Genomic DNA, 72,089 nt, shown 5'->3' with positions numbered 1-72,089 from the left:
ATCCTCTTCTGATGTTCAAGAAGGCTTTTAAACAGAAGGCAACTGACATAGCACACACCATCCAAAGAGACAGGAAGGCACCTCAGTATTTAGCTGACTGTGTGTCAGATATTAACCTTGAGCTCCACCAGGTGGACGTTACAACAGCCTATTTGCATGCACTGATTGATGGAGAGATGTACAGTGAGGGGAAAAAAAAGTATTTAGTCACCAATTATGCAAGTTCTCCCACTTATAAAGATGAGAGAGGCCTGTAATTGACATCAGAGACCAATAGACCTCAACTATGAGAGACAAAATGAGAAAGAAAATTCTGAAAATCACATTGTCTGATTTTTAAAGATTTTATTTGCAAATAATGGTGGAAAATAAGTATTTGGTCACCTACAAACAAGCAAGATTTCTGGCTGTACCTTCTTTAAGAGGCTTCTCGGTCCTCCACTCATTACCTGTATTAATGGCACCTGTTTGTTAACAGTATACAAGACACCTGCCCACAACCTCAAACAGTCACACTCCAAACTCCACTATGGTGAAGACCAAAGAGCTGTCGAAGGACACCAGAAACAAAATTGTAGACCTGCACCAGGCTGGGAAGACTGAATCTGCAATAGGCAAGCAGCTTGGTGTGAAGAAATCTACTGTGGGAGCAATAATCAGAAAATGGAAGACCTACAAGACCACTGCTAATCTCCCTCGATCAGGGGCTCCACGCAAGATCTCAGCCCGTGGGGTCAAAATGATCACAAGAACAGTGAGCAAAAATCCCAGAACCACACAGGGGGACCTAGTGAATGACCTGCAGAAAGCTGGGACCAACATTACAAAGGCTACCGTCAGTAACACTACGCCGCCAGTGCCAGACGTGTTCCCCTGCTTAAGCCAGCACATATCCGGACGCGTCTGAAGTTTGCTAGAGAGCATTTGAATGTTCCGGAAGAGTATTGGGAGAACGTCTTATGGTCAGATGAAACCAAAGTAGAGCTGTTTGGTACAAACACAACTCGTTGTTTGGAGGAGAGTGAATGCTGCGTTGCATCCAAAGAACACCATACCAACTGTGAAGCATGGGGGTGGCAACATCATGCTTTAGGGCTGTTTCTCTGCAAAGGGACTAGGACGACTGGTCCGTGTACATGAAAGAATGGATGGGGCCATGTATTGAGAGATTGAGTGCAAACCTCCTTCCATCAGCAAGGACATTGTCATGCTGAAAAACCCAGCCATGTTTCATCTTCAATGATCCCAAGCACACTGCCAGGGCAACAAAGGAGTGGCTTCGTAAGAAGCATTTCAAGGTCCTGGAGTGGCCTAGCCAGTCTCCAGATCTCAACCCCATAGAAAACATTTGGAGGGAGCTGAAAGTCTGTGTTGCCCGCCGACAGCCCCAAAACATCACTGCTCTAGAGGAGATCTGCATGGAGGAATGGGCCAACATACCAGCAACGGTGTGTGCCAACCTTGTGAAGACTTACAGAAAACATTTGTCCTCTGTCATTGCCAACAAAGGATATATAACAAAGTATTGAGATGAACTTTTGTTATTGACCAAATACTTATTTTCCACCATTATTTGCAAATAAATTCTTTAAAAATCAGACAGTGATTTTCTGAATTTTGTTTCTCATTTTGTCTCTCATAGTTGAGGTCTACCTATGATGTCAATTACAGGCCTCTCATCTTTTTAAGTGGGAGAACTTGCACAATTGGTGATTGACTAAATACTATTTTTCCCCACTGTATATGGAGCAACCAGAGGGATTTAAAGGAAAATCAAATACATGTGAAAAGGTTGTCTGTAGGATAGTACTGATCATCTGGATTGATGATCTCATCATTGCTGCCAGTGACAATGACTTGCTCATGGAGGTGAAAAAGAGGTCAACAACATTCAAGATGAAAACTTTTCTAGGAAAGAATCATTTTCTAGATACTGATTTTTCAATGTCAAGGTCAACCTCATGTGAACAAAAGTCACAGTGTAACAAGTAGTGATTCTGTTGATCCTACAAGATCTCACAAAGCAGCAGGTAGATTGACTTATGAGAAGAGCCAAAAAGGGGGCGGTTAGGTCATTATGACATCTGAAGTATAAACACCTCAGTGAGAGTGATCCTACTGCTGTTTTTGGATCATTCCAATAGACAAAGTATGAAAGAACCATTAAAAGAACTGGTGGATGTTTGTATGTTTTATGTTTTCAGTGGGTTTGTGGTGCAAGTAAACAAAATAACACTTAGTGGATGGTTCTCTCTGCACTCCTTTCTTTTTCATTTCAAGACTACTTACAAAGCCGTAACCGTTACGAGTACAAGACATGATCCAAGTTGTACAGTCAGTAAACTGTTGCAGTTCATTTGGCTCAGACAAGTACAACACTGGACTGCAGTCAAGCATGTAATGAGGTACTTAAAGGCTTCTACTGATCATTGACTGCGTTACCAGAAGAGCTCTGGTTTAGGTCTAACTAAAGACGGTCCCGTTTCTCCTGCTCGGTCTACATGTAAAGGAGAATATATGGCTCTGACTGCAATTATTCAGGAAAGCTTGTACCTCACACAGCTACTAAATACCATGAACAGTGATCACCAACATGCACCTGTGAAAATACCTGAAGACAGCGCAATCACTCTTTTCATGAACGCTGTATGTTAAAGATAGAACACATCCACATTAGACAGCACTTCATTCGATCAGAGCTCCATGAGTGTAAAATAACTGAACTCTGTCCCACAGCAGATATGGTTGCAGATGCTATGACAAAACTTTCTCCAGCTTGAGCTTAGTTGCAGGTAAAGAGCTTTGTGTTTGGGATGTAAACGGGTAAGTGTTGTGCTGTGGAATGCCATGTACAGTGAGAGCAAGTGAGACTCGAATCAACAACAAGAGCTTAAATAGCTGTTTGTAAACCACCTCCATACGACATGCTGACAGAGAGAAAGCCTAACCTAGACTCAAAGTGTTAAAGGGAATCTTTGTAAGGTACGACAAGAACAGTCCAACATACCTAGTCTACTATCCAGACACAGAGAAAGCCCATAAACACAGACTGGTGAAATTTCTTACAGAGTGTGTTACAGAACACCCAACCCAGACTGACCAGTCAATAGCAGATGGAGAGGCATGTACCCCCATGCTAACAGCTAACCGTGTTGATCAGACTCCAAAAGAGGTTCAAGAGTCTCAAACTGATGTTCAAGAAGGAGACAGACATAGCACACGCCACCCAAAGAGAGACAGGAAAGTCAGCTAAATACTGAGGTCCTGGGTGAGATATTAGTGACCAGACACTGACCACTGACCACCAGATACTGACTACTGTTACAGGGTCTGTAATGTACCACAGAGCTTCAAAGAGGAGTTCAACAGCACAGTATGACCTTCAGCTCAACCAGATGGACGCTACAACAGCCTACTTGAATGCTTTAATTAATTGTGAGATGTATATGGAGCAACCAGAGGGATTTGAAGGGAAATCAAATACAGGGGAAAAGGTTTTCTGTAAACTGAATAAATCACTGTATGCTCTCAAACAGTCTGGAAGAACCTGGAACAACATGTTACCTGATTATCCAGATGAAAATGGCTTTACACAGAAGCTAGATGACCATTGGGTCTACAACAAACCCCCTGAACACAGGGTTAGATGTTCCTTCATGGAGTACAGTAAGCTAGCTGTGATGCTGTTGGTTATCATGATCACAGGTGTGTATTTATTGTCTCAGGAACAGACTGGCTCCTTTACGAGTGTGTTGGCTACAGTATCTGTACATAAAGGCTCTATATAACATGACATTGAGGTCAGAAGTCCATCAAAATGCCAAAAGCCTCAACTTCCAGAGGGAGCGATTCTATGTCCCCCACCAATGTGAAAATCACTCCTAGGCCCTTGATTCAGAGCGATGCTCATCAGTCAGAACTTCACTGACCGTGACTTCTTTAGGGGCTAGAGATCCTATATTTAACAGCTCAAATTCAGTACAGAAGCTGCTTGTACTCGGAAAGCTGAATGAATCTGAATCAATTCTAATAAAGTTGATAAAGAGGATTTTCTGATGTTACGATTATAAATCATGCAGGGACACAGACACAGTCTCCATACTGAAACACTATGAGTGACTCTGATATATTACTGTTTAACACAAGCAGAGAAATCACAGAATTAATGCTGATAAAATGGAGGAAATCCTCTTAAACTAACCTGACTGGTGGGACTGGGAAGGGCCAGTCAGTCCTGGCGTAGCAGCTTCTCGATGTTCCCGGAGAGAACGACGGACCCCAGGCCGCTCGGGTGAACCTCTCTGCGGAAGAGGACCTGCCGCTCCCCAAAGATCTCCTGTCCGGCAGCCAGCAGTGGAGCACGAAGAGCCGGTAAACGCTCCCTTACTCGTCGGTAGGTGAGCAGGGGGCCGAAGACGATGATCCAGGTGTCTGTCTTTTTCCAAACAGGGCCGAAGCCGCTGAGAGGAGCCGCCACGCTGCCGCTGAGAGGAAGCCGCCTACCGACGTCCAGGACACCTAGAAAACAGGAGACCGTGGCGTTGCTCTTTGGTCCGATACTCTGAAGTGATTTACAGTCTCCAACAACGAGAGCACCGCCCTGAGGAGCTGTACTCGGTGCCGGAGCAGGTGAAGGCGAAGTGGAAGAGCTGTGGTGGTGGAGGAGCTGCCGACTTTTCCTGACCACGCCGACGCCCCCAGACCCTCTCCGGTGCGGGAGTGGATGTGACGAACCTCGGGGTCTTCCGCTCCGGTAGCGCTGGAACTGAGACCGCCGCGTTGGAGACGTCGCGGGCTGCCTCTGGCCTCGTCTTCCGTCAGACTGCCGGTCCAGCTGGACGAGCTCCAAGCTGAGCATCTGGAGAGCTCGTTCCTCCGCGGTCTCCATGTTCCTCTCTGAGTCGACTCACGTCTCGAACAGCGGTTCAGAGTCTCGCTCAAAATACCGGAAATCACGTGATCCGAACCGAAGCTTCGTTACGTCACTTCACCGTCCCGCTGTAGACCCGAGCGCAACGAGCTGAATATAAACTGAAATATGTACTTAAATAAAATATAAATGTAGAAAATGAGTGAATTTGGTTGACTTTCATTTTAAGAGAAAACAAAACATGAACATATTTTTTTTTGAACATCAGGTTTTGTTTCCAAACCGACAAAAGAGATAAAAGTCCTTGACAAACCTCCGTATTCGAGGGTTTTTAACTGGAGACGACGTGAAATTACCTCTAATAAAACATTAAAAGGAACAATAAGGACTAAATGACAGCAATCGTTTAAAATGTCTACCGCAGTCCAATTTCCAGACACTGGAGAGAGGGGTCTGCCCCGCCCCCTCAACCCCAGACCCGCAGCTCGAGCGGGTTGCCAGGTTGAGGACACTGAACCTGCAGGAACGAGCGCGAGACGAGTTCAATAACTTTTACAATGACAAGCGACGACGAGTCATATTCTGTAAGATGATCAGTAAATATACTCGCTTGATCTGTTTTTATTGTCTGTTCATTATAAAGCAGCTCATGAGGATTTTATACAACTCTGTCAGCTGTTAGCGAGCTGGATGCAGCGCTGCCGGCTTTATCCAGAGCCAAGCTCGTTCTCCTGAACACAAAAGCCCACTGCTCCTAAAATCCACTCTGGAGCTGGAATTACTCATTTACACATCCTGACAACATACTGCTCAGTTTAACAGATCATATACACACTTTTCTCAGAGTAGGAGCTGCTGTAGACCTCAGTTATGAAGGACCCTCACTGGAGCTTCACCACACAAACCTTCTGGACGCAGGAACATCATCAGGGCTTCCAGCTCTTCAGCTTTCATTCATCACCAGCTCCCTCCATTTCATGTAGTTACTGTTACACATCAGTTTATTTCACATTGTCTTTACCCTGATTTACGTCAAATTAAAGTCAAATTGTTAATGAACAATGCTGTTGTAACAAAGTATGACTTATGAGTTGATGAAAAAGACCAGATGAAAATGAACCATTTTATTAAACAGTTGTATGCATTTCCTATTTACAGAGTAATAAGGGTTTATAAGAGTAAGTAACAAAATAGTAATCAGATTGTTTAAAATGGTTATGATCAACATGATTTACAGTATTGAAAAGTGAACATTTCATATTATATCATTAATAAAACCAGAAATGCTGAGATCAGTATACAAACTCCAATCAGTGCAACAACCTTATTATAAAAATAATTCAAAACAAGGTTTAGCAACAGATATGAATAAATATAGTAAAATATATCAAATGGACTTTAAAGGGACTTGAGAGATGTGCAGCTCTTCCTCCAGTGGGAACTGCTGCTCATTAGACTGTCTGGACGCTGCACTGTGGAGAAGAACTGAAGTTATTACACAAAAAATGTAGTTATTGTTTTGTGGGCTAGTTCTTCAGCACAGTGTGATGTAGAAAAGAAAGGATGGTTTATAGCTGTGGAGCATACGGTCAAGCCTGGGTTTGCTTGAGTTCCTCTATGGTTGGTGCCGGGACAGGTAGAAGCAGGCCAAACCTTCTGGGGTCATCAGGGCGAAGCAGCTACTATTTTCTCTGTCATGTTTAGTAATAAACTATAGTTACCTCTTCTCCAAAGCTTCAGAGACATCCATGGTGCTCTCCAGAGCTTCAATCCCTTCTTCTATAAGTGGTAGATCTTCTCTGTAGAGATAAAACTGTTCTGTTTGTGAAAATGTAGGCCAGCAGTAATACTGTACTTCTGTATTAATATTAGGATCTATAATTCACAATGTGGTCTGAAATCATATTAGTTCAGATCCTGAATACTGACCGGTCTGAAAGTGCTCCACTTGATGGACACCCAATACTGGACAGGGGCATCAAATGATGCTTCCTCTACTGCCTCTTACTAGGGGTGGAGGTGCTTGAACATTCAAAGCTAAAAAGAAAATCCCATAATCAACTTATTTACACAGAAAAGTGAAGATCATTTCACCACAATATCAAACCTGAGTGATCTCTACTAAAAAGGGCTTTATGGACTCTATTAGATACGACGGATAAACAGCTAACGTCTGCTAGACACTGTGCACACGTTTAAAACATTATTTTAGACGATTCTGAACAAACGAGCACAATTTAAACGATGGAATAAACAATAAGATGTAGATGTGATTATATAATACACTTCAATCAAGAACTAACATTAAAAACACAATAAAACATTATAAACACCAAGTTATCTGACTGCACTGATGAAATGCAGAAAGTCCAGGTAGGATGAAATTATGGGCGAACCGTCAATCACAGAAATGTTCCACAACCTAAAAAGCCTCGGCCTTCGTCTAAAAAGCTCCATGAGCAGAGACGGAGTAAAAGCAGAGGAAATACTGGCGATGCGTTTGCATTAATATTGAGCTGGCAGCTCTAGTCTGGAGCACTTTAGCTACCTAGCTCTCTCAAACACGCGCTGCCTTCATAACCCAGCTGCACTCGGACCACTGGGTAGAAATGAAGCCCTCCAATGTTTAAAGCACTGAAAAAGCCCATCTCTACTAGTGGCTGTAAGAAATGATCTAGATGAGGTTAGCTAAACTTAGCTGAAGCTCAGTGCTCACCTGTTCAGGAGGAAATCAGCCAGTTCGGTCCGGTTTGAGTCCTTCTGGGCTCTAAGCTGTCTCCATCTATCAAACGCATCGCCAGTATTTCCTCTGCTTTTACTCCGTCTCTGGTCAGGGAGCTTTTTAGATGAATGCCGAGGCTTTTTAGGTTGTGTAACACCTAATGATCCAGGTCCAGGTCGCTTCCTCGCCTCCATGGCTGCAGCTCGCTGTGTTTCCTTGCTGTTGTTTTTCCATATCTGGCAACCCGGGGTGTGGCAGTAGGACTGGGGGGTGGGGGGTGGGGGAGTGGGGCAATGGGCGGGATAGGAAGCTACAGCACAACCAGAGATCCGCTCCGTACCTGACCCCTCAAAGACCACCATACAGGTAGAAGCACTGTGGTCAAGAAATGCTGGAGCTGAAACCTGTGTGTTTCTTAAATATCTGGAGACACATCCTGATCATTTTATCAGTTAGTACAGAAAATGTAACACTTAATGAGCTTTAACTGATCAAATGGAGGTTTGTGATTTCTACTAGAGTTTAGAAGTCGTCAGCTCTTAAACTCAGGTCTCTAAATGAGTTTAATGAAGTGGACATTTGGAGTCAGATGAACTTCACACTGTGAGCTATGGCTGTGTCTAACAGTCCGGCTGTGTCTCACTGTATTAATGCGCCACAGGAGGAGCGCTTTTTTAGAGACAACAAATGAGTAATATATTGATCCTTTCTGGTAAAATACATCATCTTACAGATATTCCACAAACAATACTAATTAATAATATAGAGAGCTCTAAGTGAAACACTGAGATCTGCAGAAGAACAAGTGACCTGAAGGAACTAGACCAGGCGGCGGATGACTACATTTTGAGGACCCGCTGATGAAGTTCAGCTCGATCAGGCTGGAGGGAGAAGGTCCGCTATCAGAGAGAGGAGAGTGAGGCTTTATCACCGGGGGAGGAAACTAGTCTGAATCCCAGCACTTCAGTGTATGTAGACTACAATAATCACTTCCATGATATTAAAGTATTAAATAATCAGATAAAGCTCCCATTAGTTTATTGTTGTTGTAGATTGTTAGTTAGTTAAGAAGGACGTTGGCAGATCTAGCTAGATAGTTGGGTAGCTCGGCTAATTAGCTGTTAGCTTTCACTGAACTCCAGCTTTCCTTCCTCCACAGTTGATTCAGGTCAGAGAGCTTTTAGACAACAAATCCACGCCCTTCCATCAGAGTTTTATACGAGTCTCTAAATGTAGATTTAGTCTCCTTCACCAGCACTAACTCTTCTGATGAGTCTGTTTTTGTTCAGCAGTAAGAAGATAGTAAATGAATGAAATTAAAACATTTAGTTTAGAATAAACTGCTTTAAAACCGGTGCAAAGGAGCAAAACCCTGTGATATTGAACTTTTTTGTGAATAGAGGATAGAGGTAAGCTTTAGTGTTTCAGGATTCTTCGATATGTCTGATAAAGACATTTAGTTATTTCCAGCATTTTTCTGTATGATGTTGAAACAGTTGTTTCATTGGAGAAATGGAGCTGAGCTGCTAATGCAGGTGAGGGCTCTTCATCTCTGTGATAGCAGCTGAGCTTGAGGACTAGCTAACTAACTACCATGTGTTCATTGAAAGGTCAGCATTTTTATTAATGGAAACACAAATAACTTAAGAAAGAAATCAACAGTGAATAGAAAGTAATTTGCATGAAATCATACAGAATTTTCTCTGTGGAGGATATTTCATTATTTTTACTTAGAAAACAAAGCAGGATTTCTCAGTCAGGGAGCTTAAGCTCATAGAGGAGGATTTTCTATGATTGATAGAAATGATTTTTTATGAGTTTACATAGGATACATCTGATTTAGTTAGTTGAACAGAATTACTGGACACATTTGATTGATTTTGTTGCTCTTGGTGTGCAGGTATCCCACCAATGCAGAGTATGTCCAAGTTGCAAAGCTTTAATGGTGAAGAGCTCTTTCCTGAGGGATGTTGAGGAGAGCGGTCATGTAAGTTTGTTTAAGAATGATTTTATTATGGTTGATCACAGAAGAGTAGTTGGTGTAATATTGGTGGAGAGATTTGAGTAATTCTCTTTTTTTGGTTGGGACTGATAACTTATGGTATCTTTGAAGGAATCCTGCGTTGTTGGAGAGGATGCTACGCCTGAGGCCCACATTGAGGTATTGCATGAAAAGTACAGGGAGACACAACCTGATTTGTTGATTGTGAAGGACCACATGAAGAAGACCATTGAAGACTCTTGGAAGATTCTCAGGGGTAAGTAGAATAAAGTAATGGGAGGTAAAACAGTATAGCCATCAAATGTGATGTGATGAACCAACTTCATATGAATAATTTTGTCTTTTATAGTCTATTATAAATATTTATGACTGTTCTAGGGTTTTTACTCTTCACTACTGCCTTCATCTCTACTCTTTATTGCAACATCATAATGAAGCTTTTGTGTATTTTCTGCTTTTGTCTTACAGTGTATGATGAGGTTGATGCCATCCACCCTGTGATGTGAACACTTGTCACTGCTTCAGCTGAAACAGTGCTGGGAGTTTCCTCTAAAGGACTCCTAGGTGATCTTCAAGAGATGCTCAGCAAAAGTGTAAGCACCCCACTTTCATCTCCACCAGCAGACCTGCAGAAGACTCTTAAATTCAGTCATGCTCTCAGAGGTGTACAGGTTCAAGGGGAGGTGCTTCAGTGTGTATCTAATATTACACTAAATTATGTAAGTACTCCCTTGATGATGTTGGTGTAACGGGCCGTCTGCATACTGAAGTGATTCCATTGGTTTGGAACATCACGTACTTACTAAACATAGACGCTGTGTGGGTTCTGTATGGTAAAATGTTGCTTCTGGTTTCTGGTGGGTGTTTTTCTTTTTAATATGGCTGATATTCGCTTATAAATGGAACCTACATTATGTACATTTTGCAGTGTCAGGATGAAATTTTTTTTTTTTTTTTTTACTTAGTTTCATTGTTTTATTTGATGTTAATGTCATATTGTAATGGTATGGAGTGCAGTTTCTTTTAATTTCATCTTCATAAACATTGTTCATGTTTTCCATGTTCATGTTGCTCTTTCAATTAATGCTAAAGTTCAGTATGTTTACTATTTACTTTATATAAATAAACAGTATAGAAAGACACTTTGATCATGAGTGGATATTTCTGGTACTCTTTAGTCACTATAGGGTCCAAAATGGCTTGTCACTGGGGTGGTACCTCTAAAAGCAAATGCCCTCAACTGACTACACATTTGAAACACCTATATCTGTATGCTGTTCTTCGATTTTTCCTCCACCTTCAAAATGGTCATCCCCACCAGACCTGGAAATCAACACCTGCATTTGTAATTGGGTCTTGGGACATCCTAATAAAAAGAACCCAGTATGTGCGGTTGTGTAGTTCTGTGTCCTGCAGACTCTCTGTGTGACAGTGGAATACGGCAGCTCCACTGTGGCAGACTAAGGCTCCAATAGGTGGTGAAAAATCCCCAGGACGTCTTATCTGGCACAAGGTCCCCTTCCATGAGAGACGTTCCTCACCAGCACTGTGTGTGGAAGGAGATTGCAGCTTCATTAGGGACACCTTTCACTCCAGCCACACACTGTATAACCACCTACCATCCAGGAGGAGATGAACAAACCAGTGAGATGAGACTGTCAGTGTTTGTGTTGTAATATTTCACATTAAAATCTAGGACAGTCAGTTCTCTCATTTCTTGGAAAAGTCCTCTTTATGAAAGTTGGCAGTAGTTTAGTGTTTTTGATGGACTTTCATGAAGTAATGTGAAGGAAAGGACGCTCTCCCTCTCTATGGAGTTCACTTTTATAAAGCAAAAACACAACATCAGCTTCTGTACTCGGGAGTCTAATACAATGTCTTTAATATTCAGCCTCCAATCACTCACTATTAGGGCACAGAAGCCGTTCACTTGAATAGAAGAGTGCACTTCTACACTGTGTGCAGAATTATTAGGCAAATGAGTATTTTGATCACATCATCCTTTTTATACATGTTGTCCTACTCCAAGCTCTATAGGCTTGAAAGCCAACTACCATGAATTGAGGAAAATCAAGCGTGAAGCTGCCAAGATGCCATTTGCCACCAGTTTTGCCCTATTTCAGAGCTGCAACGTTACTGGAGTATCAAAAAGCACAAGGTGTGTGATACTCAGGGACATGGCCAAGGTAAGGAAGGCTGAAAAACGACCACCTTTGAACAAGAAACATAAGATAAAACGTCAAGACTGGGCCAAGAAATATCTTAAGACTGATTTTTCAGGTTTTATGAACTGATGAAATGCGAGTGACTCTTGATGGGCCAGATGGATGGGCCCGAGGCTGGATCAGTAAAGGGCAGAGAGCTCCACTCCGACTCAGACGCCAGCAAGGTAGAGGTGGGGTACTGGTATGGGCTGGTATCATCAAAGATGAACTTGTGGGACCTTTTCGGGTTGAGGATGGAGTAAAGCTCAACTCCCAGACCTACTGCCACTTTCTGCCACCTTCTTCAAGCAGTGGTACAGAAAGAAGTATCCTTCAAGAAAAACATGATTTTCATGCAGGACAAGGCTCCATCACATGCATCCAAATACTCCACAGCATGGCTGGCCAGTAAGGGTAAAAATGATGACATGGCCCCCTTGTTCACCTGATCTGAACCCCATAGAGAACCTGTGGTCCCTCATGAAATGTGAGATCTACAGGGAGGGAAAACAGTACACCTCTCTGAACAGTGTCTGGGAGGCTGTGGTGTCTGCTGCACGCAATGTTGATCATAAACAGATCAAGCAACTGACAGAATCTATGGATGGAAGGCTTTTGAGTGTCATCGTAAAGAAAGGTTGTGTTATATTGGTTTACCTGGTGAAAATAAACAAGTGAGATGGGTATATATTTGTTTTTTATTAAGTTACCCAAAGATTCTGCACAGTAATAGTTACCTGCACAAACAGATATCCTCCTAAGATAGCCTAATCTAAAAAAAACCCACTCCAACTTCCAAAAATATTAAGCTTTGATATTTATGAGTCCTTTGGGTTGATTGAGAACATAGTTGTTGTTCAGTAATAAAAAGAATCCTCTCAAATACAACTTGCCTAATAATTCTGCACACACTGTATATAGTGAGAAGGAATCCCTTTGGAATTGACCTCATGGATGGAGCTTGGATGTCACCATGTGGTCAAACTGATAAACTGCAAGTTATAACATCTGTTATAAATAGATGCACTTCAGACAAAATCTGAATGAATGGAGTACGTTTAAAATCTGTTTTAAAAAATAAATCAACACAAAAATATATTAAATTATTAATCTACTTGGAACAGTGACATGCTCTATAGCCATGATGAAGGATCTGCCTGAGATGTTCCTATCACATGTGGTTTCAGATTTCTCCTTAAATGTAGTTCGATTGCAGATTGTTTGATAAACTTCAGAATCTTTAGAAACCAAATTCAGATTCAAGCTTAGATTTTAAATGAAGGTTTCAGACAGCATTATTGCAGACTCATTGATTTTCTTTATTACAACCCACAGAAAACCCAAACACCTACCTTCAGAGAAGACCAGTCTTCATTCCAGTTCTGATCATTTGTAATAGCAACTGCAAGCTGGCCTTTGAGTCTACACCTGTAACAACCTTTCCAAAAGCAAACATGGACACAGGTGAGCTCTATCTTTTAGCACACTACTACACATTTCATCTGACCTGTCCAAAGTGCCTCACAACACTCCTGTCAATACTTCAGACAGAAGTTCTGCAGGATGCCATTCATGATCGGGATGCAGCTTCATCCTACAAAAAAGCTTTTGTCAGCGTGGAGAAAGATCATTGGTGAGTAGTGAAAAGTGCCCTGTGGTCAAGCAGCAGTGGCTATCATTGTCAGCAGGGGTGTAACAAATTCTAACAGTTACAGAGCTGGTTGTTTACTAAGTTTGGTGTTTCATAAATTCAGCTGTGTTACATATCTTATTAAATAAAAATACTCTTAGAGGTTTGATTGTTAAAAAAACAGTGTAACACATTCAGGAACATGGAGTTATTTAGTTCAACTAAGCTAAAAGAGAAATGTTACTTTTTGTTGAAGTTTCAAAAACAGGTTGACTCACCAGCACCATGTATAATGCATACATGTCTTTCATTAAGTGCTATGTAGCAGCATTTCTACCTATTTTAATGTCTCTGGAGTTTGTACCATACTGGATGTGGTTGTTTTTACTGTTCCTCATGTTGAGTACAACATTATGAAATATGAAATCATTATTATAAAATTACTGTCTTAAATTAGAATGATTTGGAAGTCATTTTTGTTTATTTAAACTCCATATTGAGTGTAAAGTGCATTAAATGATTCTAATTTTATTTTTTTAACAAATGAGGTTTTATGAAAAAGCTTAAAACAAGATTAGTGTGCTAGTGTTGTCACTTTATGGATGACTTTTATGATTTGTGATTAAGTGAGTCTCTAAACCTAGTCATAATGCCTTACAATGATTCATTTTTACTGTTTTTCATTTACAGTGCAGTTTTCTCACTATATTGGCAGATAATTTTGCTTGATTCAAGCATTTCTTTTCTTATTTTGCTTTTATTCATCTTAGTTTTTGACACTGATGTTTTGCAGTGCATTGGTGCTGTGGAGACAGTGGACATGTAGTGTAGACTATAGACATATAAAACAGTAGTAAGATAAATATATTGTGAGGGGAACAGGCAGTTTTACCAGTGTTCTTTAAAGCTTGTCCACCATAGCAACAGTTACTAATGACAGAACAAAGGGCATGGACAGGTCAATTATGACATCACAGGGTTGGAAGTGTATAAATGGCAGGAGCATCTTCACTCGGCTCATTCACAGCTTTCTGCTGTTGGAGATCAGCTACTCCTTTAAACATGAGCTTTGAGTACATCCTCCCATCCTGGCAGACAGCCAGCCAGAAAAAGCCAGGATACAGCTTCGATGTGAAAGATCCAGGCAACTTCGAAGCTCGATTGAGGGCAATGATAGCGGCTCAGGCCAACGACAGTAAGACGAGTGAGAGAGAGACAGACAGTGAGAAGAGCAAGAAGAGAAGGAGAGAGACAGACAGGAAAAGGAATACTAAGAGAAGTAGAGAGACAGACAGTGAGAGGAATACTAAGAGAAGTAGAGAGACAGACAGGAAAAGGAATACTAAGAGAAAGAGAGAGACAGACAGTGAGAGGAAGGTGAAAAAGAGGAGAGAAGGAGGAGAACAGAGCTCAGGGCAATCTGTCTGCAGAGACGCTACTCCTGCTGAGGAGAGCAAGTCCAGTCTAAAGACCACACCCAAACAGAGACTGGTTCACAGACTGAATGAGGAAGTCCAGGTCCTCCACAAACTCGGCCCCAGAACTGCTGAAGGTTGTTCAGCAAATAAAAAAACTAAAGATCTGCTGAAGTTAGAACTACAGCCAAGTCAGGAGCACAAACTAACCAGACAGTCCAGTTCAGAGTCCAGCTGCATTCACTCCTGCACAGATAAGTGGTGCCTGATGAATTTCGTGAATCAGCTGGGCCTTAAGCTTCCAAACCGGAAGTGAACTAGAGGCCCTCAAACCACCTGCAGCTGTAGAGGAGACTAGAGGAAAGTCAACAGAAACAGAAACAGAAACAGTCTAATGAAGCTCAGAGAAAATCAGAGGACAGTCAAAGGGAGTCAGAGAAGTGAGGGTGTCAGAGGAAGGCCAAAGGAAACTGTAGAGTGTAATAGAGAGTCAGAGGACAGACCGAGGAAACTCATTGAAAGTTAGAGGAAGTCGGAGGCCAGTCAAAAAGTCTGAGGAAGTGAGAGGAAATACAGAAGAAGGTCAGAGGAAGTTAGACACAGTCTCCAGATCAGTGTGCAGGCATTGTTGGTCCACCTGTGACTCAAAGCTCCTCTGCCTCTGATCCAGACTCTGAGAGTTGCCTCCCATACCTCCTCTGCATAGCAAACCACACCTCAACAGAGCGCTCAGCTCTAAACTCAGGATGAGGCTTGAGACGTTGTGCTGGTTCAGCTTCCTGTGAGGCTATAGTTGCTGTCTGGCTAACAAGACTCAGGTGTGCTAAGTGGATCTGGAGCCAGTGACACAGAGCACTGTAGAGTGTTTGGTGTGACACAACAGGTAACACCACTACCTGTCACACACCATGTGGGAGACTGGGGTTCAATTCCCAGTCTGGGTGACTATGCTGTGCTACACCAATAAGAGTCCTTGGGCAAGACTCCTAACACTACATTGGCCCACCTCTGTAATACGAGGTAACTACCTTGTAAGTCGCTCTGGATAAGAGCATCAGCTAAATGCCACAAATGTAAATGTAGAGTGGGGGGCATAGCCAGAGGGGGCGGACCATTCTTTCTCCTAATTGGATTTACTGTGTTCTTGTTTTGGATCCGGTGTCGACCAGAGGAGGATGGGTTGCCCTTTTGAGTCTTGGTTCCCCTCAAGGTTTCTTCCTCTTGCTCTGAGGGAGTTTTTTTCTTGCCACTGCTGCCCTCGGCTTTCTCAAAAGAGGCTCGGACACGGATTTCTGTAGAAGTTGCTTTTTTTTAAAAAGCCTCAAACTTAGCATAGGTACCCTTCAATATCGGCCACTTGTGAACTTGCAGTGGACATATCAGCGAACAGTAAATAAATGGATGCACTTTACTTACCTAAGCAAATGTTTTTAGGAGAGCTATGTGTCTAGATTAGTGTACAAATGTCTTTTGATTTTAAAATAAAATATATATTTTTTATAATTACGTTTTTGTTTAAGTAGATGTGATTACCGCTAGAATGGTGGGGGTCCCCTAATTCCGGTCACCTTACTTTCGTTTTTCCCTAACTCACCTTTCAGCTTAAAAGCGCATATTAAAACGGTTAAAAATATTTTTCTTAGTAATTTTTTGTTAGTAAAATGATTATATATTATATTTGTTCCATTTTCAGTGACACAACGTATGTAATGCTGTTTTTTTTTACTTTAAACAGTAAAAACATTTGACAATCAGAATCAGATTAAAACTTTATTAAAACATAAAAACAATTTTTACATTAAATAATTTATTCTTTTTCATATTAACACCACACATACAAATTATGAGTTATCACAAAGCAGCTTTACAGAGATCTGGGTATAAATACCTAAAATAAAACCCAGGAATAAAAACAATAAATCAATACTGAATTAAGAGAATATGGAAATGCGCCGTCAAGCCATTAAAGATGAAACCGTGAGTGAAATGTTACAGACAGGTGAGGATGAATCAACACGAGGCTCCAGATCAGGACATGGGGCAGTAGGGTAGTAGAGAGCCAGGTCTGGTGGTACAAGGATGGAACAGCTGGAACAGCTGGAACTGGGCATCTCAATACATGGAAAATAGAGACAGAGAGAGAGAAAACAGAAATGAGAGAAAAACACAAGGAGTTAAGAGATCCAATAGGTAGAGTGGGAGTCAGATCACAGCAAGCTAAAGTAAAGAAGAACCCCCCCCCCCCAAAAACAAAACAAAAAAAAAAAAACACAGCAAAGGTTTTAAGCCAATTTAAAACACATCTTAGATAAACAAGGGCTTGGTTAATAAAATAAAGGACAATAAAAATGTCCTTCCCTAAACACAGGCCTCGTTTGGCAAAGGATTACTGTACAAATGTCTTTTTTTTTTTTAAGCAGCTCTATGAATCCTATTTGTTAAATACAAGTAGTTGATTGAAACAAAAACACACTTACAGCTATTTTTGCCAGGGCCTAAAATAAGCCCCAAAAGATAACGATGTGGTTTGAGCTGCAGCCCCCCTCAGGTCACTAAGTGGCCTCCCAGCCGACCGAGGTGCATTATAAGGATTGGAGTGCTGGCCTGCTGTTTTCCTAGTGGTTTGTCTCAATGGGGGAGTGGGTACATTCACTTGAGTCACATCTGTCCTAGGAGATACTGGCAGGTCAAAGTCTATGCATCTCAACCATTGGCCAGCCAGGGGATGATCCTCCTCACTACTAGTATTACTATTCCAAGGTTGACCTTCATCACCACTTATCGGGCTATTACTCCTCAAAGGAGTAGTGTGAAATGGACCTTCTCTCTAAGCCAGGACCCTCTACAGGTACATCAAGGCAACATATGACAGTATTTTGTACTAGCCCATACATCCTGAATTTTATTGCGGCCTAGCAAATGATTTTGCAGACTACCATTCCTACTGGCAGAATATCAACCTCTCCGACTTCATGCTGTCGCACGCCCTGGGCTGCAGCATTCTCCAATTGCTTTTTGGCATGAACATAGACAGTACGCAGGTGTTCTTGGTGGTACTCAACCCATCCTTCCACAGAACCCCCAATAAGATCTTTACCTACCCCCAAGAGGGAGTCTACTGGTAACCGTAGCTGGCGACCAAACATGAGTTCATTAGGCGAATGGGCCGTAATCTGATGTACAGTGGTGTTATAGGCAAAAAGGAGTTGTGGTAGGTGCTTGGGCCATCTTCTCTTTTGTTCAGGTGGAAGAGTGCGCAGCAGATCGTGCATTGTGCGATTAAAACGCTCACACTGTCACAGTGTCCCTGTGGATGGTAAGGGATGGTGCAACTCTTTTGAACACCAAAGATTTTACACAAACTTTAAGAGATCTCCTTCAAAACTCAGGTCAGAGTGTATGCGCTGGGGAACACCATACACGTAGAACCATTTCTCCAACAACACCTGGGCCACTGTACTGGCTCTTTGATCCGGTGTAGGAAAAGCCTGTGTAAACTTGGAAAAGTCGTCGGTGATCACAAGCACATTCTCTCTTCCATCACTGGCTCTGTCCATCAAAGTAAAGTCAATGGCTACAATTTCCAATGGCTTTGCAGCAGATAGATTTCCCATATAAGTTCATATTTTTGGTTGCCCCACTTTTGCCACCACACAACGAGAACACTCTTTGTACCACTGTTCAATCATCCTCCACATTTGAAGCCAGAAACATCTCTGCCTTACCAGACTTGCTGTTCTTTCTGCCCCTTAATGGCCATAATTATCACGAAGGGCAGTCAAGACTTCACTTTGCAGGCACTCTGGTAGCACCAATTGTAAAAATTCTTCAACTCCATCCGGTGTCCTTGCCACACAATACAACACACCATCACATTCCTTCAATTTCTTTCATTGACGCACCAATTCCAGAACTCCTTTTGATTCTCCTGCTCGTTCGACAGCAGTTGGAGGTTCACATCTATGCCAATATTGTAGAAACGGTCCAATCACCGGATCTGCTGACTGTAGGCTTTGTAAGTCTACCCTGGGACGAAGAGGAACCACATCCATCATACATACCGTAACTTTGGCAGCACCCACCTGTACAGGAATAGTTCTCAAGTCATGTTGCAAACATAATTCAGTCCTGCAGATTTCTCCTGTACAACATCCGGAGAATTCGACTCTTCCTCTCTAGAGAGGCCGCCCAGGTGCTTGTTCAGTCTCTCGTCACTTCCAGACTTGACTACTGCAACTATCTTCTGGCTGGTCTCCCTCTGCGCACCATCCGGCCCCTGCAACCTATCCAGAATGCAGCGGCACGGGTCGTCTTCAATGTCCCTAAATTCAGCCATGTCACTCCACTGCTGCGTTCTCTTCACTGGCTTCCTGTAGCTGCTTCCCGCATCAGATTCAAAACCCTGATGCTGGCCTACAAAGCCAAGAATGGACCAGCCCCTCTGAACTTGTTGGCAATGGTCAAAAGCCGATCCGCACCAAGAGCCCTTCAAGCTTCAAGTGATGCCTCGGCTCGACCTGCCATCCCTCAAAATCCGCGGAAGACAAGCGTCCAGACTTTTTTCTGTCCTGCACCAAAGTGGTGGAACGAACTTCCCCTGGGTGTCTGAACGGCCGAGTCGCTCACTGTCTTCAAACGCAGACTGAAGATCCACCTCTTCTGAGAATACTTGGGCGAATAGAGTACTATGGTCACCTTATTGTCTTGTGTTTAGTAATGTAATGTAATGAATGAAATGTAATGAAATGTAAATGCCAGGAGCAGTTTCTTGAAGGGACGGTGGTGTGGGACAAATAGGCAACCAAGACAGAGCATATGCAGTTTTCTGTGAAAACTGTGAATTTTGCACCCAATAGGTATTCACAAAACTTTTCGGTGACAGCCCACTTCAGGCCAAGCAGTTCTAACTTCATGGAACTATAATTTGACATGTTCCTCTCACTTCCCCGCAGCCCGCGACTGGCATACGCTATTGGCTCGCGACCGCCTTCTTGATCTTGAGATAAGACAGCCCCAAGTCCCACATGACTAGCGTCGATCTCCAATACAACACGGGTGCACTCACTAGCTTAGATTTCAATGTCTTAAAAGCTTCCTCACAGATATCACTCCATTGTCCTTCCACAAACTTGGCCTTCACTCTTTTCTTTCCCCCTTGCAGTGTGACCACCAATCGGTGTAGTGGACTAGCATATTTGTCAAAGCCTTCCACAAACATAGTAGGACACAAACCCAAGGAAAGATCGGAGTTCTGTTACCGTCTGGGGACGCTCCCACTCAGCCACAATTTTACTCAGCCATGATATCACGTGCCCCAAATATTTGACCTGGGATTGAAAAAAATGGCACTTAGTCAATTTAAGCTTCAGATTCTTTTGCTCTAACCGCTTAAGCACAACCTCCAGACGCTGCAGATGCAAGTCAAAAGTGGAAGAAAAAATGACAGTCATCCAAATACAGAAGTAGAGACTGAAACCGCTCATCACCAACAATGCGTTCCATCAACGGCTGGAACATGCTTGGAGCATTGCATAATCCAAAAGGCATACGATTAAATTCAAAAAGTCCAAACTGTGTGCAGAACGCAGTTTTAGCTTTATCACCTTCTGCCATAGGGACTTGATTGTAGCCACTGGCCAGGTCCAATGTTGAGAAAAACTGGGCACCCCCTAATGCATCCAATGACTCTTTAATGCGTGGCAGAGGATAAGCATCCTTACGAGTCTTTGAATTTAGTTGTCTGTAATCCACACACAACCTGATGGTAGCATCCTTGTTTTGAACTACCACAACAGGTGAAGAGGAAGGACTACAGCTTGCTCGAATTACCTTACGATCTAAAAGCTCTTGAATGTGATCTTTAACCAGCTCATACTGGGAAGGGGGGAGGCACCTATAACGCTGTTTAACTGCGACATCATCAACAAGAGAAATCTCATGTTCAATAAGGCTAGTGCACCCCAACCCCTGTAGAAGGTAAACACTCCAGACGATGACACTCCGTTAGTGCCTGTTTCCAAGGTTCATCAGCAGACTGAATAAACGAGCTCTGGGAATCACAGGAATAAACCCTGGTCTTTGAAGCCACCACTCGTTTCCCATCTTCCACCCAACGAATAACCGTCCGAATGAAGTATTCCAAGCTGTGCTAAACTTTAACAAGAGCACTCCTCCTGCTACCTGCACATGTCCCTGGCAATGAACCAAACGATAAATATCACGAGACTTCTTAGGCGGAACTCCTACGAGCTCACAACGTGCCGAGCATCTTAAAGGCGCCACCCCTTCCTACCAGGTAAGCCTTAGAAAGGTGTACCAGCTCTTCTCCTACCGTAATACCCGCAGTATGGGTCACATATTAAAAGATACTATAAGATACTAAAGAATAAAAGATAAGGAGCTACTTTACATCAAGTCAATAAGTAGAATCAACATGTGATCAAACACACACAGTGACAGTGCCTGGAGCGGTGGGCAGCCATTGCTGTGGCACGCAGGGAGCAAAGAGGGTGAAGGGTCTTGCTCAAGGGCCCAACAGTGGCAGATTGTCGAGCCCGGGTATCGAACCCCTGACCCAGTCATCAATAGCTTGGCGCTCCAACTGCTGAGTCACCATTGCCCCCAAAAGGTGTCTTTTGGCAGTGGCAGTTCAAACCCACACTACCAAAGAGACTGGAGCCATAATCCAGCCCCTTAGACCAATCAGCCACGCCAACAAAATCACAGCTTTGCGTTGACGCTACGAAAGAGGAGAGGACTTCCCTCAGACTGGAGTGAACGCATGAGTGAACACACATGGGTCTATGATTTCAAACAGTGTAGATGGGTCTGAAACGTACAAAGGGTTACAGTCAAGTAATGACCTTGAGCTCCACCAGGGCATGAAAAACTAAAAAACTAAATGGTAATAAATTGAACCTAAACTCTGCATACAAGGGAAATATGCTGAGAGTAGAAACACTGTAAAGAACACAAGACCATGTCTGTTCTACGTGTGTTACAGAACACCAAACCCAGACTGACCAGGCAATGTCAGATGATGATGATGATTATGATGATTATGATTTCCATGAGGAGAGGTGTGTACCCCCCTGCCGACAGCTAACCGTGTAAATCAGACTCAGGTTCAAGAAAGACAGACATGGTTCACGCTATGCAAAGAGAAAGCACCTCAGGATTTAGCTGACTACATGTCAGATATTGAAGACCAGACACTGACCAATCTTCACTACTGTTACAAGGTCTGCAATGTCCCCCCGAGCTTCAAAGAGGCAAGCAGTTCAACAGAAATCACAGTATTGGGTTGAGGCTATGAAAGAGGAGAGGACTTCTCTCATTGAAAATCACACAATCACACACGGCGGCTGTGGAGGTGGAGGTGTGCTCTCTGCTCCCTACGATAAATAAGACAGAGCTAATATTAAAGATGATGAAGGAGGGATGGTGGCTCGACGCTCTGAGTCGAATCACGAGTCGAATCACGAGTCGAACAGCGGTTCGGAGTCTCGCTCAAGAGACCGGCGATCACGTGACCGCTGGAAACTAAGCTTCCTTACGTCACTGAAACGCAATCACGCTTCAGCTGAATCTAATTCAGACGAGCTGAATATAAACTGATATATTTAAGAAACATAGAAATGTAGAAAAAGGGGGAATTTGGTTGCCTTTCATTTTTAAGAGAAAACAAAACATGAACATAGTTTTTGCTTTGAATGTTAAAGAAAGTAAAAGTCTCCGTATTCGAGGGTTTTTAACTGGAGACTGAAATGACCTCCAATTAAGTCTATTTGTGTTTATTTCTGTGTTCAACAGATGTACAGTCTACATGCACATTCAACAGTGGACTTTATCACATGATCACATATTATCAAACATGCTGTTTTGTTTAGGAGGAGAGTAAAGGAATTACACACTCAGATGAAATTCATTCAGTTAAAGGAAGAAACGCAGTCCGACATCGCTGTATGGAGCAGTTTGGACAAAGCTTATGAACACAAGTAAATCAGGCAATGGTGGTGTAGTATTGTATTTGTACAACAGGTGGCGCAGTAGAGCTTCAAATGAACCACTTCTGCTTCAACTGGTTAAAAAGCCTCGTTCTGCTCATCCCTGATACAAAGATATGACTGGGAGAAACAAGCAGCAGGAGAGCAGCGCTAGACCTGTCAGCCGGAAGTGACGTGTCTGTCCAGTAGAGACAGATTTCTTCTACAGTGTTAAAGTTTTCATTTCACTTCATTTATTTTTAATATTTATTACTTGTAGATGAAACTGAAGAGCACATTGAACACCTACTTTTTGCCTGAAAGGAGAATAAAAATATTCTGGAAAAACGTCCTGATTTCTCCTCATTTCTGCATGAAAGGGTTCCTTGATTACAGACTCATATTTATAAATAAAGGATCTGCCCTGTTTTTAGATCTTTATAAAGCTTCAGTTTGACAAAGCTTCATTTTATTAGAGAATTATTATAATAAATAAATTATCTGACAGGAACAAACACTACATGTCCAAATGTTTGTGGACACTCCTTCTAATGAAACACATTCAGCTGTATTTAGGTTTCACCCATTGCTGACACAGATATGCAAATGCACACACACAGCCAGTCTAGTCCATAGACTAGTTCAGCCAATAGAATAGGACTCTCTGGAGCAGATAATCATGAACCTATTGGCTCCATGTCTAATGCCAAGCCTGGGTTAGAGGGGTATAAAGCCCCCCAGCATTGCAGTGGAGCAGTGGATCTGTGCTCTCTCGGATGAAGGTGCTCATGGTGCTCATAACGTCTAGGTTGATCTGGGGAAAGTTTTGAGCTTGGGGTTGGGGATGAGAAGTACAATACTGAGACGCTGCGGTTTTCTCTCTGATGATATTAGTAGGAATAAGTTCCACTTTATGCCAAAAAGATTTACGACCGTGGGAATGTGATGTATCTTGGGGGTGTGACGTCATGCAGGAATTGTCCCACGTGACATCATCGAGTAGGTAGGTGTCTGCAAAACGGTGGAAGTGTGGGAAATGTTTCTAATTCTTTGTCCACGGTACGACTTTTCTTCCCAATTTGTTCCTACCACAGGATTATGTAGGAGTGTGTGAAATTTAAGAGAATTCTTTAATAATCCCACATCAACAAATCTAATATGTTTTAAGGAATATACAGACAACATAAAAATATATATACCATCGTCTGAGACTAGACTCTGTCTGAAGGAGTTCCCCAAGCAACATACGGCGGATTCCTGTCCTACTTTAGCTTTTTGTTTTCTCATGTTAGGTATTTCCTACACGACAGCTGTACTGAAGACCCACAGTGTAGTCAGAAACAAGACCCTAACTTCTTATGCTTTGACGTTTGCAAGAAACATAATACAGTTAAGCCTTCCCAATGTTTGTGTGTGTGTGTGTGTGTGTGTGTGTGCATGCAGGCACCGAAGACCCTTAGTCAGAGAGATAAGTTGTAAATTAGTTTGGTTGGATGTTTGCGTTTGCGTATGTGTATCTGAAAATAACCAAGGTGCAATCGCTGTGTCCAAAACCCTGTATGTCACCAAAGATGCAAACACGTCCACATTAGACACCACTTGAATGTAAAGAGCTGAGTGCTGAGCATGGTGGTTATGAGAAGACCTGCAACTGAGCTCAAGCTAGAGAACGTTAAGAGCTTTGTGTTTGGGAGGGAAACGGGTCAGTGTTATTCTGTGGAATGCCGTGTACAATGTGAGAGCAAGTGGGGTGTTGACAATTTATTCAGGTGGGCTCTCAGTGTAATCTTACTGTGGGGGTCTTATTTTGGAAAACAGGAGAGCGTGATGTTACTCTTTGGGGCCGATACTTTAAAGTGTTTTAGAGTAGAATATCCAACAATGAGAACACCGCCCTGAGGAGTCGTCCTCGGTGCCGGAGCAGGTGACGGTGAAGTTGAAGAGCTGAGGATCTTGAAGCGGTTAGCAGTGTTGGAGGCGTCACAGAGCTGCTTTCAGCCACGTCTTCTGTCAGGAGAGTTTGGACTGTCTCTACAACGGTAACTGGATCGGTCAAGCTGGACGTCCCCTTCCTCTGCATTTTTCCACGGAAACACAAACGACGGACAGTGTACAGTGTTCAAGTTTTCACTTCTCTTCATTTATTGTAGCTGAACGCTGAAGTGCATGCTGACCTCCTGAGTGGAGACACAAATCCCTCATAAAGGTTTAGAAATAAAATAAAAAAAGCCTAATGCCAAGCGTGGGCTAGAGGAGTTTAAAGAGAAGTACAATACTAAGTAGCTGCGGTTTTCTCTCTGATTACACTGAAACTTGCTTTATTGAGGGACTGAGACAGCGGGATTACACCAGTACACCAGTGATAGCTACCACTCAGTGGACGAATCTGCATATTTCCTCCCACACAGAGATTGGATTTTAGTCTGACTAACCGGAGACGCTTTTGATTTACAAGTGTAAAGACATGAGGCTAAAATCTTATCAGGATACAGCCCAGAGCCCAGTTCCATGAAGTGACCAGGAGTAAAAGGGGTCTAAGTGACTACAGCTGTGGTCAGAATTAGATCCTGGTTGAAGGTGAAATGCTGGAAACATCCCTGCATTCAATAAATGAAGACATAAAAGGGTATAAATTCAGTGTATTTATGTTTTACATACATGTGAAGATGTACACATCCCTTAAACGTTTCTAATGAAATAAAAAAGCTGTATTAGAATATAAAATAAACACAAATACAGTAAAAAAAAAAACACTGAAAACAGTAAAACTAATCTTTTAGAATAACTGCAAACACAAATACAGTAAAAACATTTATTTTATTAAATGCAGAATAAACACAAATACAGTAAAAAGAAAAAAAACACTGAAAGGTGTGTGTGTGTGTGTGTGTGTGTGTGTGTTATAAATCAAACTGCAAATTAAAGTGTTCTACACATACAGCAGAGGTTCTAGGAGGTCTCCTGGGCAGTCTCTGCATTGTTCATCGTTGAATACAGAACAAAGGATAAATACATTACAAATGCATATATACATAAAGGACATACCCATAAAAGATACGTCCCAAATTTGTCCTTCTTGGTTATTAATGGCTGAAGTTACTGCCTAAATGAGTCATCCTAAATACACCCATCATTCAACCCAACACAATTAGGAAAGTCTCCACTCCATGTTTAAAAATGTTCCAACTCCAGCTAAACATGACGCTCATTTTTAAGGAGGCAACCAATAAAATAAGAGTAAGGGTGAGACAGATTTACTCATGTTTATGTCTAAATCATTTGAAGCAAACATGACCCGACCTACCTCTGCACCGTCTTCCCCTCCAATTACCTGCCGACTGTGTTCCATCTCTCCCGCTCAAATTAGACGAGGTCCTGATCCTTTTCTTCAGTCACTGTTCAGAATCACATCGTGGCTTTGTGTTGGAAAAATTACACATCTTTAAGGAACAAATGGCTTCATTTGTTTATTGTAATAATAAATGAATATGATATTTGGTCTGTATATTTTAAAAAGTAATAAATCTTTTTATTATCAGTGTGATATTTAATATATATTTTGTCTAAATGTGTAAATAAATGCCAAGGATAGTCAAGGATAGTCATCCATGTAGGGGTCAGTAATATTCACCTGTGAACATCTGAAGTGACTAAGGATAATATTAAAGAGGAGACTACACTGGCCCAGGCGATGTCGTAATATGCTCTGCTGCCATCCCAATGAGGCGCGGCCCCCAGGCTTACAGCAGACTCACAGCGCTAAACCGCCGGATGTCCAAGTGGTGTTCAGAATATCATGTGGGCTTCATAGACAACTGGATAAAGTATGAGGACAAGCCTGGTTTTATAGGCAGGGATGGTGGAGTCCACCCCACGTGGGAGAGTGCTGCCTTACTTTCATGCAGCAAAGCCCACAGTCTTTTAGTTAGTCTGCAGAGTAGAGTATTACTCACTCAGGTTAAACCGTATTGAGACTGAAATCTATTAAAAAATAAATAAATAAAAACTTATAAGCAAGTCAGTGGCAGCTGTGGCAATAAAAAACTTCATCAGAGCAAGAGGAAGAAATCTTGGGGGAACCAAGGCTCAAAAGTTAAAGATTACCCTATCCTCTTCTGGTGGACAACAGATAGCAAAAAAGCGTGGATAGTCAGGTCAGGGTAGCACCAAGGCAAACAGCATTTCAGAGACTAAGTTAAGAGGGTTATGGTAAATAAGGTGAATTTAACAGTAAAAGAAAAAAGGAGAAACTGGTCCAGAAGGCAGGAACACACCGCCACTACAACCAGTTCTGCACAGGTTACTGTAACAGCTAAAACCTGAAGCAGTATTTTTATTATTTATTAAATTTGTTTACCCCATGTTTCAAAGATGAAGAGAAATTACTTACAGTAATCAGTGACTATTTTATTTAAACAAAATAGGCCAATTGCAAAAGGATTGTTTTTCACTGTAAAAGAAGTGCAGCTATTCCCTTAATGATGAGCGAATATGAGGCTGACTGTCAACAACACTGTGTTATGCTCTCAAGTACAGAAGCAACTGTTTCTGCCAGTGTTCACAAAGGCGACTTCTCCAAGTAAAGTGTTAATGTTGGTAATGTCTAGTGATGGTTTTAAATGAGAAATGAGTCGAGGCAGATTAAGTAGACTGTACTATTAGAGTGTGTACTGTACAATTTAGACAGGTTTGAAAATCATATAATTTGTCATTATGGGCATCTATTTATAAACATTGCAGTTTCTCTGATTAGCCACACGATGGCATCCAAGCACCATCCACCAAATGTGTCGTTTGCAACAGGTCAATATTAAATATCTATTTAGTGCTTCTCTCTACATTGAAGTTCACTTTTCTATACAACTGAATGGCTTGTGTGTCCTTAATAATGAGTGAAATTGAGGCTGACTATTAAAGAAATTTGTATTATACTCTCGAGTACAGAAGCCGTTGTTGTGTGTATTTATTTTATAAGTGAAATGGAAGGGGAGGGGGAGTGTTTATTATTTTTGTCTTTTACATTACTTTATTAAGGTAACCATAGTTCATGCTGCTTTTTTGCCAGTGTTCACAAAGGCGACTTTTCCAAGAAAACACACAAGCAAAAACAACGCGACAGTGAGGCGGACACTGGTAGGAGGCTCTAAAAAACTGTTGGGTATTTTGGTAAAACTAACTGGCCCTTTCTTCAAGACCCAATTACGAAAGAACCCCAGTGAGCAGCCAAAGGCAACAGTGGCAAGAAAACAACTCCGTCAGAGCTGGAGGAGGAAACCTTGGCAGGAACCAAGACTCACAAGGGTGATCCATCCTCCTCTGGTCAGAACTGTTTATAAATTATTAATAAAAGTTACCAAACCATCTATACTGTTGAACTGCTCTGGTGTGCAACATTTTGATCATCATAATATAATAATCAGGGTGTAGAATAACTTAATATAGTCATGGCAGTGATGGTCAGAGTAATGAGAGTAATGATAGTTAATAGTGGTGATATTAAAAGTGACAGATAGTTAAGAGTCCATTTAGGTTTTTCAGGTAGCAGGTAGCTGGTAGCTGGTCTGGCATGGGTGGTGGGTGAGCCTGGTGGTCAGACTGGTGGGTGGCAACGTCATTGTTGAGCAGTATCAGTTTATAGAGAGTGTGTCAGACGACTCCAGCAGGTCTGACTATAAAAACCTAATTAAAACATTTACATTTACGGCATTTAGAAGACACCCTTATCCAGAGCAACTTACAAAAGGGCTTTGCTATTTACCCGAGAAAAAGCTAGTTTGAATAGGCTAAAAATTCAAAGATACCTCTAAGTTTAGACACTACTAAACACAAGTCAATAAGGTGACCATAGTACTCTAAAGCACTAGCCAGAAGGTAACACAGACACGGGAGCACCCTGAAACGCTAGTGTACATCTGCTCCACCGTCCACAAACCTGAGTGATCAAAAGCTAAACCAAACAGATGAGTTTTCAGCCGATTTGAAGATTGAACCTGTGTCTGAACCCCAAACATTATCTGGAAGGTTATTTCAGAATTGAGGTTTTTATAAGAAAAGGCTCTTCCCCCTGCTGAGGTTGCTAATAGAACTGGACTGATATGGTCAAATGTTCTAGGTTTAGTAAGGACCCTGGCTGCAGCATTTTGAACTATTCAAAGTTTGAGGTTCCTGCTGGAACAACCTGACAGTAGTGCATTACAGTAATCTAGCCTTGAGGTAATAAAAGCATGTACTAGCTTTTCTGCATCCTGTAGAGATTAGGAGTTTCTTAGTTTGGCAATGTTCCTAAGATGCACAAAGGCTGTCGTACTAATATCAGCTGCATGTTGCTCAAATGATAAATCTGAATTAAATATGATACCAAGATTTTTAGCTGCTAGACCAGGAATAATGGAAACATCAGCCAAGTTTAACATTAAGTCTGATCCTTTATTTTCTTTAAACTAAATTTATCATCAGGTTTGGCTGATATATAGAGCTGTGTGTCATCTGCATAACAATGGAAATTAACATCATGTCTGTTTATAACTGAGCCCAGTAGTAACATGTATAATGTAAATAACAGTCCTAAAATAGAGCCTTGCGGAACTCCATATCTTAAAAACAGGCCACGCTAATCCTCTTAAAGAATCCATAGGGGGCGCTACAAGCTCTATGTTGAATGTGAAGCGCAACACTGTTGTGTCCCGTATTCAGAGCTTGAAACTGTTCATTCACAACAGAGTAGCATAACGCTTTCATTCAGAAGACATTAGAATCATTATTTTGATATACAATACAGTACCAGTACTCTCAACCAGAATACGGTAGCATAACACTACACAACCAGCATAGAGGAGCATAACTCATACAGAATACAGGATTCAGTTCAAATGAATTTTATTTATACAGCGCTTTCACAACAAATGTGGTCACACAGCAGCTTTACACAGATCCGGGTCCAAGCCACTTTTGAGCAAGCCAGTGGCAACAGTGGCAAGGAAAAACTCCCTCAGATCGAGAGGAAGAAACCCTGAGAGGAACCAAGACTCAAAAAGGGAACCCATCCTCCTCTGGTCGACACCGGATAGCACAATGAAAAGCAAAACAGGAATAAAACACGGAATTAAGGGAATATGGCCAATGTGCAGTCAAGCCATAAAAAGATGAACACATGAGTGAAATGTTAAAGTCCATGCAGGTACAAGGTCACAAGCACAGCCATGCAGTGAGGGGAGGATCACTCCATTCGAGGCCCCAGAACCGGACAGCAGGCAGGAGGGTGGTGGAGAGAGCCAGGTCTGTCGATGGAACAGTTGAAACTGGGCATCTCAGCACATGGGAAAGAGAGAAAACACACAAAGGGTTAGAGGGATCACAGCAAAAACTTTTTAGAAGGGTTACAGCAGGACAGGGTAGGCAAGAGCAACCAAAAACAAATGCACTCGCACCAGCAGACAGCAGGGGGCAGCTCAGCACATGGGGCAGAGGGAGAGAGAGAAGACATGAAGAAAAGGAAAAAAAAAAAGTTTAGGTTCATATATGAATATGAACAGCACTGTAACACCACTAAAGCACAACAAAACAATTTATACAGAACACAGCAGTGTAACCATTTTCCTGCAGAACACAAGCAAGACACAGCAGTGAAAAACCAATCAAGCAGGACACAGCAATGTAATTAAACAGAATACAGCAGCGCAAGAACGATCATGAAAACAAGCAGGACACAGCAGCTAAACACAGTTCAAGCTGAACACAAGCAAGTGGCACAGCAGCGAAACAAGGTTCAAGCAGAACACAATCAAGTGGCACAGCTGCAGCCACCTTTAGAACTGTATTTTATTTATATATATATATATATATATATATATATATATATATATATATATATATATAATAATGAAGAAAATATTTAGGATTAAATATGAATATGAACAGCATTGTAACATCGCTCAAGCAAAACAAAGCAGCAAAACAAATTGTACAGAATACAGCAGCATAACCATTTTCAAGCAAAACACAAGCAGGACACAGCAGCCCAACACAGGAGCATAATTATCATACAGAACACAGTTAATTGACATCGGTCAAGCAGAACACAGCAGCGTAACAATTTTGATGCAGGACACAAGTGGCACAGCAGCGAAATATTGTTCAAGCAGGAAACGGCAGCATAATTATCATAAAGAACAAGGTTAAGTGACACTGTTCAAGCAGGACACAGCAGCCCAACACGGTTCAAGCAGGACACAGCAGCCCAACACCCATCAAGCAGAACACAGCAGCGAAATACAATTCAAGCAGGACACAGCAGCGTAACAATTTTCAGGCAGAACACAAGCAGGACACAGCAGCCCAACATGGTTCAAGCAGAACACAAGCAAGTGGCACAGCCGCAGCCACCTTTAGCACTTTGCTTGCAAGGCAATCTTGTAAAAAATTGGAGACTGTTGGTGCAAAAGTTTTACCTGTTTCTTACCGAGTGTGGGATTGTTGAGGAGCCTGAAAAAGTCCAATGCACCACCTTTCTGCACGTCGCTGGGGAAGATGCAGTGAAGGTCTACAACATGTTACAATTCAGTGAGGAAGAAACTGAAACAAGAAATGTGCTGAAAAACAAGTTCAGGGATTACTGAGAGGCAAGAAAGAACCTACCCGATGTTCACCATTTGTTCTTCACGAGAGCTCAGGATCCAGCTGAAAGCACTGAGGTGTACGGGAGGAATTTGGGGACCAAAAACTGCAGAATTCAGCCAGTACTCACATATTCTGGCCACCGCAGGTCACCGATGGGAAAGCTACCACTCACCTGTGAACACAAAAGCCAATAATGCAAAATTAAATTTCAAATATTGTTGACGGTGATGTACCAGCAATACTAGGACGTGAGACATGGGAGATGTTAGGTGTGGTTAAAAAAGTGCATGGAATCACAAAGTAAAATGACATTCTGATCTGTTCACTGTTCTTGGATTCCTACCAGGACATCACCACATTCAAGTAGATCCCATGGTCTCACCAATGATTCATCCACCAAGAAAAGTCCTGATTGCCCTGAAAGACAACAATCATTGATGAGCTACACAAAATGGAGAAAAGGGGTGTAATCACCAAACAGCATAAACCGAACGACTGGCTAAGCAGCATGGTCACAGTGGTGAGGATTTTGGCAGATCAAACTTCATGATGAAACTTCCAAGCTCTGCACATTGAACATACCCATTGGAAGATACACATTCCTTTGACCTTCTTTTGGGGTGTCCTCAGCTTCAGAGGTATTCCAAAGGTCAATTGCAGACTATTGAAGGCCTGGAAGGTGTTGTCAATGTTACGAACAATATCTTAGTCTAGGGTGAAACGGTCAAGGAACCATGACGGCAGACTCATCCAAGTGCTGAAAAGGGAAAGACAGTGGAACCTGAAACTCAACAAAAACAAGTGCAAGATCAGATCATCACAAATCCAGTACACTGGCCATATGCTCTCTGCAGAAAGTCTCAATCTAGAGACACTGAGAGCTGTAACACACATGCCTACACCAGAAAACAAGCAGGCACTCATGAGATTAATGGGCATGATTCAGTACCTTTCCAAGTTTATTCCCAGACTGTCGACGCACCTCTCAGAAAACTGCTCGAGCAGGACACTCCGTGGCAAGTCGAGCACAAAGCTATAAAAAAACTGAAATCTCTGCTGATAAATGCTCACACACTAAAGCTCTATGATGTAAAAATACCTGGTACACCATCTGTAGATGTGAGCCCAGAAAGCTTCGGAGCAGCAGTTCTGCAGGAGGGAAAGCCAGTGGCTAAATTACATTCCGAAAAGCAACAGCAAATAATCCAGAGATGTAGTTACTACACACAAGGACCATGGAAGGATGGCCCAATGAGAAAAATCCAAGCATACTGGACATTCAAAGCAGAAAAGCAAACTACAGATACAAGAGAAGCTGGAGAGAACAAAACTCAAGCAGAACAGCTATTATGACAGACAGACAAAGAGTCAGCCAAGCATATACATGTGAGACAAGGGGAGAATTCAGAGAGGGCAACCTGCTATCATGATCAGCCACGATTCTTCACAGTCCAGACGCCAGATGGAAGAACCTATAGAAGAAACAGAAAACAGAACACACATTCACAGAACACAGTTCAAGTTCCTGTCCTTCTCCAGATGTGGTTATGAACATATGGACAAGTGTGCAAATTCTGTAACAGCAAAATCACTTTACCAAAAATGTGTAAAACAAAACAATCAGAGCAGAATGAGGGAAAAAAAAATCATGCAGTTGAACAAAGACAGAGCAGGAAGGATTTCTTCATTGGACAACAAAAGTGTCAAATCAGATTTGAAACAAAACTCAGAATTCAGCTTGCAAACCGCTCACTTATTCTAGCAACCACATGTCACCGTTGGGAAAGCTAATGCTGACCTGTGAACACAAAAGCCAAAAAAGCAATACTGAATTTCAATGAGACGTTAGGTGTGGTTTAAAGATAGGAGAAACAGAAAACACCTCCTCAGGGCGGCTGAAAGAATTTCCATCAGCATCACCCAATGTTGTTGCAGATTCCTGTGTCGAGCCGCAGGTCAGTGAATCTGGTCCACCTGCAGAAACTGGTACTGCAAAACAATCAGACTTACCTGAGACACATCAGAGAGAGGCATTCTTCACAAGGTCAGGAAGACAAGTGAAAACACCAGCAAGATACAAGGACTGAATCTGGAACACACATACAGTACACATTTACAATATTACAAACACATTCAGAGGACACGGTTCAAGCTCCTGTCCATCTGCTGACTGAATTTAAACTTACTGTCATTTACTGCATCTTAGATTTGTTTAGGTTATTCTGCAATGTCACGCTACTATCATTTTCCCATATATGAAATTATATATATATATAAATATAATAAAAAAAATCAAGTGTGGGGATGTCACATATGTACCAAAGAGGCAACCAAACACAGTGTATCACACAGTCGTCCTTAGTCCATATTTTACACTGAGGAACCGGTTAGCAGAGGGGAAAGCCGGCAGTGGTGTTCGAGGAGCCCTCAGCTTTTCTCAGGCCCGTTAAAAGCACTGATGTGTACACCACAGACCTGAAGGCAGCAAAAGACCACAAATTCAGTGAATTGCATGACTCGTAAATCAGAGACAGGAGTGCTTGTGGTATTAAGGAAGAACAATTGTGGGCAAGGTTGCTGAGTGAAACAGATCAGACACAGACAAGGGCCATGAACATCTGCTGTGCAAATGAAGGGACATCAAGTGAAGTGAACAAAGTGCTCAATGAAATACAAAACAGAACAGAAACAAAACAAACAGTTGGGTTTGAACACAAAGGAAATCCAAACTAGCTAAAAATGAACAAGCAACAGAAGCAAGCTGCTCCAGATATGGTTATGAACATAAACAGAAACAATGTCCTGCCTATGGCCAAGTGTGTAAATCCTGCAACAGAAAATCACTTTACCAATAATATATAAAACAAAACAATCAGAGCAGAATGAGGAAAAAAATTCATGCAGTTGAACAAAAGACAGAGCAGCAAGATTTCTTCACTGGAACAGTTGAAATCAGAAAAGCAGAATATTAGACAAACATCAACACTGTCACAACAAAAGTGAAAAGAATAACTGGACTGAAAATCTTCAAATAAACAACAAGAACATTGTTTTCAAGTTGGACACTGGTGCTGAATGCAAAGTCATCTCAGGAAATGTCTACAAGTCACTCAGATTTAAAACAAAACCCCAGAATTCAGCTTAAACCTCACAAAAATGCAAGATTAAATTTCACATTGTTGACAGTGATGTACCAGCAATACTAGGACGTGAGACATGATGGAAGAACCTGTAGGAGAAACAGAAAACACCTCCTCAGGACGACTGAAAAACAGTTCCCATCAGCATCACCCAATGTTGTTGCAGATTCCTGTGTCGAGCCGCAGGTCAGTGAATCTGGTCCACCTGCAGAAACTGGTACTGCAAAACAATCAGACTTACCTGAGACACATCAGAGAGAGACATTCTTCACAAGATCAGGAAGACAAGTGAAAACACCAGCAAGATACAAGGACTGAATCTGGAACACACACAGTACACATTTACAATATTCACACACACATTCAGAGGACACGGTTCCCGTCCATCAACATCACTCGATTCCTGTGTCGAGCCACAGGTCAGTGAATCCAGTCCACCTGTAGAAGCCGGTATTGCAAAACAACCTGACTTACCTGAGTCACATCCGAGAGAGGCATACAGAGAGGCTTCTTCCACAGACCTGAAAAAGGCGAAAGACCATGAATTCGGTGAGTTGCATGACTCGTTAATCAGAGACAGGAGTGCTTGTGTTATTAGGGAAGACCAGTTGTGAGCAAGGTTGCTGAGAGAAACAGAACGGAAATTGACAAAGGCCATGAATATCTGCTGTGCAAATAAAGGGACAAAGTTGAAATCAGAAAAACAGAATATTAGACAAACAAACACTGTCACAACAAAAGTGAAAAGAATAACTGGACGGAAAATCTTGAAATAAACAACAAGAACATTGTTCTCAAGTTGGACACTGGTGCTGAATGCAAAGTCATCTCAAGAAATGTCTACAAGTCACTCAGATTTGAAACAAAACCCCAGAATTCAGCTTGAAAACCACTCACATATTCTAGACACTGCATGTCACTGTTGGGAAAGCTAATGCTCACCTGCGAACACAAAAGACAAAAAATGCAAGATTAAATTTCACATTGTTGACAGTGATGTACCAGCAATACTAGAACGTGAGACATGATTGAAGAACCTGTAGGAGAAACAGAAAACACCTCCTCAGGACGACTGAAAGAGTTCCCATCAGCATCACCCAATGTTGTTGCCGATTGCTGTTTGAGCCGCAGGTCAGTGAATCTGGTCCACCTGCAGAAACTGGTACTGCAAAACAATCAGACTTACCTGAGACACATCAGAGAGAGGCATTCTTCACAAGGTCAGGAAGACAAGTGAAAAACACCAGCAAGACACAAGGACTGAATCTGGAACACACATACAGTACACATTTACAATATTACAAACACATTCAGAGGACACGGTTCAAGCTCCTGTCCATCAGTATCACCAAATGTTGTTGCCTATTCCTGTTTCGAGCGGCAGATCAGTGTATCCAGTCCACGTGTAGAAGCTGGTATTGTAAAACAATCAGACTTACCTGAGGCACATCTGAGAGAACCATACAGAGAGGCTTCTTCCACAGACCTGAAAAAGGCAAAAGATCATGAATTTGGGGAGTTAAATGACTCCTTAATTAGAGAGACATGAGCATCAGTGTCCGATCGGTTTCTCTCAGCAACCTTGCCCACAATTGGTCTTCCTTAATACCACAAGCAAAGGCCAAGAATATCTGCTGTGCAAATGAAGGGAAATCAAGTAAAGTGAAAAAAAGTGCTCAATGAAATACAAAACAGAACAGAAACAAAACAAACAGTTGGGTTTGAACACAAGAGCAAATCCAAACTAGCTAAAAATGAACAAGCTACAGAAGCAAGCTGCTCCAGATGTGGTTATGAACATAAACAGAAACAATGTCCTGCCTATGACCAAGTGTGTAAATCCTGCAACAGAAAATCACTTTACCAATAATGTGTAAAACAAAACCAATCAGAGCAGAATGAAGAAAAAAAAAATCAGTTGAACAAAACACAGAGCAGGAAGATTTCTTCATTGGAACAGTTGAAATCAGAAAAACAGAATATTAGACAAACATCAACACTGTCACAACAAAAGTGAAAAGAATAACTGGACTGAAAATCTTGAAATAAACAACAAGAACATTTTGCATTCAGCACCAGTGTCCAACTTGAAAACAGTCATCTCAGGAAATGTCTACAAGTCACTCAGATTTGAAACAAAACTCCAAAATTCACATATTCTAGACACTGCATGTCACTGTTGGGAAAGCTAACGCTCACCTGTGAACACAAAAGCCAAAAATGCAAGATTAAATTTTACATTGTTGACAGTGATGTACCAGCAATACTAGGACGTGAGACATGATGGAAGAACCTGTAGGAGAAACAGAAAACACCTCCTCAGGACGACTGAAAGAGTTCCCATCAGCATCACCCAATGTTGTTGCTGATTCCTGTGTCGAGCTGCAGGTCAGTGAATCTGGTCCACCTGTAGAAACTGGTACTGCAAAACAATCAGACTTACCTGAGACACATCAGAGAGAGGCATTCTTCACAAGGTCAGGAAGACAAGTGAAAACACCAGCAAGATACAAGGACTGAATCTGGAACACACATACAGTACACATTTACAATATTCACACACACATTCAGAGGACACGGTTCAAGCTCCTGTCCATCTGCTGACTGAATTTAAACTTACTGTCATTTACTGCATCTTACATTTGTTTAGGTTATTCTGCAATGTCAAGCTATTCTCATAAATATGCTGTTAAATGTACAGTTCATGTAGTTCAGTTCAGAGACTTCATCTCATTTCCCTTGAGTTTTAAAGCATTTTGGTCCGACAGTGTTTGTATGAACGTTGTTGAGAGTCCTGCACAGCCCAAATCCTCCTCATTTATACTTTTATTCATATTAAGAAAGAGAAACTAAACATATAGAAACTCAAGTGTGGGGATTTCACATGTTCTGTAGCTAAGAGGCAGCCCTAGCTAAGAATCACGCAGCTCACCCAAAAGTACTAAAGTGTGAGTGTAGCACAGAGTCGTCCTTCCTCCATACTTTCCACTGAGGAACTGAACCGGTTAGCAGAGGGAAAAACGGCCGTGGTGGTCGAGGAGCTCCTCGGCTTTTCCGGGGTCACGCAGACGCCGCCAGTCCCTCTCCGGTGCGGGAGTGGAGACGACGACTCTCGGTGTCCGTCGCGCCGGTAGTGCTGGAGCTCAGACGCCGCGTTGGAGGAGTCACGGGTCAAGCTGGACGACTTCCTCGCAGAGCGGCTGGAAAGCTGGTTTTTCCGCGGTCGCCATGTTTCTCGAGGCTACAGACAAAAACGCAAAGGCCGGTTAGTGAGACAGAGGACTGTACAGTAACACAGACAGCACAAGGATCCCAACAAGTGCCTAAGATGAAGGAGACAAAGCTCACATTACGGACTATAAAGTAGGATGGCCGGTCGAAGCTCTGTGTGGAATCACGGCTCGAGCTTTGAAAGCAGGGCCGCATCGAAACAGCAGCTCAGAGTGTCCTGAAAACACCTACGATCACGTGACCGCCGGAAACGAAGCTTCGTTACGTCACTGGAACGCAATCACGGGTCAGTGCGCGTGAGTTTCCGGTCCCGCTGTAGACGAGCTGCATATCATCTGAAATATGTACTTAAATAAAACGTAAATACAGAACATGTGTGAATTTGCTTCACTTTCATGATCAAATTATTGACATTCCTCAGCATTCAAGGTTTTTTACTGGAGACGATGTGAAATGACCTGAATAAAAACATTTTACAGCTCTATTTCTGTGTTCAACAGATGTACAGTCTACATGCACATTCAACAGTGCTGTTTCTCCCTTAATCTAATAGTGTCAAACATGCTGTTTTGTTTAGGAGGAGAGTAAAGGAATTACACACTCAGATGAAATTCATTCAGTTAAAGGAAGAAACGCAGTCCGACATCGCTGTATGGAGCAGTTTGGACAAAGCTTATGAACACAAGTGAATCAGGCAGTGGTGGTGTAGTATTGTATTTGTACAACAGGTGGCGCAGTAGAGCTTCAAATGAACCACTTCTGCTTCAACTGGTTAAAAAGCCTCGTTCTGCTCATCCCTGATACAAAGATATGACTGGGAGAAACAAGCAGCAGGAGAGCAGCGCTAGACCTGTCAGCCGGAAGTGACGTGTCTGTCCAGTAGAGACAGATTTCTTCTACAGTGTTAAAGTTTTCATTTCACTTCATTTATTTTTAATAAATTCAATTACATCATGATTTCCAGTCCTGAAGTTTACACTTTCTGTCTCTCAGTGTTTTCATCTGCAAGCTTTAAAGGTGCTGAGAATTAACCTATTTAATAAAATAATAAAATATATAAAATGTTTAAATCTGTATGATTTACAGTTTTGTACTATAAATATGTATGATGTACTAAATGTGGATTTTTCATCAAATAAACAACATAGAAATACTATGGCAGCATATTCTGGACTTTCTAAATGAAATCAAATCTGCTGATTAAACAGTGTGTGTACAATTGCATATGAGAGTACAGTGTTTAAAGCGTTATCTAAATGAGGGGCTTTAGCAGTGTTGAGTTTATGGAAGATTTTCCATCTGCAATCCTCATCGTCGCTCCAGCTTTGCCCAAATGAAGCTGTAGTCCAGTTCTGTTGGGACGAGGCGCGTCACCGGTATCGCCCCTTCCAGTCTGTCAGTCTACTTCAAGGAGGCTCCCAGGACAGACGTTCCCGATAGAGCCAGGTGAGCTCATGTGAACTAGCTGCTTTTAAGCTGATCTTTTACCTTATATGTGACCATAAACGTACAGTGAATGTTTGAAAGCTTGGTTTTCTGGTTTCGTGTGTGTTTGTACTTCAGCTGTACGACTGGAGGAGCTAACTTGCTAGCGCTGCTGATGTGCGGCGTTAACTTAGAAACTTCGGGAGCTCTAACCTTTCTAAAAGAGGCTCTTATTTTCCACGTTGTTGGAAAAGGTCCTGATAAAAACGGACTAACTGTTCTATATTGTTTCATCCGACAACACAGGCTTTCTGCCGTTATCTGTTTTAGCTGGTCTTGTTGTTTCCTCCAGTAGGAATATTAGTTAGTTAATAGCTGATGCTGAGCTGCATTAGCTCTGTTTAACTCAACTTTACCTCACATATTTCATTAGTTCTTATTTAAGTGAGAATTGAAAACTTCCAGGGTCACATTTTAGCTGTGAACCGTAATGAAAAAGTACTGATTTCTTTACAGTGTCTGAAAGTAGTCCTCCTTCTAAGTAGCAGAATTAAACAGCTCCAGAAGCTGCTGCTTGTCTAGATGTTGGGAGGCAGGGGCTAAATCTGGGAGTCCTGCTCATACTTTGGCAACACAAGGTAAAATGAATTTGTGGGTTTTGTTAGATCCTGAAATGTATTTGCAGAGACACTGAATTAATGTAGCATGTTTCCTTCTCTGACTAAAATCATTTGGTTTAACCTTAACCTTACTTCTACCTGTGCTGTAGGAGGTGTCCCACGTGAGACTTCGAAACCTGAGTCATTTCCAGTGTCGACAGCAAGTCTGTTTATTTACTATTTTTATCAGACCTCCGTTTATACCAACCGGCCACTTAATGAATTCCCTCTTGTATCTACATGCATTGTCCATATAATCAGCAGAAGCGTCCAGTCAGCAGTAATAAATCTACATGCTTTTTTGGACATTTCTGGGGGGACTTCAGCCATTCTAAGGACAAGATTGTTGACTGCCAATCATCGCCCTCCTACTTTGAGATCCACCTTTCAGTGGCTACATTTGGTTTAGAAATTTGACTCTTAGTTTGTTCCCACCCTAATAAGTGTACTCAAGCTCCTCTTTCTCACGTAAAGTATGGAAAGTGATTCTTTCCATGTCTCCCCTCCTTGTAGCAGACATGGATTGAACCAGTTTATGATTGTGTATCAAGTTCATATACCTAAAACCAAAAGTAAAGTAGTACTGAATTCCACTTGTGACAGATGTAAACGGACACTCGCAACAACTGGAATGATTCATAGGATCCTTGATGTGGGAGTCTCTCTTTATTTGTGCAGTTGTTCTGTTCTTTTCAACATTTGAAGGACTGGTAAACATTAAGGTTCAGTTGAAGACACTTCAGTTTTGTCAATTCTTTTATGATCTTAATTAAATAAACCGAGCATAATGAATTGCTGAACCCCCTTAATGTTGTAACATTTAGCTTTATCTTCCACCTACAGGGACAAAATGGAAATAGATGAAGTCCTGAGAGGTTCGGGCTTTAAGGTTGTGTCCACATTCAAAGTTACCCCAACTGAGTGGCTATTAAAATAATAGACAGTCCTGATTTCCTGCGCCGGGAAGTGGACTTTCTCCGAATAGTGAACCACCCTCATATTGTTCACGTCCATGAGATCTTGAACGAGACGGGCAGGTGTTCATCGTGATTGAGTCTGACTCAACGGATCTAATGGGAATGTGATCTCCACAAATGGAGTTATGTAATAACTGAAGTTTGGGAGAAGGACCACGCCCAAACTCCTCCCCTCCATTTCTACACACTATAAAAACGCTTCTCTCCCTTCTCGTTCTCGTGATGAAAACTTGCACCGACGAAGCTGTACCCGCCTACTCTGTGCGTCTCTCACCTTTGCCTTTCCTGTCATGGACCTCGACATTACTGCCTCGGATGACGAGCTCTTCTCTCTCGACCGGCGTTCTCTCTCTCCTGTATCTCCTCATTCCGCTATGCAGCTCAGGTCAGTTTGTTTCTGTTCCAGCCACTCCTGCTAGCACAGCCTTGTCCGGCTCTTCTCGACGTGTCCCAGATGTACTGCACCCGCACCTGCTCCTATCGCGTCTCCGGCGCTTCCGGTGCTTCCACGCGCCTCTTCTTCAAAGTCCCGTTCCCCCCGCATCTCGGATTGGACCGCTGTCAAGCTGCAGAAGGTTCTCTGGGACCATAGGGTCTCCTTCGCTCACTCTGCTCCCAAGGCTGAACTTCTTTCTCTGTATCTCTCCTCCTTAGGAGGTAAACAACCCGCTTTTCCCGCCGAGCCTCCCACCTTGCCTCCCACCGTGCCTCCTCCTGGCTCCGCCTGATTTGTATATTCATAATTATTGTCTATTGATTGCTTATTGATTGATTTGTTGTTTGTTTGTGTTTTTTTTTAATTTCTCATGTATTTTCTTCAGCAGTGAAACTGAAGGATCATCTTTGACTAAGGCTAAAAGTTCTCTAGGGCACAATGTGGTTCAAATAAAGACTGTAAGGGCTGCACTGAAACCTAACAGGACAGCGTGAAGTGTTTGGAGAAAAACAGCCGGTATGTTTTTTTTTTTTTTTTATGTTAACACACTGTTTCTGAATTTATTTACTAAGCGCTTTATTCGTCCTGTGTGTATCTTGGCTCCTCCTCTTTTGCAATAATACTATTACGAGACGAGAGCAGTAGAGCTGGTGCAAGTTCAACTAGCAGAAGCATAGAGGTTGTGGAAGAAGGAGGACGGTTGCTTCTTCTGTAGTCCACTTTGTGCTGCAGTTGAAAGGGCAGCTAAGGATTATGTTGTAGCACCAGTTCTCAGAGCCTCCCGGACACTTTGAAGAATACTGACGATGTTTTTCAGGACGAACTCTGTGGTGCACAACGCCTTCTCTTTTTCCCAGCTGGATGCTCATCATTCTGCTTCCTCCGCAGAAGTTTGTGCTTCTTTGTGGTCCCAGCAGGCTTGTGACGATGTGCTCTGTGGGCCAATGGTGGAGGCAAAAGCTGTTCTCCCACAGTCCACCATGAAGCAAAGAACCAGAAGGCTAAAGTTTAAGGTATGTGAGCTGAGTGCTGAGTAAATATATCTATTTGTTGTTTAATCTTTTTTTTTATTGTGTTCCTCCCACAGATCCTGACGAAGTCGACAAGGGTACACCCCTTGTAGCCCTCAAGCATGGCTCCAAGTGTTGACCTACTGGGTGGGTTCAATTAGGAAAGTCCTGCTCCATGGGTCGTTGTTGAGATAGAACCTTTGCTCCCACAGTGATGCAGGAAACCAGGAGACCAAGCACGATTCCAGGTAACTTTCAGTGTGTGTTTAAACTGTGGTGAACATCATGAACCCTTTTAACCTCTGAAACTCCACAGGAACTCATTCCTCACTCCTCTAACTTTAGAAGGATTTGGCCAGTGTGTGCTGTATTCCATGTCATTGCTGAATAATAATCCTTAGGAAGTCAAAGTATGGGAGTTTAAGAGGTGACGGAATAAAGGACCTAAGAAGGTTCATGTCTTCTACGTGACACAAATGTCTTTCACAACAGGAGAGATGTCTAACACACAGCTTTCCATTTTGAACTTCAGTTCCAGGGAGCATCAGGTCCTCTCAAGAACCAATCCAGCTACCAGCCTTCATCAGAGAACATCTTCAGAGAAATCCCCCTACTGACATTTATAAGAACTAAATGTGTTGTTGATCAGCTTCACCACCCCAGGAGGTTTCATCATTTTAGAATAGAAAATCTTCAAAGGTAAAATCTGTGCTTGGGTTTGGTATCTACACTGATTCTAACCGTCAGTTCAGTTAGAAAATACGCAGCAACACAACACCGTCTAATCGCTGCTCCTGTCATTGAGAGAGGAGGAGTTGGATCTCAGGCTCTGATCGCTGTGGCCTCCCATGGATCAAAGAAACCTTTTTCACAACAACCCACACGCTAACATGCTGTTTGAAGTTTCTGCACATGCTGACGCAGCATTTATCCACAACTGACTAAACTCCTCAACATGCAGTTTTTAAACCAGGAGACCGAGGTTTCCTCTCCTAGACTAAGATTCATCAAGTATGTGAGATATTTCCTCTTATTGAGCATCAGTGTGACCTTCAGTTTAAAATGCAGTCAGTGCAAAAGCTCTATACTCATGCTGCTCAAACACTTGTGGTACTTTTTAATATCAGTGCTGCAATATTTTCATTTCTGCCCCATTGTTGTTTTATAGAAGCGTGTTAGTGTGCAGTGTGTAGAATATACCTTGGAGATGGAAGTGTATGAAGTGTGTGTGTGTGTGTGTGTGTGTGTGTGTGTGTGTTTTATACTGTAGGAAGAGAACGGGCTGAGATCCTCCTTTTCATCACAACTCGTCTACAGAGAAGCACACGACTAATCAGTTTATCATTAATACTCACATCAGTGCTGAGCAGTGTCTTCATTTCTACACTTACTTTTGACTTCTCCTTAATGCTTCATCTTTTCCAGTTTATATTATTAATATCATGTTCAGGAAAAGAGCCTGAATGAAGAGCTGTTCTGCATTTCTGATGTGTTCTGGATGTTTATTTGTTTCTACTCAAAGTAAAATCTAAAACTTCTCTCTTTATTTAGTCCAGGTTTATGTTTAAACCTGCTCCCCTCAGAACTGACCCAGAGTCTCTTCAGCAGAAGAATTCAGCATTTCTAAGAAATACACTATATGACAAAAGTATTTGGACACCTGCTTATTTGTTGTTTCTTTTGAACTCAAGAGTATTAAAAAGGAGTTTAGCCTGCTTTTGTTGGAGTAACTGTTTCTACTGCCATGGAAGACTTTCTGCTAGATTTTGGAGCATTGCTGTGAGGATTGCATTTAGCAAGAAGAGCATTGGTGAGGTCAGAATATTGGATGATCACCCAACTTCATCTCCAACTCAAAGTTAAAAGTTTCCCCAGCTCGCCCTAGAAGTAAAGGACATCATGAGCACCATCATTCCAGAGAACACAGTTCTACCTCTCCTCAGCTCAATGCTGGGGGGCTTTATACCCCCCTAGCCCACGATTGGCATTAGGCATGGAGCCGATAGGTTCATGTTTATCTGTTCCAGAGAGTCCGAAATATATAATAATTACTTAATAAAATAAAGCTCTGCTGAACTGAGGCTTTATAAAAGTCTAAAAACAGGACAGATCCTTTATCACAGAAATGAGTCTGTAATCAATCAACCCTTTCATGCAGAAATGAGGGAAAAGTGGTTGGATGCTGCTCAGCTTCACAGCTCTACTGCGCCACCTGTTGTACAAATACAATACTACACCACCACTGCCTGATTCACTTGTGTTCATAAGCTTTGTCCAAACTGCTCCATACAGCGATGTCGGACTGCGTTTCTTCCTTTAACTGAATGAATTTCATCTGAGTGTGTAATTCCTTTCCTCTCCTCCTAAACAAAACAGCATGTTTGACACTATTAGATTAAGGGAAAAACAGCACTGTTGAATGTGCATGTAGACTGTACATCTGTTGAACACAGAAATAGAGCTGTAAAATGTTTTTATTCAGGTCATTTCACATCGTCTCCAGTAAAAAACCTTGAATGCTGAGGAATGTCAATAATTTGATCATGAAAGTGAAGCAGATTCACACATGTTCTGTATTTACGTTTTATTTAAGTACATATTTCAGATGATATGCAGCTCGTCTACAGCGGGACCGGAAACTCACGCGCACTGACCCGTGATTGCGTTCCAGTGACGTAACGAAGCTTCGTTTCCGGCGGTCACGTGATCGTAGGTGTTTTCAGGACACTCTGAGCTGCTGTTTCGATGCGGCCCTGCTTTCAAAGCTCGAGCCGTGATTCCACACAGAGCTTCGACCGGCCATCCTACTTTATAGTCCGTAATGTGAGCTTTGTCTCCTTCATCTTAGGCACTTGTTGGGATCCTTGTGCTGTCTGTGTTACTGTACAGTCCTCTGTCTCACTAACCGGCCTTTGCGTTTTTGTCTGTAGCCTCGAGAAACATGGCGACCGCGGAAAAACCAGCTTTCCAGCCGCTCTGCGAGGAAGTCGTCCAGCTTGACCCGTGACTCCTCCAACGCGGCGTCTGAGCTCCAGCACTACCGGCGCGACGGACACCGAGAGTCGTCGTCTCCACTCCCGCACCGGAGAGGGACTGGCGGCGTCTGCGTGACCCCGGAAAAGCCGAGGAGCTCCTCGACCACCACGGCCGTTTTTCCCTCTGCTAACCGGTTCAGTTCCTCAGTGGAAAGTATGGAGGAAGGACGACTCTGTGCTACACTCACACTTTAGTACTTTTGGGTGAGCTGCGTGATTCTTAGCTAGGGCTGCCTCTTAGCTACAGAACATGTGAAATCCCCACACTTGAGTTTCTATATGTTTAGTTTCTCTTTCTTAATATGAATAAAACTATAAATGAGGAGGATTTGGGCTGTGCAGGACTCTCAACAACGTTCATACAAACACTGTCGGACCAAAATGCTTTAAAACTCAAGAGAAATGAGATGAAGTCTCTGAACTGAACTACATGAACTGTACATTTAACAGCATATTTATGAGAATAGCTTGACATTGCAGAATAACCTAAACAAATGTAAGATGCAGTAAATGACAGTAAGTTTAAATTCAGTCAGCAGATGGACAGGAGCTTGAACCGTGTCTTCTGAATGTGTGTGTGAATATTGTAAATGTGTACTGTATGTGTGTTCCAGATTCAGTCCTTGTATCTTGCTGGTGTTTTCACTTGTCTTCCTGACCTTGTGAAGAATGCCTCTCTCTGATGTGTCTCAGGTAAGTCTGATTGTTTTGCAGTACCAGTTTCTGCAGGTGGACCAGATTCACTGACCTGCGGCTCGACACAGGAATCAGTAACAACATTGGGTGATGCTGATGGGAACTGTGTTTCAGTCATTCTGAGGAGGTGTTTTCTGTTTCTCCTACAGGTTCTTCAATCATGTCTCACGTCCTAGTATTGCTGGTACATCACTGTCAACAATGTAAAATTTAATCTTGCATTTTTGGCTTTTGTGTTCACAGGTGAGCGTTAGCTTTCCCAACAGTGACCTGCAGTGTCTAGAATATGTGAGCGGTTTTCAAGCTAAATTCTGGGGTTTTGTTTTAAATCTGAGTGACTTGTAGACATTTCTTGAGATGACTTTGCATTCAGCACCAGCGTCCAACTTGAAAACAATGTTCTTGTTGTTTATTTCAAGATTTTCAGTCCAGTTATTCTTTTCACTTTTGTTGTGACAGTGTTGATGTTTGTCTAATATTCTGTTTTTCTGATTTCAACTGTTTCAATGAAGAAATCTTCCTGCTCTGCCTTTTGTTCCACTGATTTTTTTTTTCTTCATTCTGCTTTGATTGTTTTGTGTTATATATTTTTGGTAAAGTGATTTTCTGTTGCAGGATTTACACACTTGGTCATAGGCAGGACATTGTTTCTGTTTATGTTCATAACCACATCTGGAGCAGCTTGCTTTTGTTGCTTGTTCATTTTTAGCTAGTTTGGATTTGCTTTTGTGTTCAAACCCAACTGTTTGTTTTGTTTCTGTTCTGTTTTGTATTTCATTGAGCACTTTTTTCACTTTACTTGATGTCCCTTCATTTGTACAACAGATATTCATGGTCTTTGTCTATGTGCGATCTGTTTCTCTCAGCAACCTTGGCCACAATTGGTCTTCCCTAATACCACAAGCACTCCTGCCTCTAATTAAGGAGTCATGTAACTCCCCAAAATGATCTTTCGCCTTTTTCAGGTCTCTCGAAGAAGCCTCTCTGTATGTTTCTCTCGGATGTGTCTCAGGTAAGTCAAATTGTTTTTCAATACCAGTTTCTACAGGTGGACCGGATTCACTGACCTGCGGCTCGAAACAGGAATCAGCAACAACATTGGGTGATGCTGATGGGAACTCTTTCAGCCGTCCTGAGGAGGTGTTTTCTGTTTCTCCTACAGGTTCTTCCATCATGTCTCACGTCCTAGTATTGCTGGTACATCACTGTCAACAATGTGAAATTTAATCTTGCATTTTATGGCTTTTGTGTTCGCAGGTGAGCGTTAGCCTTCCCAACAGTGACATGCAGTGTCTAGAATATGTGAGCGGTTTTCAAGCTGAATTCTGGAGTTTTGTTTCAAATCTGAGTGACTTGTAGACATTTCCTGAGATGACTTTGCATTCAGCACCAGTGTCCAACTTGAAAACAATGTTCTTATTTGTTTCAAGATTTTCAGTCCAGTTATTCTTTTCACTTTTGTTGTGACAGTGTTGATGTTTGTCTAATATTCTGTTTTTCTGATTTCAACTTTTGATGTCCCTTTATTTGCACAGCAGATATTCATGGCCTTTGTCAATTTCCGTTCTGTTTCTCTCAGCAACCTTGCTCACAATTGGTCTTCCCTAATAACACAAGCACTCCTGTCTCTGATTAACGAGTCATGCAACTCACCGAATTCATGGTCTTTCGCCTTTTTCAGTTCTGTGGAAGAAGCCTCTCTGTATGCCTCTCTCGGATGTGACTAAGGTAAGTCGGGTTGTTTTGCAATACCGGCTTCTACAGGTGGACCGGATTCACTGACCTGCGGCTCGACACAGGAATCGAGTGATGTTGATGGACAGGAGCTTGAACCGTGTCCTCTGAATGTGTTTGTGAATATTGTAAATGTGTACTGTATGTGTGTTCCAGATTCAGTCCTTGTATCTTGCTGGTGTTTTCACTTGTCTTCCTGACCTTGTGAAGAATGCCTCTCTCTGATGTGTCTCAGGTAAGTCTTTTTTTTTGCAGTACCAGTTTCTGCAGGTGGACCAGATTCACTGACCTGCGGCTCGACACAGGAATCTGCAACAACATTGGGTGATGCTGATGGAAATTCTTTCAGTCGCCCTGAGGAGGTGTTTTCTGCTTCTCCTATCTTTAAACCACACCTAACGTCTCATTAAAATTCAATATTGCTTTTTTGGCTTTTGTGTTCACAGGTCAGCATTAGCTTTCCCAACGGTGACATGTGGTTGCTAGAATAAGTGAGCGGTTTTCAAGCTGAATTCTGGAGTTTTGTTTCAAATCTGATTTGACCCTTTTGTTGTGACAGTGTTGATGTTTGTCTAATATTCTGTTTTTCCCCCTCATTCTGCTCTGATTTGTTTTACACATTTTTGGTAAAGTGATTTTGCTGTTACAGCATTTGCACACTTGTCCATATGTTCATAACCACATCTGGAGAAGGACATGAACTTGAACTGTGTTCTGTGAATGTGTGTTCTGTTTTCTGTTTCTTCTATAGGTTCTTCCATCTGGCATCTGGACTGTGAAGAATCATGGCTGATCATGATAGCAGGTTGCCCTCTCTGAATTCTCACCTTGTCTCACATGTATATGCTTGGCTGACTCTTTGTCTGTCTGTCATAATAGCTGTTCTGCTTGAGTTGTCTTCTCTGCAGCTTGTCATGTATCTGTATTTTGCTTTTCTGCTTTGAATGCCCAGTATGTTTGGATTTTTCTCATTGGGCCATCCTTCCATGGTCCTTGTGTGTAGTAACTACATCTCTGGATCATTTGCTGTTGCTTTTCGGAATGTAATTTAGCCACTGGTTTTCCCTCCTGCAGAACTGCTGCTCCGAAGCCTTCTGAGCTCGCATCTACAGATGGTGTACCAGGTATTTTTACATCATAGAGCTTTAGTATGGGAGCATTTATCAGCAGAGATTTCAGTTTTTTTTTTATAGCTTTGTGCTCGACTTGCCACGGAGTGTCCTGCTCGAGCAGTTTTCTGAGAGGTGCGCTGACTTCAGACAGGCTGGGAATAAACTTGGAAAGGTACTGAATCATGCCCATTAATCTCATGAGTGCCTGCTTGTTTTCTGGTGTAGGCATGTGTGTTACAGCTCTCAGTGTCTCTAGATTGAGACTTTCTGCAGAGAGCATATGGCCAATGTACTGGATTTGTGATGATCTGATCTTGCACTTGTTTTTGTTGAGTTTCAGGTTCCACTGTCTTTCCCTTTTCAGCACTTGGATGAGTCTGCCGTCATGTTTCCTTGACCGTTTCACCCTAGACTAAGATATTGTTCATAACGTTGACAATACCTTCCAGGCCTTCAGTAGTCTGCAATTGACCTTTGGAATACCTCAGAAGCTGAGGACACCCCAAAAGAAGGTCAAAGGAATCTGTATCTTCCAATGGGTATGTTCAGTGTGCAGAGCTTGGAACTTTCATCATGAAGTTTGATCTGCCAAAATCCTCACCACTGTGACCATGCTGCTTACCCAGTTGTTCGGTTTATGCTGTTTGGTGATTACACCCCTTTTCTCCATTTTGTGTAGCTCATCAGTGATTGTTGTCTTTCAGGGCAATCGGGACTTTTGAATGAATCACTGGTGAGACCATGGGATCTACTTGAATGTGGTGATGTCCTGGTAGGAATCCAAGAACAGCGATCAGATCAATGTCTTTCAGAATGTCATTTTACTTTGTGATTCCATGCACTCTTTAAACCACACCTAACATCTCCCATGTCTCACGTCCTAGTGTTGCTGGTACATCACCGTCAACAATATTTTACATTTAATTTAGCATTATTGGCTTTTGTGTTCACAGGTGAGTGGTAGCTTTCCCAACGGTGACATGCGGTGGCCAGAATATGTGAGTACTGGCTGAATTCTGCAGTTTCTGGTCCCCGAGTTCCTCCCGTACACCTCAGTGCTTTCAGCTGGACCCTGAGCTCTCGTGAAGAACAAATGGCGAACATCGGGTAGGTTCTTTCTTGCCTCTCAGTAATCCCTGAACTTGTTTTTCAGCACATTTCTTGTTTCAGTTTCTTCCTCACTGAATTGTAACATGTTGTAGACCTTCACTGCATCTTCCCCAGCGATGTGCAGAAAGGTGGTGCATTGGAATTTTTCAGGCTCCTCAACAGTCCCAGTCTCGGTAAGAAACAGGTAAAACTTTTGCACCCACGGTCTCCAATTTTTGACTAGATTGCCTTGCAAGCACAGTGCTAAAGGTGGCTGCAGCTGTGCCACTTGCTTGTGTTCTGCTTGAACTGTGTTGGGCTGCTGTGTCCTGCTTGTGTTCTGCCTGAAAATTGTTACGCTGCTGTGTTCGGTTTTAATTTCGCTGCTGTGTTCTGCTTGATTTGTATTTCGCTGCTGTGTCCTGCTTGATGGGTGTTGGGCTGCTGTGTCCTGCTTGTGTTTTGCATGACCGTTCTGCTTGAACAGTGTCACTTAACCTTGTTCTGTATATTCATTTTGCTACTGTGCCACTTGCTTGTGTTCTGCCTGATTGATATTTCGCTGCTGTCTTGCTTGTGTTTTTCCTCAAAATTGTTACGCTGCTGTGTTCTGATTCACCGATGTCAATTAACCTTGTTCTGTATAATAATTTTGCTGCTGAGTCCTGCTTGTGTCCTGCATCAAAATTGTCACGCTGTTTTCTGCTTGAACGATATTTCGCTGCTGTGCCACTTGCTTGTGTTCTGCTTGAACAGTGTTGGGCTGCTGTTTCCTGCTTGTGTTTTGCATCAAACTTGTTACTCTGCTGTGTTCTGTTTAATTACGCTGCTGTGTTCTGCTTGAACAGTGTCACTTGTTCTATATAATAAATTCGCTGCTGTCCTGGTTGTGTTTTTCATCAAGGTTATGCTGCTGTGTCCTGCTTGAACAGTGCTGGGCTGCTGTGTCCTGCTTGTATTTTGCATGAAAATGGTTACGCTTCTGTGTTCTGTTTAATTATGCTGCTGTGTCCTGCTCGATTGGTATTTCGCTGCTGTGTCCTGCTTGAATGGTGTTGGGCTGCTGTGTCCTGCTTTTTGTTTTGCATGACCGTTCTGCTTGAACAGTGTCCCTTAACCTTGTTCTGTATATTAATTTTGTTGCTGTGTTCTGCTTGAACCGTGTTGGGCTGCTGTGTCCTGCTTGTGTTTTGCTTGAAAATGGTTATGTTGCTGTATTCTGTACAATTTGTTTTGCTGCTTTGTTGTGCTTGAGCGGCGTTACGGTGCTGTTCATATTCATATATAAACCTAAACCATTTCTTCTTTCCCCCTTGCGCTGAGCTGCCCCCTGCTGTCTGCTGGTGCGAGTGCATTTGTGTTTGGCTGCTCTTTCCTACCCTGTCCTGCTGTAACATCTCCCATGTCTCACGTCCTAGTATTGCTGGTACATCAACAATATTTGAAATTTAATTTTGCATTATTGGCTTTTGTGTTCACAGGTGAGTGGTAGCTTTCCCAATGGTGACATGCAGTGGCCAGAATATGTGAGAACGTTGCTGAATTCTGCAGTTTCTGGTCCCCAAATTCCTACCGTACGCTTTCAGCTGGACCCTGAGCTCTCGTGAAGAACAAATGGTGAACATCAGGTAGGTTCTTTCTTGACTCTCAGTAATCTCTGAACTTGTTTTTCAGCACATTTCTTGTTTCAGTTTCTTCCTCACTGAGTTGTAACATGTTGTAGACCTTCACTGCATCTTCCCCAGCGACGTGCAGAAAGGTGGTGCATTGGAATTTTTCAGACTCCAACAATCCCAGTCTCTGTAAGAAACAGGTAAAACTTTTGCACCAACAGTCTCCAATTTTTTACAAGATTGCCTTGCAAGCACAGTGCTAAAGGTGGCTGCAGCTGTGCCACTTGCTTGTGTCCTGTTTGAACAGTGTTGGGCTGCTGTGTCCTGCTTTTTGTTTTGCATGACCGTTCTGCTTGAACAGTGTCCCTTAACCTTGTTCTGTATATTAATTTTGTTTCTGTGTTCTGCTTGATTGGTATTTCGCTGCTGTGTCCTGCTTGAACAGTGTTGGGCTGCTGTGTCCTGCTTGAACAACATATCACTACTATGTTCTGCTTTAACCATGTTGGGCTGCTGTGTCCTGCATCAAAATTGTTACACTGTTGTGTTCTGCTTGAATGGTGTTGGGCTGCTGTGTCCTGCTTGAAAATGGTTATGTTGCTGTATTCTGTACAATTTGTTTTGCTGCTTTGTTGTGCTTGAGTGGCGTTATAATGCTGTTCATATTCATATATAAACCTAAACCTTATTATTTTTTTTATATATATTTATTTTTTATCTTTTCTCTTCTCCATGTGCTGAGCTGCCCCCTGCTGTCTGCTGGTGTGAGTGCATTTTTTGTTTGGCTGCTTTTGCCTACGCTGTCCTGCTGTAACCCTTCTAAAACGTTTTTGCTCTAATCCCCCCCCCCCCCCCTTAACCTTTGTGTTTTCTCTCTTTCCCATGTGCTGAGATGCCCAGTTTCAACTGTTCCATCGGCAGACTTGGCTCTCTCCACCACTCTCCTGCCTGCTGTCCGGTTCTGGGGCCTCTAATGGAGTCATCCTCCCCTCACTGCATGGCTGTGCTTGTGACCGTGTACCTGCATGGACTTCATTTCACTCATGTGTATATCTTTTTATGGCTTGACGCCACATTGGCCATATTCCCTTAATTCCGTGTTTTATTCCTGTTTTGCTTTTCATTGTGCTATCCGGTGTCGACCAGAGGAGGATGGGTTCCCTTTTTGAGTCTTGGTTCCTCTCAGGGTTTCTTCCTCTTGATCTGAGGGAGTTTTTCCTTGCCACTGTTGCCACTGGCTTGCTCAAAAGAGGCTTGGACCCGGATCTCTGTAAAGCTGCTGTGTGACCACATTTGTTGTGAAAGCGCTGTATAAATAAAATTCATTTGAACTGAATACTGTCTACTGAATGAAAGCGTTATTCTACTCTGTTGTGAATGAACAGTTTCAGGCTACTGTGTTCTGTAAGACATCGTTACGCTACTCTATTCTGGTAGAACAGTGTTCTGTTAGTGTGGTCTGTAGGAAAGTTCTGCTACTTTTCATACAGAATTCAGTAGCATAGCTGTGAAACATTCAACACAGAGCTTATAGCGCCCCCTATGGATTCTATAAGGGGATTAGCGTAGCCCATTTTTCAGATGACATGATTCACCCTCCTGAAATGTGATCCTAAAAATACCATAAATATCAGAAATCAAACATTTCATACTCCACTGTATCTAGGTTAAAGTACCTGGAACATAATTTTACACAGTTGAAAAGACCTAAAATAAAATGTTCATTTTCCCACATCCTGTAGTTTAAAGTACCTGACCGAGAACGGCAAAAGTTTCACCCCACACAGGAGAAATGACCTGAATTCTCTAAATTCTCCACTTTATACATCTGATCTAACTTGACTAATGCTTCCCTCCATAGTTAAGAGCTTGAACTTCAGAGAAACGCAGCTAATCAGAACAAAGCTCATTTACATATATCTTAAAGACACTGTAATAAACAAACAGCCAGTTTTAATTGTAAGAGATAAAATGTGATTTATGATTCACAAAACTCCACAAACACTAAGAAGGACTGAAGAGAAAAGAGGAAAAATGGAGTTTATGGTCCTTTAACATAATATTTGGACATTTAGGCCCAGCCCTAGGTGTGTCTTAATCTTCACACATCACTGCTATTACATTATCAAAAAATTGCTTTATTGTGTCCTGCAGCTTGTTTAGGATGGAGAACCTGCAGCTACACGGCACTTTGCAGATAAGACTGAACACCCCTGCAATAAAACGTGCAGGACAGGGGGACTCTACAATGAAGAGAAGAGGAACTATTTTGCTGCATTCTCTCTGATTACACTGAAACTTGCTTTATTGAGGGACTGAGACAGCGGGGTTACACCAGTACACCAGTGATAGCTACCACTCAGTGGACGAATCTGCATATTTCCTCCCACACAGAGATCAGATTTTAGTCTGACTAACCGGAGACGCTTTTGATTTACAAGTGTAAAGACATGAGGCTAAAATCTTATCAGGATACAGCCCAGAGCCCAGTCCCATGAAGTGACCAGGAGTAAAAGGGGTCTAAGTGACTACAGCTGTGGTCAGAATTAGATCAAATACAGTAAAATAAAAACACTATGAAAACAGTAAAACTAATCTTTTAGAATAACTGCAAACACAAATACAGTAAAAACATGTATTTTATTAAATGCAGAATAAACACAAACACAGTAAAAACAAAACGTGTGTGTGTGTGTGTGTGTTAAATCAAACAACAAATTAAAGTGTTCTACACATACAGCAGAGGTCCTAGGAGTTCTCCTGGTCAGTCTCTGCATTGCTCATCTTTGAATACAGAATCCGCCATTAACGACCTTCCAAACTTTATAACCATTTAATTTCCTTTGTACACATTACATTTCTACCCTTTAGCTTTTTGCTTCCAGCACAGCAGTTACAGGGTGTTGGTAGTTTACTGCAGAGTATTTTGGTAACAGGCTTCCAGCAGTGTCCAGCATTCTGCTTACTATTTCCATATCAAACTCTTTTAAATGCGTGCAGCATATGTCTATAGATTATTAGACAGCATATCTGCTACCACCATTGTACAAACCTAGCGAGTAAGTTTGACAATTTTCTTTCTTTTCATAGCAATGTAATTAATGATCTTTCCCAGAAACATAATTACATAAACATAATTACTTATGCAGACACGTGTTCAAATCACTAAGCTCAAGTCTATGCTTGGCTTTAGGATCCTGAAACATTTATCCTCACTAGTCTATCGCAAGATTAGTCTTGGTGTGAATAACCGAAACACTGCTTGACAATTAATTACTCAGACAAAAGTTTGGAATTACTTGACCTAAGCAAAGTCTAAAACTAAGATCACGGGATATCTTCCTATAAGGCATTAGTCAACCTAATGTCAGCTTAACTCTTAATTAACCTCCTGCAACATGTAATACATACAGTCTAAAACAGACTGTCAACAAAGCCACAAGCCATTGATCAGGAAACAACCTGATTCCCAGGACACCACAAGGGGTCTGTCCACATGTTATATAGACAACATGGTTATTAGTTACCCTGACGCATCAGGTATCCATCCCAGTCAACAAAGCTAACCACTTTCACTAACTTTCCTCTCTATAAGGCTTAATCATGATGTACTGAGGCAGATTTCATTTATTCATGAGACCGATTTCATTTATTAATTGGACTGATTTCATTTATGAGACCGATTTCATTTATTCATGAGACTGATTTCATTTATGAGGCTGATTTCATGTATTAATGGGACTGATTTGTTTAATTATTTGAGAATTCTGAGGCTGGGTATCCAGCCCATTTTATGATGTCATTGTGATTAACATGCCCGTTTCCCCCCTCACTTTCTTTCTCTTCCCTTCTTCTGTCTCTCTCTCATTTCTTTTCTTCTTCACTCTGTCTCTTTCTCTACCCTTCTTCTGTGTCTCTCATTCCCTTCATCTTCATCGTCACTCTGTCTCTCTTTCTCCTCCCTTCTTCTGTGTCTCTCTCATTCCCTTCATCTTCATCGTCACTCTGTCTCTCTTTCTCCTCCCTTCTTCTGTCTCTCTCTCATTTCTTTTCTTCTTCACTCTGTCTCTTTCTCTACCCTTCTTCTGTGTCTCTCATTCCCTTCATCTTCATCGTCACTCTGTCTCTCTTTCTCCTCCCTTCTTCTGTCTCTCTCATTCCCTTCATCTTCATCGTCACTCTGTCTCTTGCTCTTCCCTTCTGTCTCTCTCATTCCCTTCATCTTCATCGTCACTCTGTCTCTCTCTTTCTGTTGCCTTCTTCTGTTCCTTTCATTTATTCCCTTTTTTGTTCCCTTCTTCTGGTTCGGTTTCGGTTTCAGTTTCTGTCTCCCTCTCTCACTTCCTCCTTCTGAATGCAGCAGAGAGTCGGCTCCAGAAGCCTTTAAGCCTCGCCCTGCCCTTTCTGGCCTTCCTCTGCTTCTTGGCTGCCTTCTCCTCAGCGGCCCTCTCAGCAGCGGCCCTCCCAGCAGCGGCCCTCCCAGCAGCGGCCCTCTCAGCAGCGGCCCTCTCAGCAGCGGCCCTCTCAGCAGCGGCCCTCTCAGCAGCTGACCTCTCCGCAGCTGCCCTTTTTGCAGCGGCCCTCTCCGCAGCGGCCCTCTCCTCAGCGGCCCTCTCCTCAGCGGCCTTCTCCGCAGCGGCCCTCTCCTCAGCGGTCTTCTCCGCAGCGGTCTTCTCCTCAGCGGCCTTCTCCTCAGCGGCCTTCTCCTCAGCGGCCTTCTCCTCAGCAGCGGCCTTCTCAGCAGCGGCCTTCTCCTCAGCTGCCTTCTTCTCAGCAGCTGCCTTCTTCTCAGCAGCCCTCTCCTCAGCTGCCTTCTCCGCAGCGGCCCTCTCAGCAGCAGTCTTCTGCTTCAGCTCCTCCATCACCCTCTGCTTCTGCATTGCAATGGGAGGAAGAGCCGATACCAGCTTGTATTCCCTGTCCAGCGCCTCTGTCTGAGCCCTTTCATGTTGCAGGACGTCCAGCTCCTGCCTCATCCGCCAGTACCATGCATGCAGCTCCATGTTGCAGGACGTACAGCTGATCTGCGAATGCCCTGAACTCACTCTCCCTATGTTTGCTGTCTGCCAGCTCCTCACTGACCAGCGAGTCTATTACTTCCTGCTTGGCCTCCTCCAGGTCCTTGATTTGAGCACGTAGGTCAGAGGTCTCCTTTTCAATTTCCTGTTCCTTCGTTGTGTTGACCTTCTTGACCCAGCGATTGTGCCTCCTTGTGTTGGCTTTCCGCTCCCTCAGCCTTGCTGCCTTCTCCTTCTCGACTGTCTCTTTGGCATTCTCCATCTGCAGTTCCTTGGTCTCCAGCTCTGCCTTCAGTTCCTCCAGCTGAAACAGCAGGGACTCCCGCTCGGCCTTCCATTGGTCCATCTCCCCGGTGTCGGTCATGGTTCTCTGGACCTGCTCCTGGCGCTGACTGCTCCTTTGCACTGTGTGAGTAAAAGGCTCAGAGTGAGGAAGGTGAGCTCTGCAGGGTCTATTTATACTGCTTTGTGGGGCTGTGATGTCACGGTGATGAAAGAGGCCTTTATGACATCATCGACTGACATTTGTAAAAGCTGTGCACTCGGATTTTGGGCCACTTGGCCACTGCCATTGGCTGCTGCAGGGAACTGTACTAAACCTCTGGTCATGGCGTAACCATGGTAACCAAAGTAAACAAGGAACGGCGGAACCCTCACTGTTGTCCAGTAATACGACACCTTCAAACTCAAACAACTGAACCAGCTCCTTTGGGAGTGGTCAGACAGGGTGACCGGATGCCCCCCTTTTCTGGGACAGGTCCTCTTTTTGGGATCTAATAAATGCTACTGTTTAATGCTAATGCTAATTAGTGCTTTTTTACGATGTTGTCTCCGCGTTTCTATTAATATCTTTGGGATAATACAGCACAGAAACATGGTTCAAACGCCTCCTGAATCTGGAGACTCTGCCCTTTCCACAAAACATCATCTTAAGATCGTAGAACTGACTCTCAGAGAAAGCTCAGAGACTTTGTGAGTCCGAACAAGGAGGAGACTCTTCATCTGGAAGCAGTCCAAGCAGAGGCAGAGCGCCTGACTCAGGGGGAAAGAGGAGCGGCTTTTATTCAACAACATTCAGCCGTCAAATGCCCCTAACGTTAGCCAGTGATGCTCCATCATCATCATCATCATCATCATCATCACCATCACCACCACCATCATCATCACCATCATCCTCACCATGATCATCCTCATCCTCACCATCATCATCACCATCATCATCACCATCATCATCACCATCATCACCATCATCCTCACCATGATCATCCTCATCCTCACCATCATCATCATCACCATCATCATCCTCACCATCATCATCACCATCATCACCGTTATCACCATCATCATTATCACTATCATCACCATGATCATCATCACGATCACCATCATCATCATCATCATGACCACCATCATCATCATTATCACCATCATTATTATCACTATCACCATCATTATTATCACTATCATCACCATCACCATCATCACCATCATCATCATCGTCACCATCATCATCATCACCGTTATCATCATCACCATCATCATCATCATCATCACCATCATCATTATCACTATCATCACCATCATCATCATCATCACCATCATCATTATCACCACCATCATCATCATCATCATCACCGTTATCATCATCACCATCATCACCATCATCATTATCACTATCATCACCATCATCATCATCACCATCATCATCATTATCACCATCATTATCATCACTATCATCACCATCATCATCATCTTCATCATCATCTTCATCATCATCTTCATCATCTGTATAATTGTATCTTTTCTAGGTCTGAAGATAAATTATCATGATGTCAACATTTGGAGTTTGGATGTTGATCCCATGTTTAGTCGTGAAGCAGTTTCTTAAAAATGTTAGTTTTAGCATTTTATATGGAGAGTTTGTGTGTGTGTGTGTGTGTGTGTGTGTTTGTGTGTGTGTGTGTGCTGTTACAGTGTATAAACAGTGTAAAACAGTGTAAAAACTCCCTTTCAGGCTTTTTAACACAGTTGAGGTCAAAGTGCTTCTCAGCTCTCCTGCGCCACCTGCTGTTCTAATAAAACACTACACCTCCATCGCCTGATTCACTTGTGTTCATAAGCTTCGTCCAGACTGAAACGGGAGCTCCATACAGTGATGTCTGCCTGTGTTTCTTCTGTTCACTGAATGTCGTTTTATCTACATTTAATTACATGTATTTCATCTGAGTGTGTAACTGCTTTGTTCTCCTCGTAAATAAAATAGCCACGTTTGATCATATTTGATGATGTGAAAAATCCCCTGTTTAATCTGCATGTAGACTGAACATCTGCTGAACATCTGTTGAACAGAAATAAACAGAAATACTTCAGTGTTTTTTTAGAGCTCATTTCACATCGTCTCCAGTTAAAAACCCTCCAATACGAAGGAGCTTTATCAAGCATTTTATGGCAAGAACCAATCAGCTAACTAAAGAAAACGAGTGGCCATCATTACTTTAAGAAATTGAGGTCAATCAGTCCGGAAAATTGCAAAAACTAAAGGTGTCCCCAAGTGGAGTCACAAAAACCATCAAGCGCTACAGCGACACTGGCACACACGAGGACCGACCCAGGAAAGGAAGACCAAGAGTCACCTCTGCTTCTCAGGACAAGGTTATCCGAGTCACCAGCCTCAGAAATAGCAAGTTAACAGCAGCTCAGATCACAGACCAGTTGAATGCCACACAGAGTTCTAGCAGCAGACCCATCTCTAGAACAACTGTTAAGAAGACCTTCATGGTCAAATAGCTGCTAGGAAACCACCGCTAAGGAGAGGCAACAAGCAGAAGAGATTTGTTTGGGCTAAAAAAAACACAAGATCTTTGGTTCCACCCGCCGTGTCTTTGTAAGACACAGATAAGGTGAACGGATGGATTCCACATGCCTGGTTCCCACTGTGAAGCATGGAGGAGGAGCTGTGATGGTGTGGGGGTGTTTGGCTGGGGACACTGTTGGGGATTTATTCAAAATTGAAGGCACACTGAACCAGCATGGCTACCACAGCATCCTGCAGCGACATGCCATCTCATCTGGTTTGCGTTTAGTTGGACTATCATTTATTTTTCAACAGGACAGTGACCCCAAACACGCCTCCAGGCTGTGTAAGGACTATTTGACCAAGAAGGAGAGTGATTGAGTGCTGCGGCAGATGACTTGGCCTCCACAGTCACCGGACCTGAACCAAATCGAGATGGTTTGGGGTGAGCTGGACCGCAGAGTGAAGGCAAAGGGGCCAACAAGTGCTAAACACCTCTGGGAACTCCTTCAAGACCGTTGGAAAAACATTTCAGGTGACTACCTCTTGAAGCTCATTGAGAGAATGCCAAGAGTGTGCAAAGCAGTAATCAGAGCAAAGGGTGGCTATTTTGAAGAAAGTAGAATATAAAACTTGTTTTCAGTTATTTCCCCTTTTTTGTTAAGTACATAACTCCACATGTGTTCATTCATAGTTTTGATGCCTTCAGTGAGAATCTACAACGTAAATAGTCATGAAAATACAGAAAACGCATTGAATAAGAAAGGTGGGTCCAAACTTTTGGCCAGTACTGTATCTGTTACACAGTTGCATACGAAAAGTTAGCCTCACACATTACAGATGCAAAAATGGGGTTCAAGGGAACCAAATAACCTGCAAATAAGAAAATTAATACATGTATAGAAACTAAATGATCAACTACCTGTTACACAGATGCAAACAAATGGTCAGCCTCACATAGTTGATGGACACACAGACAAAGAAGCAGATGGACAGTTAGCCAGTCAGCAAGAGTCAGGGAGTCATGAGGACCTGTGTGGCAATAAAAGAAAGTTAATACATGTAAAGAAACTGAATGATCACCTACCTGCTACACAGTTGCAAACAAATGGTCAGCGTCACACAGATGCAGATGGACACACAGACAAAGAAGCAGATGGATAGTTAGCCAGTGAGCCAAAGTTCCAGATGGAGATGCAGATGAAGATACCCTTTTTGGCTGGATCCATCTTCAGGGACAGGAGTCATGGAGTCATGAGGACCTGAAAGATCACCTACATGTTTCACAGCTGCGTATGCATAGTCAACATCACAGATGCAGATGTACACACAGACAGAAGCAGATGGATAGTTAGCCAGACAGCCAAAGTTCCAGATGGAGATGCAGATGGATAGACCATGGTTAGCCCGATCCATCTTCAGGGATAGGAGTCAGGTAGTCATGAGGACCTGTGTGGCAAAAAAGAAAGTTAATACAGGTATTGAAACTGAACAATCACCTACCTGCTACACAGTTGCGTATGCATTGTCAACATCACAGATGCAGATGGACACACACAGAGAGAAGTAAATTGATAGTAAGCCAGTCAGTCAGAGTCAGGGAGTCATGAGGACCTGTGTGGCAAAAAAGAAAGTTAATACAGGTATTGAAACTGAATGATCACCAGCCTGTTACACAGTTGCAAACACACTGTCAGCCTCAAACAGATGCAGATGGACACAGACAGAAGCAGATGGATAGTTAGCCAGTGAGCCAAAGTTCCAGATGGAGATGCAGATGAAGATACCCTTGTTGGCTGGATCCATCTTCAGGGATAGGAGTCAGGGAGTCATGAGGACCTGTGTGGCAAAAAAGAAAGTTAATACATGTATAGAAACTGAATGACCACCTACCTGTTACACAGTTGCAAACAAATTGTCAGCCTCACAAAGTTGAAGATGGACACACAGACAGAGAAGCAGATGGATAGTTAGCCAGACAGCCAGAGAGTCATGAGGACCTATGTGGCAAAAAAAAGAAAGGTAATACATGTATAGAAACGGATTGATCACCTACCTGCTACACAGTTGCGTATGCATAGTCAACATCACAGATGAAGATGGACACACAGACAGAGAAGCAGATGGAAAGTTAGCCAAACAGCCAGAGAGTCATGAGGACCTGTTTGGCAAAAAAGAAAGTTAATACATGTATAGAAACGGAATGATCACCTACCTGCTACACAGTTGCGTAAGCATAGACAACATCACAGATGCAGATGGACACAAAGACAGAGAAGCAGATGGAAAGTTAGCCAAACAGCCAGAGAGTCATGAGGACCTGTTTGGCAAAGAAGAAAGTTAATACATGTATAGAAACTGAACGATCACCTACCTGCTACACAGTTGCGTATGCATAGTCAACATCACAGATGCAGATGGACACACAGATAGAGAAGCAGATGGATAGTTAGCCAGTCAGCCAGAGTCAGGGAGTCATAAGGACCTGTGTGGCAATAAAAGAAAGTTAATACAGGTATGGAAAATGAACAATCACCTACCTGTTACACAGTTGCAAACAAATTGTCAGCCTCACACAGATGCAGATGGACACAGACAGAGAAGCAGATGGACAGTTAGCCAGACAGCTAGAGATTCTTGAGGACCTGTGTGGCAAAAAAGAAAGTTAATACATGTAAAGAAACTGAATGATCACCTACCTGCTACACAGTTGCGTATGCATAGTCAACATCACAGATGCAGATGGACACACAGATAGAGAAGCAGATGGATAGTTAGCCAGTCAGCAAGAGTCAGGGAGTCATGAGGACCTGTGTGGTAAAAAAAAAGTTAATACAGGTATTGAAACTGAATGATCACCTACCTGTTACACAGTTGCAAACACATTGTCAGCCTCACACAGATGCAAATGGACACACAGACAGAAGCAGATGGATATTTAGCCAGAGAGCCAAAGTTCCAGATAGAGATGCAGATGAAGATACCCTTTTTGGCTGGATCCATCTTCAGGGATAGGAGTCAGGGAGTCATGAGGACCTGTGTGGTAAAAAAGAAAGTTAATACAGGTACTGAAACTGAATGATCACCTACCTGCTACACAGTTGCATATGCATAGTCAACATCACAGTTGCAGTCAGGGAGTCATGAGGACCTGTGTGGTAAAAAAAAAAAAAGTTAATACAGGTACTGAAACTGAAGGATCACCTACCTGCTACACAGTCGCAAACAAATTGTCAGCCTCACACAGATGCAGATGGACACAGACAAAGAAACAGATGGAAAGATGGCAAGACAGCTAGAGATTCATGAGGACCTGTGTGGCAATAAAAGAAAGTTAATACATGTAAAGAAACTGAATGATCACCTACCTGCTACACAGTCGCAAACAAATTGTCAGCCTCACACAGATGCAGACGAACACAGACAAAGAAGCAGATGGACAGTTAGCCAGACAGCTAGAGATTTATGAGGACCTGTTTGGCAAAGAAGAAAGTTAATACATGTATAGAAACTGAACGATCACCTACCTGCTACACAGTTGCGTATGCATAGTCAACATCACAGAGGCAGTCAGGGAGTCATGAGGACCTGTGTGGCAAAAAAGAAAGTTAATACATGTAAAGAAACTGAACGATCACCTACCTGCTACACAGTTGCGTATGCATAGTCAACATCACAGATGCAGATGGACACACAGATAGAGAAGCAGATGGATAGTTAGCCAGTCAGCCAGAGTCAGGGAGTCATGAAGACCTGTGTGGCAAAAAAAGAAAGTTAATACAGGTATGGAAAATGAACAATCACCTACCTGTTACACAGTTGCAAACAAATTGTCAGCCTCACACAGATGCAGATGGACACAGACAGAGAAGCAGATGGATAGTTAGCCAGTCAGCCAGAGTCAGGGAGTCATGAAGACCTGTGTGGTAAAAAAGAAAGTTAATACAGGTACTGAAACTGAATGATCACCTACCTGCTACACAGTTGCGTATGCATAGTCAACATCACAGTTGCAGTCAGGGAGTCATGAGGACCTGTGTGGTAAAAAAAAAAAGTTAATACAGGTACTGAAACTGAATGATCACCTACCTGCTACACAGTTGCGTATGCATAGTCAACATCACAGTTGCAGTCAGGGAGTCATGAGGACCTGTGTGGTAAAAAAAAAAAGTTAATACAGGTACTGAAACTGAATGATCACCTACCTGCTACATAGCTGCAAACAAATTGTCAGCCTCACACAGATACAGATGGACACAGACAAAGAAACAGATGGACAGTTAGCCAGACAGCTAGAGATTCATGAGGAACTGTGTGGCAATAAAAGAAAGTTAATACATGTATAGAAACTGAACGATCACCTACCTGCTACACAGTTGCGTATGCATAGTCAACATCACAGATGCAGATGGACACACAGACAGAAGCAGATGGATATTTAGCCAGAGAGCCAAAGTTTCAGATAGAGATGCAGATGAAGATACCCTTTTTGGCTGGATCCATCTTCAGGGATACGAGTCAAGGAGTCATGAGGACCTGTGTGGCAATAAAAGAAAGTTAATACATGTAAAGAAACTGTATGATCACCTACCTGTTACACAGTTGCAAAAACATTGTCAACATCACAAAGTTGAAGATGGACACAGACAAAGAAGCAGATGGATAGTTAGCGAGTCAGCCAGAGTCTGGGAGTACTGTGGGGACCTGTGTGGGGAAAAAGAAAGTTAATACAGGTACTGAAACTGAAAGATCACCTACCTGCTACACAGTTGCGTATGCATAGACAACATCACAGATGCAGATGGACACAAAGACAGAGAAGCAGATGGATAGTTAGCCAGTCAGTCAGAGTCAGGGAGTACTGTGGGGACCTGTGTGGGGAAAAAGAAAGTTAATACAGGTACTGAAACTGAATGATCACCTACCTGCTACACAGTTGCGTATGCATAGTCAACATCACAGTTGCAGTCAGGGAGTCATGAGGACCTGTGTGGTAAAAAAAAAAAAAGTTAATACAGGTACTGAAACTGAAGGATCACCTACCTGCTACACAGCTGCAAACAAATTGTCAGCCTCACACAGATACAGATGGACACAGACAAAGAAGCAGATGGACAGTTAGCCAGACAGCTAGAGATTCATGAGGAACTGTGTGGCAAAGAAGAAAGGTAATACATGTATAGAAACGGAATGATCACCTACCTGCTACACAGTTGCGTATGCATAGTCAACATCACAGATGCAGATGGACACACAGACAGAAGCAGATGGATAGTTAGCCAGTCAGCAAGAGTCAGGGAGTCATAAGGACCTGTGTGGCAATAAAAGAAAGTTAATACAGGTACTGAAAATGAACGATCACCTACCTCTTACACAGCTGCAAACAAATTGTCAGCCTCACACAGATGCAGATGGACACACAGACAGAAGCAGATGGATAGTTAGCCAGTCAGTCAGAGTCAGGGAGTACTGTGGGGACCTGTGTGGGGAAAAAAGAAAGTTAATAAAGGTATTGAAACTGAATGATCACCTACCTGCTACGCAGTTGCAAACAAATTGTCAGCCTCACACAGATGCAAATAGACACAGACAAAGAAGCAGATGGACAGTTAGCCAAACAGCTAGAGATTCATGAGGACCTGTGTGGCAAAGAAGAAAGTTAATACATGTATAGAAACGGAATAATCACCTACCTGCTACACAGTTGCGTAAGCATACACAACATCACAGATGCAGATGGACACACAGACAGAGAAGCAGATGGATAGTTAGCCAGACAGCCAGAGAGTCATGAGGACCTGTGTGGCAAAGAAGAAATTTAATACATGTATAGAAACGGAATGATAACCTACCTGCTACACAGTTGCGTATGCATAGTCAACATCACAGTTGCAGTCAGGGAGTCATGAGGACCTGTGTGGTAAAAAAGAAAGTTAATACAGGTACTGAAACTGAAAGATCACCTACCTGCTACACAGTTGCGTATGCATAGACAACATCACAGATGCAGATGGACACAAAGACAGAGAAGCAGATGGATAGTTAGCCAGACAGCCAGAGAGTCATGAAGACCTGTGTGGTAAAAAAGAAAGTTAATACAGGTATTGAAACAGAAAGATCACCTACCTGCTACACAGTTGCGTATGCATAGACATCACAGATGCAGATGGACAAACAGACAGAGAAGCAGATGGATAGTTAGCCAGTCAGCAAGAGTCAGGGAGTAATGAGGACCTGTGTGGCAATAAAAAAAGTTAATACAGGTATTGAAAATGAACAATCACCTACCTGTTACACAGTTGCAAACACATTGTCAACATCACAAAGTTGAAGATGGACACACAGATAGAGAAGCAGATGGATAGTTAGCCAGTCAGCAAGAGTCAGGGAGTCATGAAGACCTGTGTGGTAAAAAAGAATGTTAATACAGGTATTGAAACAGAAAGATCACCTACCTGCTACACAGTTGCGTATGCATAGACAACATCACAGATGCAGATGGACACACAGACAGAGAAGCAGATGGAAAGTTAGCCAGGCAGCCAGAGTGTCATGAGGACCTGTGTGGCAAAAACAGAAAGTTAATACATGTATAGAAACGGAATGACCACCTACCTGCTACACAGTCGCATATGCATAGTCAACATCACAGTTGCAGTCAGAGAGTCATGAGGACCTGTGTGGCAATAAAAGAAACTTAATACATGTAAAGAAACTGAATGATCACCTACCTGTTACACAGTTGCAAACAAATTGTCAGCCTCACACAGATGCAGATGGACACACAGACAGAAGCAGATGGATAGTTAGCCAGTCAGCCAGAGTCAGAGAGTCATGAGGACCTGTGTGGCAATAAAAGAAAGTTAATACATGTAAAGAAACTGAACAATCACCTACCTGCTACACAGTTGCGTATGCATAGTCAACATCACAGATGCAGATGGACACAAAGACAGAGAAGCAGATGGATAGTTAGACAGTCAGCCAGAGTCAGGGAGTCATGAGGACCTGTGTGGCAATAAAAGAAAGTTAATACATGTAAAGAAACTGTATGATCACCTACCTGCTACACAGTTGCGTATGCATAGACAACATCACAGATGCAGATGGACACAAAGACAGAGAAGCAGATGGATAGTTAGCCAGTCAGCCAGAGAGTCATGAAGACCTGTGTGGTAAAAAAGAAAGTTAATACAGGTACTGAAAATGAACGATCACCTACCTGCTACACAGTTGCGTATGCATAGTCAACATCACAGTTGCAGTCAGGGAGTCATGAAGACCTGTGTGGTAAAAAAGAAAGTTAATACAGGTATTGAAAATGAACGATCACCTACCTGCTACACAGTTGCGTATGCATAGACAACATCACAGATGCAGATGGACACACAGACAGAGAAGCAGATGGATAGTTAGTCAGACAGCCAGAGAGTCATGAGGATCTGTGTGGCAAAGAAGAAAGTTAATACATGTATAGAAATGGAATGATGACCTACCTGCTACACAGTTGCGTATGCATAGACATCACAGATGGAGATGGACACACAGATAGAGAATCAGATGGATAGTTAGCCAGTCAGCCAGAGTCAGGGAGTAATGAGGACCTGTGTGGCAATAAAAAAGTTAATACAGGTATTGAAAATGAACGATCACCTACCTGCTACACAGTTGCGTATGCATAGACAACATCACAGATGCAGATGGACCCAGACAGAGAAGCAGATGGACAGTTAGCCAGACAGCTAGAGATTCATGAGGACCTGTGTGGCAAAAAAGAAAGTTAATACATGTATAGAAACTGTATGATCACCTACCTGTTACACAGTTGCGTATGCATAGTCAACATCACAGTTGCAGTCAGGGAGTCATGAAGACCTCTGTGGTAAAAAAGAAAGTTAATACAGGTATTGAAACAGAAAGATCACCTACCTGCTACACAGTTGCGTATGCATAGACATCACAGATGGAGAGGGACACACAGACAGAGAAGCAGATGGATAGTTAGGCAGACAGCCAGAGAGTCATGAGGATCTGTGTGGCAAAGAAGAAAGTTAATACATGTAAAGAAACTGAATGATCACCTACCTGCTACACAGTTGCAAACACATTGTCAGCCTCACACAGATGCAGATGGACACATAGACAGAAGCAGATGGTAATTTAGCCAGTGAACCAAAGTTCCAGATAGAGATGCAGATGAAGATACCCTTTTTGGCTGGATCCATCTTCAGGGATAGGAGTCAGGGAGTCATGAGGACCTGTGTGGCAATAAAAGAAAGTTAATACATGTATAGAAACTGTATGATCACCTACCTGCTACACAGTTGCGTATGCATAGACAACATCACAGATGCAGTCAGGGAGTCATGAGGACCTGTGTGGTAAAAAAGAAAGTTAATACATGTATAGAAACGGAATGATCACCTACCTGCTACACAGTTGCGTATGCATAGTCAACATCACGGATGCAGATGGACACACAGACAGAGAAGCAGATGGATAGTTAGCCAGTCAGCCAGAGTCAGGGAGTCATGAGGACCTGTGTGGCAATAAAAGAAAGTTAATACATGTATAGAAACTGAACGATCACCTACCTGCAACACAGTTGCGTATGCATACTCAACATCACAGAGGCAGTCAGGGAGTCATGAGGACCTGTGTGGCAATAAAAGAAAGTTAATACATGTATAGAAACTGAACGATCACCTACCTGCAACACAGTTGCGTATGCATACTCAACATCACAGAGGCAGTCAGGGAGTCATGAGGACCTGTGTGGTAAAAAAGAAAGTTAATACATGTATAGAAACTGTATGATCACCTACCTGCTACACAGTTGCGTATGCATAGTCTACATCACAGATGCAGATGGACACACAGACAGAGAAGCAGATGGATAGTTAGCCAGTCAGCCAGAGTCAGGGAGTAATGAGGACCTGTGTGGCAAAAAAAAAGTTAATACAGGTATTGGAAATGAACGATCACCTACCTGTTACACAGTTGCAAACAAATTGTCAGCCTCAAACAATTGCGGATGGACACACAGACAGAGAAGCAGATGGACAGTTAGCCAGACAGCTAGAGATTCATGAGGACCTGTGTGGCAAAAAAGAAAGTTAATACATGTAAAGAAACTGAATGATCACCTAACTGTTACACAGTTGCGTATGCATAGTCAACATCACAGTTGCAGTCAGGGAGTCATGAAGACCTGTGTGGTAAAAAAGAAAGTTAATACAGGTATTGAAACAGAAAGATCACCTACCTGCTACACAGTTGCGTATGCATAGACAACATCACAGATGCAGATGGACACACAGACAGAGAAGCAGATGGATAGTTAGCCAGACAGCCAGAGAGTCATGAGGACCTGTGTGGCAATAAAAGAAAGTTAATACATGTAAAGAAACTGAACAATCACCTACCTGCTACACAGTTGCGTATGCATAGACAACATCACAGATGCAGATGGACACACAGAAAGAGAAGCAGATGGATAGTTAGCCAGTCAGCAAGAGTCAGGGAGTCATGAGGACCTGTGTGGCAATAAAATAAAGTTAATACATGTATAGAAATTGTATGATCAACTGTGATGTTGACTATGCATACGCAACTGTGTCGCAGGTAGGTGCAGTCAGGGAGTCATGAGGACCTGTGTGGTAAAAAAGAAAGTTAATACAGGTATTGAAACTGAACGATCACCTACCTGTTACACAGTTGCAAACAAATTGTCAGCCTCACACAGATGCAGATGGACACACAAACAGAAGCAGATGGATAGTTAGCCAGTCAGCAAGAGTCAGGGAGTCATGAAGACCTGTGTGGCAATAAAAGAAAGTTAATACATGTAAAGAAACTGAACGATCACCTACCTGCTAAAAAGTTGTGTATGCATAGACAACATCACAGATGCAGATGGACACAAAGACAGAGAAGCAGATGGATAGTTAGCCAGTCAGCAAGAGTCAGGGAGTGATGAGGACCTGTGTGGCAATAAAAGAAAGTTAATACATGTATAGAAACTGAACAATCACCTACCTGCTACACAGTTGCGTATGCATAGTCAACATCACAGTTGCAGTCAGGGAGTCATGAGGACCTGTGTGGTAAAAAAGAAAGTTAATACAGGTATTGAAAATGAACAATCACCTACCTGTTACACAGTTGCAAACAAATTGTCAGCCTCACACAGATGCAGATGGACACACAGCCAGTCAGCAAGAGTAAGGGAGTCATGAGGACCTGTGTGGTAAAAAAGAAAGTTAATACATGTATAGAAATTGTATGATCACCTACCTGCGACACAGTTGCGTATGCATAGTCAACATCACAGTTGCAGTCAGGGAGTCATGAGGACCTGTGTGGTAAAAAAGAAAGTTAATACAGGTATTGAAACTGAACGATCACCTACCTGTTACACAGTTTCAAACAAATTGTCAGCCTCACACAGATGCAGATGGACACACAAACAGAAGCAGATGGATAGTTAGCCAGTCAGCTAGAGATTCATGAGGACCTGTGTGGAAAAAGAAAGTTAATACAGGTACTGAAACTGAAAGATCACCTACCTGCTACACAGTTGCGTATGCATAGACAACATCACAGATGCAGATGGACACAAAGACAGAGAAGCAGATGGATAGTTAGCCAGTCAGCAAGAGTCAGGGAGTCATAAGGACCTGTGTGGCAAAAAAAGAAATTTAATACAGGTATTGAAAATGAACGATCACCTACCTGCTACACAGTTGCGTATGCATAGACAACATCACAGTTGCAGTCAGGGAGTCATGAGGACCTGTGTGGTAATAAAAGAAAATTAATACATGTATAGAAACTGTATGATCACCTACCTGCTACACAGTTGCAAACACATTTCCAGCCTCGCACAGATGCAGATGGACACACAGACAGAGAAGCAGATGGACAGTTAGCCAGACAGCTAGAGATTCATGAGGACCTGTGTGGCAATAAAAGAAAGTTAATACATGTAAAGAAACTGAATGATCACCTACCTGCTACACAGTCGCGTATGAATAGACAACCTCACAGATGCAGATGGGCACACAGACATAGAAGCAGATGGATAGTTAGCCAGACAGCCAGAGAGTCATGAGGACCTGTGTGGCACAAAAAGAAAGTAAATACATGTAAAGAAACTGAATGATCACCTACCTGTTACACAGTTGCAAACACATTGTCAACATCACAAAGTTGAAGATGGACACACAGACAAAGAAGCAGATGGACAGTTAGCCAGACAGCTAGAGATTCAGCGCATCATCAGGACAGCAGAGAGGATCATTGGATGTAACCTGCCATCACTTCAGCAGATCTACACCAGCAGGATGAGGAAGCGGGCTGGCAAGATTACATCTGACCCCTCGCTTACTGGACACCACCTCTTCCAGACACTCCCCTCTGGTAGAACACTGCGGTCCATCAAAACCAGCACAACACGTCATGCTAGCAGCTTCTTCCCCAGAGCTGTAGCGCTCCTCAACCACAGTGGACACCTCCCACTGTAAACCTCAAAACATACAACTGAACTGTACCAAACCGGACTGAACAGCTATTTTGCACTCTGCCTATTTGCACACTGTACAGATGTTCTTGTAAATATCAGCTATTTATTACCTTTAGTACTTTTTACTTTTTTAATTGAACCCCTACCCTATTTATTGTTTAGTGTCAATTTTCTTTAGTTTAAGACTGTGTTCTGTGTTTTTTGTTACTTGTCATAAGTGTTGCTCTCACCAAGACAAATTCCTTGTATGTGTAACATACATGGTGAAATAAAGATATTCTGATTCTGAAACTGAATGATCACCTACCTGCTACACTGTTGCAAACAAATTATCAGCCTCAAACAGATGCAGATGGACACACAGAGAGAAGCAGATGGATAGTTAGCCAGTGAGCCAAAGTTCCAGAGAGAGATGCAGATGAAGATACCCTTTTTGGCTGGATCCATCTTCAGGGATAGGAGTCAGGGAGACATGTGTGGCAATAAAAGAAAGTTAATACATGTATAGAAACACAGTTGCAAACAAATCGTCAGCCTCACACAGATGCAGATGGACACACAGACAGAGAAGCAGATGGACAGTTAGCCAGACAGCTAGAGAGTCATGAGGACCTGTGTGGCAATAAAAGAAAGTTAATACATGTAAAGAAACTGAATGATCACCTACCTGCTACACAGTCGCAAACAAATTGTCAGCCTCACACAGATGCAGACGAACACAGACAAAGAAGCAGATGGACAGTTAGCCAGACAGCTAGAGAGTCATGAGGACCTGTGATGCAAAGAAGAAAGTTAATACATGTAAAGAAACTGAACGATCACCTACCTGCTACACAGTCGCGTATGAATAGACAACCTCACAGATGCAGATGGGCACACAGACATAGAAGCAGATGGATAGTTAGCCAGACAGCCAGAGAGTCATGAGGACCTGTGTGGCACAAAAAGAAAGTTAATACAGGTACTGAAACTGAATGATCACCTACCTGCTACACAGTTGCGTATGCATAAACAACCTCACAAATGCAGATGGACACACAGACAGAGAAGCAGATGGATAGTTAACCAGACAGACAGAGAGTAATGAGGACCTGTGTGGCAAAAAATGAAAGTTAATACATGTATTGAAAATGAACGATCACCTACCTGTTA

The sequence above is a fragment of the Salminus brasiliensis genome, chromosome 24, assembly GCF_030463535.1.
Source record: "Salminus brasiliensis chromosome 24, fSalBra1.hap2, whole genome shotgun sequence".
In the NCBI taxonomy this organism is placed as follows: domain Eukaryota; kingdom Metazoa; phylum Chordata; class Actinopteri; order Characiformes; family Bryconidae; genus Salminus; species Salminus brasiliensis.
Note: the sequence above shows the minus strand (reverse complement) of the source record.